Genomic DNA, 72089 nt, shown 5'->3' with positions numbered 1-72089 from the left:
GAAGTGTATGTTGCACAACCACCTGGCTTTGAAGATCCAAAACATCCTGATATGGTATACAAGCTCAACAAGGCACTGTATGGCCTCAAACAAGCCCCTTGTGCTTAGTATGACACACTCAAAGACTTCCTGAAGAGCAAAGGCTTCAAACCTGGTCCCCTGGATCCCACTCTCTTCACGAAGACATACGATGGTGAATTGTTTGTGTGCCAGATCTATGTGGATGACATTATCTTCGGCTGCACTGACAAAAGATACAGTGATGAGTTTGGACACATGATGCAAGAGCAATATCAGATGTCCATGATGGGTGAGCTGAAGTTCTTCCTTGGTCTTCAAATTCGTCAGCAAAGCAACGACATCTTCATTTCTCAAGAGAAGTATCTGAAAGATTGCATGAAGAAGTTTGGAATGCAAGACTGCAAAGGTTACTCAATGCCAATGCCAACCAAAAGTCATCTGGGCCCCGACGACAATGGTAAAGAGTTCGACCAAAAGGTATACCGCTCCATGATTGGTTCTTTACTCTATTTATGTGCATCTAGGCCAGATATCATGCTTAGCGTTTGTATGTGTGCCTGATTCCAAGCGGCACCAAAGGAATCGCATCACTTAGGTATGAAGCGAATTCTTGGATATTTGGCTTACATCCCAACACTACGATTATGGTATCCAAAGGGCTCAGAGTTTGATCTAGTTGGATTCTCATATGCTGATTATGCTGGTGACAAGGTTGATCGCAAGTCCACATCAGGCACATGTCACTTTCTCGGACGATCTCTTGTCTGTTGGTATTCAAAGAAGCAGAACTGTGTGTCTCTCTCCACTGCTGAATCTGAAAACATTGCTGCTGGATCTTGCTGCTCTCAGCTTCTTTGGATGAAGCAAACTCTCAAGGACTATGGCATTCATCTGAAGCAAGTGCCACTATACTACGACAATGAAAGCACCATCAAGATTGCCAACAACCCAGTTCAGCACTCGAAGACAAAGCACATTGAATTTTGTCATCACTTTCTCAGAGACCATGTCATGAAGGAAGATATTGATATCATTCACGTCAACAGTGAAGAGCAATTGGCAGATATCTTCACAAAGCCATTGGATGAGAAAAGGTTTTGCAAGTTGCGGTGTGAGCTAAATATCTTAGAATCCTCAAATGTCCTATGATTGGACACACATCCTAACGCTTATGCAAGTTGGTGACTTAGATGTGCAACACATGAAGTAAAGTATATCTTCAATAAATGAAGACATACACTCTAAGTGTGAAAACATTAACGTGAAATTTGACTTTGGAGCGCCACGATAATTGTGCGCCGTGCCTGGGTCTAATACTTCCTATACGGTGGGTAATGCCACCACCAAAGTCTTGCTTGAAGTGTTTTCAATTGGCGTCACATTTGCATAATATTCGCATTTGGTTTTGTCTTCAACATTGATTCGACTTCATGTTTATCTTCACAATGTTGATTTGGTATCATACTAATATATACATATATTGGTGTTCTGTCCTCTACAACATTCACTTATAGCTAGGACTTCATGTTTGAATCTTTTGATCTAAGTGAATGTGATCGGACCCTAACCCCCTCTATGCTTCTACCTCAGATTATATCTATCCAAATCATATGCATTCTATTGAAACTATCGATTGTCTTCTCTGAGTCCTTGTCAGCGGAAGACACATAGACAAAATTGAATATGTTTTAATGTTATATCCTTATTGCCTGAAACTCGGAGAAGCCAGAATGACCACCCGACAATCCAGGCGTGCATGGGAACATGGAACAACTTCCAATGTGTTGCATGCATGCCATGTGTCCCTCAGATGTGACCCGCCAGGGGCACCTGCGTAATTACGTTGTGTTGTCCCTTTCCTTATAAATACTCAACTCACCGCGGTCATTATCTCTTCTTTCACCTCGCCACCTCGCACAAACCCTAGCGCCTCCGCTAGCTCGCGACGACGCCTGAGACGAAGTTCTTAGCTGTCGCGACTTCTTTGACGTCGTCCTCACGCCGGCTGCGGACCTCGTCCTCTCCGCCGCCGCCGTAGGTGTCTTCCGCCGCTAAGTTAGGGCGCGGGAGATTGAACTGCTCGGCCTCCCTCTCAACTTTGTCTAGCAGTTCCTCGTGTGGTAATTAAATCTTACTTTTACTGCCTTTTTGATCCGTCAGATCCATCCACTTCAACCAGAAGTGGTTTCTAAACTTGCAAATCTGGATCTATCTTGTTCTGCATGTCATATCATGCCAAGTATATTCACTTATGCTTCACAACTAGTTAGATTCCTCACTTGTACTTATTCTTGGATTCGTACAAATCTGAAACCAACTCTCATCAAATAAGTGAATGTCTTCACACTATGAGGTCAATGTCTTCAAACTGATTTATCTTCAAAATCTTTTAAGAATGCATATGACCTCTTCCCCTTCCCTCGCACCTCTAATGCTCATAGTATGCATTCGTTTGCTGAATTCTTACAGTGAAACATCAATTCTCCTGAAGCCAGTTCCTGTTTGACCAGCAGACGGAAGCCATTCACAGTCTTGAAGCCTTTCAGCTTGAATACAATGGCCATTGAGAAATCAGCTAGGAAGGGCGGCAGACAACGTTGTGGGAATACAGCCAAGGACCTGCCACCAGATCTCTTTGAAATGTACAAGACAGATCCTGAGGAAACCTACGGAGAATGCAAGAACAAAATCCAATGGATTCGAAGATATTGGGCAGAGGAATGGTACAAATACAGATTTGTAACTGCCAAATATGCTGAAAAGAATGCCATCAAGGGCCCCTGGGGAGATATTGTATACAAAGGTCTTCAGCCCAAGTCTAAGTCTGAAGCCATAGCTCAAGGCTTCTATCCTTGCATGGTCCATGGACCGCAGCCAGACAATGCCGACCCTCATCTCTGCTATGGCGTTATGAAGACAATCTCTTCAAGCGCAATTTCCAATTTGCAAAGGAGTCTACTTCAAAGAACAAGAAGGACCTGGGACTCAATTTCAACCCTGGTCCGTCTGATCCAAGGGCTGATGGCACATGTGATGCCAATCCCAATGAAATCGACCCCTTCTACAACCTCGAAGGCCTCATCACTTACATAACAGTACAGGGAGCTACGGTGGACCACTCAGCTGACGATGCAGATTCTGAAGATGCGCCAGCACAACTGACGGTGTCCTGGACTAGGGGGTACTCACCACATCGTCTCCTGGTCTGTTAGATTGGGCCAAGGACCCCCATGGCCATATACTCATGGGCCAGTTCGGACAACTGCCGCATACATGGAAGATTCCACAAGACTTGGTGGTCAAGACAATGACTCCTCCCCACCAGCGTATTCGGCTAGGACTCTTGTTATCCTAGGCCTCTGGAGCATTATATAAACCGAGGCCAGGCTAGCTTCTAGGGTTTAGCCTCTCCGATCTCATGGTAGATAAACTCTTGTAATCCTCATATCATCAAGAATAAATCAAGCAGGACGTAGAGTATTACCTCCATCAAGAGGGCCCGAACCTGGGTAACACATCGTGTCCCCTGCCTCCTGTTACCATCGATCCTAGATGCATAGTTCGGGACCCCCTACCCGAGATCCGCCGGTTTTGACACCAACATTGGTGCTTTCATTGAGAGTTTCGCTGTGTGATCGGCAAAAGGATCAATGGCTCGCCCGTAGGTCAACTGCGACGCCGGCATCTTCGTCGCTGGCTCGACTGGTCACATTGGCTTGACCGAGGACCGTGCTCCATCTCCGACCATCATGTTCGTACGGGGGCCTTCTTCAACATCAACTCCGATCTCTATCATGATCATAAAGGAGTCATCCATGGAGCTCGAGGGGTCAATGTCAACATTGCCCTCGGGCGGCCGTGCTGTTTTTATGGACAGCGAACTTGTATTCGCTGTCGCCACCTCCTCGAGCGTCGGTTTGACGATTGCTTCAGTGGAATAGTGCAGAATTACGTCTACAACAGCCATGCAAAATTTCGTCAAGTTCCGATGGAGGAATCTCCGACAATCTACGAGATACCAGAGCCCTGTCAAATCTGGACGGGAATCTGGACGAGTTTAGGGCGTGGTCTCCAGAGCCCAGCTCGGAGGTCCTTTGGAAGATCCAACCGTTCATCTACTGTGGAATTCCCATATCTACCACCCCTCCAAATTTCAGATTGATCCGACGGTTCAAACTCCGGGAACCTTCCGATGAGTGGACCAATTTTCGGATCTATTTTCTACGCGAATACGGGTCCGACCCGAATTCATGTTTCTTTATGAATGTGATATTGGACAACCTTTTTAGAGGAATTCTCTTCTAGGGTATTGTGCGTTGTTTTTAAACATGTGCTCGTAAATTTTTAAGCCTCCCCTGAGGTCATCTTCATCATTATGTTGATGTCAAACCAGTCCGGCAATATTGCTTCAAGGCTGCCGACCTGCGCTAGACACGTCGTCACTTTGTTGAGCGGAGCTCAACTTTTTTGGATCATCATCTCGGCAAGCCGAACAAGAGTCCGGCATCGTGAAGGATAAATCATCACCAACATTGCCGCCCCATGGATTACACGGAGCGGGCATACCGGCATCGCCGCATGGTCACTTCATCAAGCCGGCATCGACCACGTCACGACCTGCATCGGTAGGGCCGCACCATTGCTTCTTCAAGCTGGTGTCCATCACGCCGACCTACTTCGACTCATCGGCTGACATCGAGGCTTCGACATCTCGGCTGGACCGGGGGCTTCGCCATCTCTTCATCAACCTACTCTGGAGACTTCGGCGTCACTAGCCGACCAGCTCCATCACTTTAGCTGGACCGAGGGCTTTGCCTCGGCGAGCCAACCTTTGCCAGCATCGCCATACCGTTGCTTTATCGCCCATCAGGCAATGGGTGTGCGGATCGAGTCCCAATTTTCGGAATCACCTTTCTTCGGATTGCTACAACAAATAAACCAGATGCTATTAATCCTAGTATTTTTTGCTTGTTCGGGTTCATTTTTCCCAAGGAATTACTACTCTGCTTTGTTCATCATATGTACGCAGGTCTATCAAATGATGGCCGCATTAACGACGGTCGCACGGTGCTTCGGTCAGTTTCCGTACATGGTCCGGGGAAACGCCGCATCCGGAACTCGGACCGACCTGTGAAATCAGGCTTTGCCATGCCTTACCGCATCACGCCGACGCCCTCCATCGACATTGACTTTGGTGCCAGGCCATATTTCTTTTATTACTCACTTTGCATAAATTATTTATTATGCAACATTTTTTTATTATCATTACTATTATCTTCGATTTTCACTATTTTTTGTGCAGAGGAAAATGATCCGGGTTGGGCAGTATCGTCAACTCGGCGTACTGACATACCACGTCACCTTGGCTGGACGGGGGGCTTCGTCAACACTTCATTACCCATGCCGGGGACTTCGGCATCACTCTGCTGGCCTGCATTGACCGTGCTATGTCACCACTTTGGAGTGCCGAGCCCTTTGCTCCGCCACCTCGGGACCGGCTTGGGGGATGGAACCTTGTCCCGCATCAAGCTCAGACCGCAGTATGACTTATATCGCCCACAACTGACTTGTGTTCTACTCGTGCACAACATCAACGCATAAAACCTAGGCTCGGATGCCACTATTGGGGAACGTGGCAATTTCAAAAAAAATCCTACGCACACGCAAGATCATGGTGATGCATAGCAACAAGAGGGGAGAGTGTTGTCTACGTACCCTCGTAGACCGGCAACGGAAGCGTTATGACAACGCGGTTGATGTAGTCGTACGTCTTCACGGCCCGACCGATCAAGCACCGAAACTACGGCACCTCCGAGTTCTAGCACACGTTCAGCTCGATGATGATCCCTGAACTCCGATCCAGCAGAATGTCAGGGAAGAGTTCCGTCAACACGATGGCGTGGTGACGATCTTGATGTTCTACCGTCGCAGGGCTTCGCCTAAGCACTGCTACAATATTATCGAGGATTATGGTGGAGGGGGCCACCGCACACGGCTAAGAGATCAATGATCAATTGTTATGTCTCTGGGGTGCCCCCCTGCCCCCGTATATAAAGCAGCAAGGGGGGAGGCGGCCGGCCTAGGAGGAGGGCGCGCCAAGGGGGGAGTCCTACTCCCACCGGGAGTAGGACTCCTCCTTCCCTTGTTGGAGTAGGAGAGATGGAAAGAGGGGGAGAGGAACAAGGAAAAGTGGGATGCACCCCTTGTCCAATTCGGACCAGAGGGGGGGCGCGCGCCTCCTTCCTTTTGGCCTCTCTCCTCTATTCCCGTATGGCCCAATAAGGCCCATATACTCCCCGGCGAATTCCCGTAACTCTCCGATACTCCGAAAAATACCCGAATCACTCGGAACCTTTCCGATGTCCAAATATAGTCGTCCAATATATCAATCTTTACATCTCGACCATTTCGAGACTCCTCTTCATGTCCCCGATCTCATTCGGGACTCCGAACTCCTTCGGTACATCAAAACTCATAAACTCATAATATAACTGTCATCGAAACCTTAAGCGTGCGGACCCTATGGGTTCGAGAACAATGTAGACATGAACAAGACACCTCTCCGGTCAATAACCAATAGCCGAACCTGGATGCTAATATTGGCTCCCACATATTCTACGAAGATCTTTATCGGTCAGACCGCATAACAACATACGTTGTTCCCTTTGTCATCGGTATGTTACTTGCCCGAGATTCGATCGTCGGTATCTCAATACCTACTTCAATCTCGTTACCGGCAAGTCTCTTTACTCGTTTCGTAATACATCATCCCGCAACTAACTCATTAGTTGCAATGCTTACAAGTCTTAAGTGATGTGCATTACCGAGAGGGCCCAGAGATACCTCTCCAACAATCGGAGTGACAAATCCTAATCTTGAAATACGCCAACCCAACAAGTACCTTCGGAGACACTTGTAGAGCACCTTTATAATCATCCAGTTACGTTGTGATGTTTGGTAGCACACAAAGTGTTCCTCCGGTAAACGGGAGTTGCATAATCTCATAGTCATAGGAACATGTATAAGTCATGAAGAAAGCAATAGCAATAAACTAAATGATCAAGTGTTATGCTAACGGAATGGGTCAAGTCAATCACATCATTCTCCTAATGATGTGATCCCGTTAATCAAATGACAACTCATGTCTATGGTTAGGAAACATAACCATCTTTGATCAACGAGCTAGTCAAGTAGAGGCATACTAGTGACACTCTATTTGTCTATGTATTCACACATGTATTATGTTTCCGGTTAATACAATTCTAGCATGAATAATAAACATTTATCATGATATAAGGAAATAAATAATAACTTTATAATTGCCTCTAGGGCATATTTCCTTCAGTCTCCCACTTGCACTAGAGTCAATAATCTAGTTCACATCACCATGTGATTTAATACCAATAGTTCACATCACCATGTGATTAACACCCATAGTTCACATCGACATGCGACCAACACCCAAAGGGTTTACTAGAGTCAATAATCTAGTTCACATTGCTATGTGATTAACACCCAAATAGTACTAAGGTGTGATCATGTTTTGCTTGTGAGAGAAGTTTAGTCAACGGGTCTGCCACATTCAGATCCATAAGTATTTTGCAAATTTCTATGTCAACAATGTTCTGCACGGAGCTACTTTAGCTAATTGCTCCCACTTTCAATATGTGTCCAGATTGAGAATTTGAGTCATCTGGATCAGTGTCAAAACTTGCATCGACGTAACCCTTTACGACGAACCTTTTGTCACCTCCATAATCGAGAAACATATCCTTATTCCACTAAGGATAATTTTGACTGCTGTCCAGTGATCTACTCCTAGATCACTATTGTACTCCCTTGCCAAACACAGGGCAGGGTATACAATAGGTCTGGTACACAGCATGGCATACTTTATAGAACCTATGGCTAAGGCATAGGGAATGACTTTCATTCTCTCTCTATCTTCTACCGTGGTCAGGTTTTGAGTCTTACTCAGTTTCACACCTTGTAACATAGGCAAGAACTCTTTCTTTGACTGTTCCATTTTGAACTACTTCAAAATCTTGTCAAGGTATGTACTCATTGAAAAGCTTATCAAGCGTCTTGATTTATCTCTATAGATCTTGATGCTCAATATGTAAGCAGCTTCACCGAGGTCTTTCTTTGAAAAACTCCTTTCAAACATTCCTTTATGCTTTGCAAAATAATTCTACATTATCTCCGATCAACAATATGTCATTCACATATACTTATCAGAAATGTTGTAGTGCTCCCACTCACTTTCTTGTAAATATAGACTTCACCGCAAGTCTGTATAAAACTATATGCTTTGATCAACTTATCAAAGCGCATATTCCAATTCTGAGATGCTTGCACCAGTCCATAGATGGATCGCTGGAGCTTGCATATTTTGTTAGTACCTTTAGGATTGACAAAACCTTCTAGTTGCATCATATACAACTCTTCTTTAATAAATCCATTAAGGAATGCAGTTTTGTTTATCCATTTGCCAGATTTCATAGAATGCGGCAATTGCTAACATGATTCGGACAGACTTAAGCATAGATACGAGTGAGAAACTCTCATCGTAGTCAACACCTTGAACTTGTCGAAAACCTTTTGCGACAATTCTAGATTTGTAGATAGTAACACTACTATCAGCGTCCATCTTCCTCTTGAAGATCCATTTAATCTCAATGGCTCGACGATCATTGGGCAAGTCAATCAAAGTCCATACTTTGTTCTCATACATGGATCTCATCTCAGATTTCATGGCCTCAAGCCATTTTGCGGAATCTGGGCTCACCATCACTTCCTCATAGTTCGTAGGTTCGTCATAGTCAAGTAACATGACCTCCAGAATAGGATTATCGTACCACTCTGGTGCGGATCTCACTCTGGTTTACCTACGAGGTTCGGTAGTAACTTGATCTGAAGTTACATGATCATCATCATTAGCTTCCTCACTAATTGGTGTAGTAGTCACAGGAACAGATTTCTGTGATGAACTACTTTCCAATAAGGGAGTAGGTACAGTTACCTCATCAAGTTCTACTTTCCTCCCACTCACTTCTTTCGAGAGAAACTCCTTCTCTAGAAAGGATCCATTCTTAGCAACGAATGTCTTGCCTTCGGATCTGTGATAGAAGGTGTACCCAATTGTCTCCTTTGGGTATCCTATGAAGACGCACTTCTCCGGTTTGGGTTTGAGCTTATCAGGTTGAAACTTTTTCACATAAGCATTGCAACCTCAAACTTTAAGAAATGACAGCTTAGGTTTCTTGCCAAACCATAGTTCATACGGTGTCGTCTCAACGGATTTAGATGGTGCCCTATTTAACGTGAATGCAGCTGTCTCTAATGCATAACCCCAAAATGATAGTGGTAGATTGGTAAGAGACATCATAGATCGCACCATATCTAATAAAGTACGGTTATGACGTTCGGACACACCATTATGCTGTGGTGTTCCAGGTGGCACGAATTTGTGAAACTAATCCACATTGTTTTAATTCAAGACCAAACTCGTAACTCAAATATTTGTCTCCGCGATCAGATCATAGAAACCTTATTTTCTTGTCACGATGATTTTCCACTTCACTCTGAAATTCTTTGAACTGTTCAAATGTTTTAGATTTATGTTTCATCAAGTAGATATACCCATATCTGCTCAAATCATCTATGAAGGTCAAAAAATAACGATACCCGCCGCGAGCCTTAACACTCATCGGAATGCATACATCAGTATGTATTATTACCAATAAGCCAGTTGCTTGCTCCATTGTTCCAGAGAACGGAGTTTTAGTCGTCTTGCCCATAAGGCATGGTTCGCAAGCATCAAGTGATTCCAAAATCCCATCAGCATGGAGTTTCTTCATGCGATTTACACCAATATGACCTAAACGGCAGTGCCACAAACAAGTTGCACTATCATTATTAACTTTGCATTTTTTGGCTTCAATATTATGAATATGTGTATCACTACGATCGAGATCCAACAAATCATTTTCGTTGGTGTGTATGACCATAGAAGGTTTTATTCATGTAAACAGAACAACAATTGTTCTCTAACTTAAATGAATAATCATATTGCAATAAACATGATCAAATCATATTCATGCTCAACGCAAACACCAAATAACACTTATTTAGGCTCAACACTAATCCCGAAAGTATAGGGAGTCTGCGATGATGATCATATCAATCTTGGAACCACTTCCAACACACATCATGACTTCACCCTTAACTAGTCTCTGTTTATTCTGCAACTCCCGTTTTGAGTTACTAATCATAGAAACGGAACTAGTATCAAATACTTAGGGGTTGCTATAAACACTAGTAAAGTATACATCAATAACATGTATATCAAATATACCTTTATTCACTTTGCCATCCTTCTTATCCGCCAAATACTTGGGGCAGTTCCGTTTCCAGTGACCAGTTCCTTTGCAGTAGAAGCACTCAGTCTCAGGCTTAGGTCCAGACTTGGGCTTCTTCACTTGAGCAGCAACTCGCTTGTCGTTCTTCTTGAAGTTCCCCTTCTTCCCTTTGCCCTTTTTCTTGAAACTAGTGGTCTTGTTAACTATCAACACTTGATGGTTTTCTTGATTTATACCTTCGTCAATTTCAGCATCACGAAGAGCTTGGGAATCGTTTCCGTTATTCCTTGCATATTATAGTTCATCACGAAGTTCAACTAACTTGGTGATGGTGACTAGAGAATTCTGTCAATCACTATCTTATCTGGAAGATTAAATCCCACTTGATTCAAGCGATTGTAGTACCCAGACAATCTGAGCACATGCTCACTGCTTGAGCTATTCTCCTCCATCTTTTAGCTATAGAACTTGTTGGAGATTTCATATCTCTCAACTCGGGTATTTGCTTGAAATATTAACTTCAACTCCTGGAATATCTCATATGGTCCATGATGTTCAAAACGTCTTTGAAGTCCCGATTCTAAGCCGTTAAGCATGGTGCACTAAACTATCAAGTAGTCATCATACTGAGCTAGCTAAACGTTAATAACGTCTGCATCTGCTCCTGCAATAGGTCTGTCACCTAGCGGTGCATCAAGGACATAATTCTTCTGTGCAGCAATGAGGATAAACCTCAGATCACGGATCCAATCCGCATCATTGCTACTAACATCTTTCAACTTTAGTTTTTCTCTAGGAACATATCAAAATAAACATAGGGAAGCAACAACGCGAGCTATTGATCTACAACATAGATATGCTAATACTACCAGGACTAAGTCCATGATAAATTTAAGTTCAATTAATCATATTACTTAAGAACTCCCACTTAGAAAAGACATCCCTCTAATCTTCTAAGTGATCACGTGATCCAAATCAACTAAACCATAACCGATCATCACGTGAAATGGAGTAGCTTTCAATGGTGAACATCAATATGTTGATCATATCTACTATATGATTCACGCTCGACCTTTCGGTCTCAGTGTTCTGAGGCCATATTTGCATATGCTAGGCTCGTCAAGTTTAACCCGTTGTAGATGGACGTAGAGCTTATCACACCCGATCATCATGTGGTGTCTGGGCATGACGAACTTTGGCAACGGTGCATACTCAGGGAGAACACTTTTATCTTGAAATTTAGTGAGATATCATCTTATAATGCTACCGTCAATCAAAGCAAGATAAGATGCATAAAAGATAAACATCACATGCAATCAATATAAGTGATATGATATGGCCATCATCATCTTGTGCTTGTGATCTCCATCTCTGAAGCACCGTCATGATCACCATCGTCACCGGCATGACACCTTGATCACCATCGTAGCATCGTTGTCGTCTCGCCAATCTTATGCTTCCACGACTATCGCTACCGCTTAGTGACAAAGTAAAGCATTACAGCGCAATTGCATTGCATACAATAAAGTGACAACCATATGGCTCCTGCCAGTTGTCGATAACTCGGTTACAAAACATGATCATCTCATACAACAACTCATATATCATCACGTCTTGACCATATCACATCACAACATGCCCTGCAAAAACAAGTTAGATGTCCTCTTCTTTGTTGTTGCAAGTTTTACGTGGCTGCTACGGGCTTAGCAAGAACCGTTCTTACCTACGCATCAAAACCACAACGATAGTTTGTCAAGTTGGTGCTGTTTTAACCTTCGCAAGGACCGGGCATAGCCACACTTGGTTCAACTAAAGTTGGAGAAACTGACACCTGCCAGCCACCTGTGTGCAAAGCACGTCGGTAGAACCAGTCTCGCGTAAGCGTACGCGTAATGTCAGTCCGGGCTGCTTCATCCAACAATACCGCCGAACCAAAGTATGACATGCTGGTAAGCAGTATGACTTATATCGCCCACAACTCACTTGTGTTCTGCTCGTGCACAACATCAACGCATAAAACCTAGGCTCGGATGCCACTGTTGGGGAACGTAGCAATTTCAAAAAAATTCCTACGCACACACAAGATCATGGTGATGCATAGCAACGAGAGGGGAGAGTGTTGTCTACGTACCCTCGTAGACCGGCAACGAAAGCGTTATGACAACATGGTTGATGTAGTCGTACGTCTTCACGGCCCGACCGATCAAGCACCGAAACTACGGCACCTCCGAGTTCTAGCACACGTTCAGCTCGATGATGATCCCCGGACTCCGATCCAGCAGAATGTCGGGGAAGAGTTCCGTCAGCACGACGGCGTGGTGACGATCTTGATGTTCTACCGTCGCAGGGCTTCGCCTAAGCACTGCTACAATATTATCGAGGATTATGGTGGAGGGGGACACCGCACACGGCTAAGAGATCAATGATCAATTGTTATGTCTCTGGGGTGCCCCCCTGCCCCCGTATATAAAGGAGCAAGGGGGGAGGCGGCCGGCCTAGGAGGAGGGCGCGCCACGGGGGGAGTCCTACTCCCACCGGGAGTAGGACTCCTCCTTCCCTTGTTGGAGTAGGAGAGATGGAAAGAGGGGGAGAGGAACAAGGAAAAGTGGGCTGCACCCCTTGTCCAATTCGGACCAGAGGGGGCGCGCGCCTCCTTCCTTTTGGCCTCTCTCCTCTATTCCCGTATGGCCCAATAAGGCCCATATACTCCCCAGCGAATTCCCGTAACTCTCCGGTACTCCGAAAAATACCCGAATCACTCGGAACCTTTTCGATGTCCGAATATAGTCGTCCAATATATCAATCTTTACGTCTCGACCATTTCGAGACTCCTCTTCATGTCCCCGATCTCATTCGGGACTCCGAACTCCTTTGGTACATCAAAACTCATAAACTCATAATATAACTGTCATCGAAACCTTAAGCGTGCGGACCCTATGGGTTCGAGAACAATGTAGACATGACCAAGACACCTCTCCGGTCAATAACCAATAGCCGAACCTGGATGCTCATATTGTCTCCCACATATTCTACGAAGATCTTTATCGGTCAGACCGCATAACAACATACGTTGTTCCCTTTGTCATCGGTATGTTACTTGCCCGAGATCCTATCGTCGGTATCTCAATACCTAGTTCAATCTCGTTACCGACAAGTCTCTTTACTCGTTCCGTAATACATCATCCCGCAACTAACTCATTAGTTGCAATGCTTGCAAGGCTTAAGTGATGTGCATTACCAAGAGGGCTCGGAGATACCTCTCCAACAATCGGAGTGACAAATCCTAATCTTGAAATAGGCCAACCCAACAAGTACCTTCGGAGACACCTGTAGAGCACCTTTATAATCACCCAGTTATGTTGTGATGTTTGGTAGCACACAAAGTGTTCCTCCGGTAAACGGGAGTTGCATAATCTCATAGTCATAGGAACATGTATAAGTCATGAAGAAAGCAATAGCAATAAACTAAACGATCAAGTGCTATGCTAACGGAATGGGTCAAGTCAATCACATCATTCTCCTAATGATGTGATCCCGTTAATCAAATGACAACTCATGTCTATGGTTAGGAAACATAACCATCTTTGATCAACGAGCTAGTCAAGTAGAGGCATACTAGTGACACTCTATTTGTCTATGTATTCACACATGTATTATGTTTCCGGTTAATACAATTCTAGCATGAATAATAAACATTTATCATGATATAAGGAAATAAATAATAACTTTATAATTGTCTCTAGGGCATATTTCCTTCAGGTTTCATGATCATGCTTAGCATGACAACCCAAAGAAAGGAACCGATAGTGGGACTATTTTCTTTGGAAGACATTTCTTATGTTAAACAGTAATATAACATATCTCTCTGCGTACCTTTGTTTATAAAACCCCATGGTCAGATTGTCTTGTTTGTCATAAATCTTTGCCCTCATAAAGGCTTTATAAAGTAGGACAAACACTCCACGGCTACTAGCCGAGGAGGTGGAAGCCGATGGTCAGTCAACAAAGTTTTGTACAATGCGGATCCGACCATTAATGATGTAGAGTACTTGGATACATAGAGTCATTACACATAATTTGTGATTTTACTATGGATATCGATCCTTAATTCGGCCACTCGTGCCCGCATTAAGGCTCGGGGACTACTGGGCTTCGGGCATATTATTTAAATATTAAAGGGGCACATCGATCCCCTGATTTACTGCATTGTTTGTCCAATGCAGAAAAATTTATGTGCAATATAGTTTCCGAGGAGATTTTGATCCTCAGGTTGGTCGGCCGCACCCAACCTGAGTCTCGAGGACTAAGCATGCCGCTTTTAGTGTCCCGAAGTATTCTGCCAAGCTAGGACTTGATCCTTAGGCCCATTTTGCAAATCAACCTGAGTCTCAGCGGCTGTTGGGATCAGCGGTCTTACGTCATCCTTCAGGTGCATCTCGGGTTTTAGACCGATACACACCTTGAGGGCTACTGGCTATATATCTCGGCAAAGAATAAATTGCACCAATAAAATATATTGACAAAAAATCGGCCCACAGTCGGGGTGGTGCACCACCTTGGAAGCAGTCCGGCATAAAGCTCGGGCGCTAGCGGCTAGCTCCATAGAGGGCATTTCCGGCATTAAGCTCGGCTAAACTCCTTCAACTTTTTTTTGGACCAAGATGATCTATGACATCTTGGATATCGTCCGGCATTGGAGCTTGGACATAGTCCGACGTTGGAGTTCGGACACATTTCGGCGTTGGAGCTCGAAAGCAGTCCTACATTGGTGCTCGGCTGCAAAAGATACCTCGAATGAAGTTCGGCGTTAGAGCTCGGACGCAAGAGGACACTGCCTCCCGAGAACAACTTCAAACCCGAGGTGTGGCATAAAAATAACAAGGCATTGATAAAGGCCGGAAACTTAAAGGGGCTCCTCGGATACCCGACGTGTAAACTCGTCGAATGCATTTCGGCGATCCTCAAGATCGAAGATGAGAAGATTTGTTGAACCAGTTTTCAAGACCGACAACCGAAGATGAAGAACAGTTCGGAAGAATCGAGGAGCATTCCTAACTTGAAGACCGGTTCAGGGGGCTACTGATGGTGTCCAGGACTAGGGGGTACTCACCACGTCGTCTCCCGATCTGCTAGATTGGGCCGAGGACCCCCATGGCTGTATACTCATGGGCCAGTTCGGACAACTGCCGCATACATGGAAGATTCCACAAGACTTGGTGATCAAGACAAGGACTCCTCCCCACCGGCGTATTCAGCTAGTACTCTTGTTATCCTAGGCCTCTGGTGCATTATATAAACCGAGGCCAGGCTAGTCGATAGATCATATAAACATACAATCATACCATAGGCTAGCTTCTAGGGTTTAGGCTCTCCGATCTCGTGGTAGATCAACTCTTGTAATACTCATATCATCAAGAATAAATCATGCAGGACGTAGGGTATTACCTCCATCAAGAGGTCCCGAACCTGGGTAAAACATCATGTCCCCTGCCTCCTATTACCATCGATCCTAGATGCATAGTTCGGGACCCCCTACCCGAGATCCGCCGGTTTTGACACCGAAAACCACCAAAGCAGAAGCCAAAGAAGTCAAAGGCTTTGAAGCCCTCTGCCGCACCAAAAGCTTCACGTGCAAAGCCATTGGCCACTGCACCTCCTGAACCCAGTGTGCAATCTAAATATCTTTCTCGTGTCTCCAAGAAGACGGAGAAGCCCAAGAAGAAAAGGCCCATGAAGATTTCTGGGCATGAACTTACACCTGCTGCCGTTCTACGGAACGAAGATGAAACCATTGATCTGTCCAGCGATGACCCTTGAGCAGCTGATCAAGAGAAAGCAAGAGGTGGAGATCTTCAACGATCTGCCTCTCTTTGACGTTGACATTTTAAACAATTTCATTGATGAATGGTTCAATGATCAAAGCCTCAGCATTGATGATCTTTAGCTGCCAATCAGCATAAGCGTCACGTTTCATGGAGCCATTGCAAACGAACTGGCCGTGGCTCAGAAAATCGTCGAGCTGAAGAAAAAAATTGATTATGAAAAGGCACAGTTCAAGAAGAACATGGAAAAGCTCAGTGTGGCAGAAGTTCAAAGCTTCAAGGTGATGATGAATGAGCTCAAGGAGCAGTTTCACAAGAAACGCGAGGAAGCTAAAGGTTCAAAAGAGCGGATGAAATACTTCGCCGAGAAATGTGTTCAAGCACACAATGAGGCTGAGAAGCGCAAGGCTCTGGGGCGTCCTGGTATTGACCCCAGAATGGCTGCCAAATAGAAGAAGTCTACTACGGCATGCACTGAAGCACCAAGGAAGGAAGCACCTAGCATTGTCTCCCCTGCCAGCATGACAGGCTTGAGGCCTAAGGTCCCCTCAGCAGCTTCAGAACTAAAGAAGACAAGGGCAGCTGAAGCCGATGCCAAGAAGCGCAAGCACAAAAATGGCTCTGATGGTGCTCCATCAACAAAGAAGCCAAAGACAAAGTCTTTATGGAAAGAGCGTGCTGATGCCACAGAGCCACTTGTTGTTGAGCCCATCTCAATTGCACGTCCTGCCTTCTCCAACCAAGAGTGTCAACTTGTAGTTCACGAGCCTGCTACCATAGAGGCTCCTGAAGATGAAGAAGTACCAGCTGTTGACCCCATCACAGCTGAAGACATTGGTCGTGAAGACAATGTAGAAGATGATGAAGTCCTTCCTCAGATCGAGCATCAACTAGTATCATCGCCTGTTCTCATGAACAGCGAACTCATCAGCATTGATCGTCCCATGATGCCAATTGCTTAGGATGCTTCGTGGGCTGATCGCCCTCAACAACAGACCCCAAGTAATGAAGACACACCCATTACTCCACCACCTCAAGTCACCACTCTGGTGCTTGACGATGACTACATGGTCCAGACCACTCCATCACCACAGGCGTCGCTCGCACTCCGCAGGCTTCGCAAAGGCCCTAGGCCACAGGTTGCCATGTCAAGTATTCCAGAGGGAGAAGTGCAACAAAGCTTAGTAGCACACAAAGTGTTTCCTGATGCCACTCCTATCGTGAATGTCTCTGAGTCTGAAGCCAAAGTTGTTGAAGACATTCCGGCTGCATCAGCTGAAGAAGAAAGAAGAGAAGAAAGAGTTGCCACACCCCCAGTCACTCAAGAAGTTGTTCTCGGGGAGAATGTGCCAGTGCCCGACCCTCCTGTTATTGAAGAGGAGGTTGAAAACATTGAGGCGGCCACAAACAACACTGCTGAAGCCAATGACGTTGTGATGGCTAAAAATATTGTGGCGCCTGAAGCTAATGTTGCACCTGAAGCTAGTGTGCAACCTGAAGCCACAGTCAATGCCGAAGCTGCTGTTCCACCCCCAAGGCCTCACACTATTGAGCAGGCATTTGATCGCGGCCAACTTGTCACTGTCAGATGGCCTGTTCTGATTCCTCCCACTGCTCCCGGACCATAATATGAATACCATGTGGAGCACAGGCCTCAGGTTCAGAAGCCAAAGCCCAGACTGCCAAGGTTTCCCGGTGCTGCAACATCGCCAGGATCGTTCAGTGTGAACAGCTTCAGGGCACACAACACATTATTTGACAGTGCCAAGACCCCGTACTTGAAGCCAAAGATCTCATCTGATCGCTTCTGGAGCTTTCAGCAGCGCAGTTATTACTCATGTATCTTATACAATCAAGGGCGGATCTTTCCTCACATGCGTCTGGATTGTGAAGCCATTGCTGGACTACCCTGCTTGGAAGAAGCTCTCACTGACAAGAGCATTGGAACGAAGAGCTTCTTCTGCAGTTCTATGCTACTCTTCACATTCGTGGCTACAACAGGGATCCGAAGACTTGGGTCCTTGAGTGGATGACAGGTGATGTGCACCATGAAGCCAAAGCTCAAGATATCATCGAGCTTACTTCCCTGCCCACTCCAGGTGAGTTCTATGAACCTGGTTGTCAGCTACACATGAATGCATTGGAGAGCATATTTCAGAAGCCTGAGCCCAACGTGAGTCAGATGCTCAGCATGATGAAGCCACTACCACAAGATGTTGAATATCCTAAGGAATTCTTTGTCGAAGACCTCGAGTATCTGCCCCGAACCATTTATCACTTTGTAAGGTGAACTCTATGGCCCGTCAAAGGACATTCTCCTGCAGCCAAGCTTGAAGGCACGATGAAGACATTGGTGTTCTATATTCTCAATGGCATCAGCTTCAATGCTCAAGATTTCTTCATCAGGCAACTTGCTGCATCTGGAATTGATCTATTTGGCCTGAAGTTTTATGCTCCATGGGTGATGCTCTTAATCAAGCTTCACTCTTCTGTCAACTATCAGCCCTCTGCGCGCAACCATCTTATCTTCTTGCCTGAGGTTGATATGTCTGTCGAAGCCATCTACCCTGAGCCTGCCAAGGAGCCAATTTATCTTCATAATGTTGATCGCCAAAGCTTCTCGCAACCAATTGAAGGAGTTCTTGCTGCAACTCGTGTCTATCCTCTGGCTGGCAATACACGTGCACCGCATGGTGCAACTACTGAAGCCACTGAAAGCACCATTGCTCAAAGGCCTCGGAAGCGATCTCGTGTGCTCAATGACCGAGAGCTTCTTGTGGCCTTGCATCAGAAACAAGATAGGCACCATGACTGGCTAAAGCGTCAGATGCGGAGCATCTTGGTGGACGTCAATCACATCATAAACTTGGCCACCAAGAACTCATTTGTTGCCCATGAAGCCTGTAGGAGGTCCTGGAAGAGTCTCACACTTCTATGCCCTGAAGAAGATCTTCTCGAAGATGGCTTCACTGAGGGTTTCAAATTTGACTCCACTCCTCCTCGCAATGCAAGTTGGCGTCGAACTCCACCCATTGAAGATTCTGAGTATTCATCTTCGGGTGCAACTGTTGTTGCGAGAGTCGTCGAAGAAGAAGATGATGCCACTTCACCATCCATGGCTTCACTGTGTCTCGACACTGCACCAGGCCCCTCTGCACCACCGAACTCCAACGTCGACCCTGCACCTTCATCTACTCCTGATGGGAACGAGTAGATGCTCTATGTCTTCGAACATTTTTGGTCCTTACTGACAAAAGGGGGAGAAGCATATGAGTTGATAGTCTTCAAGCGGGTCCATATGGGTGGTTGCTATATTTTTTCTAAGTGGTTACGACTCTCATTTTTGATACATTTGGTTCTTTGGGTTGTAACACTTAAACTTGATGATCGTCTGCTACTTTGTCTGCCACTCTGTGATGCGATGATAAATTCCGCATGAAGTCATTCCGCAGACATCTATTTTTCATTATTCATGTCATTATCTTCATTATATCTTTATATGCATGATGAATTGTCTTCATAGGATGAAGAGGATCTCCACAAGTAAAACCTGCCATGTGCATTTGCATTCAAGAGCAAACTATTTATATGCACATCTTCAGGGGGAGCCTTTTTCTACTTATGAAGACAATGCCTTAAATCTCTAAACTTTCACATACTTTTATCCCCGTTGAAAACTTCAACCAGTTTGTCATCAATCACCAAAAGGGGGGAGATTGTAAGTGCATCTAGTGCCACCCCTAGTTGGTTTTGGAGTATTGACGACAAACTTCATTGAGGGACTAATGTGTATGTGAGAATTGCAGGATAACACAGGTAGTAGTCCCTCAGTGATTCGGTTTACCTACCAGAGATGACCCCTAAAAATGTGTGAAGACATTGAAGACAATGGTGGTCCGTGAAGAGAATCACATTGAAGACTATGACATGAGAAGACATCTCATGAAGACTATGGACTGCGAAGACATAGTTGTTTCGTAGTTTCATTTTCTTCTTTGTTGAGTCATAGGAACCACTGTACTGTTAAGTGGGCTCCAAGTGAACAAAGTCAGTGTGACTAAAGTGATGCTCAACCAAATCATATGTCTTCGAGTGAAGACAATGAGAGCAAATCTTATCCAGAGCTGGATGAGTCAACTTTACTTGTAGCCCAAGTCAAGCTGCCGCGTGTGTTTGAAATCTGACCGTTGGACACGTATTAGTTCCTTAGTGACCCAAGGTCATTTCGGAAAAATCAGGTCGGGTTGCCTCCTGGCTATAAATATCCCACCCCCTACACCATAAATTGGTGGCTGCTTAGAGTTAGTGCACGGCTTTTGTCGTTTGAGAGCAACCCACCTCCGAAGCTTTTGAGAGAGAAATCCTTGCAAGGACAAAGCCCTAAACACCCAGAGCCAAAGAGTGTTAGGCATCACTGAAGTCTTTCTGTCTGCGTGATCTGAAGACTTGTTACACTTGAGGACTGTGAATCCTCCAGTCGGTTAGGCGTCGCGTTCTGAGTATCCAAGAGTCATTGTGGATTGCCGGTGAACGAAGTCTGTGAAGGTTTGGAAGTCTACCTTGAAGACTTACCAGAGTGATTGGGCGAGGACTGTGTGTCCTTAGCTCAAGGGGAATAAGGTGAAGACGCGGTCTTCTGAGTTGAATCTCATCCTCCCTAACCAGACGTATTGTTGTCACAACAACTGAAACTGGTTCAACAAATCCTTGTCCTTACCAAGCAACTGGTTCTATCCTTTACCTCTATTTACTTACAGTTTGTCTTCATGAAGTCATTGCCTGCTTGCATGATCTGATTGACTTCATTGTGTGAAGAATGTTGTTGTTTGGCTTCATACTATCTTCCATCTTGATCTATACTACCTAGCTGCTGATAGTCTTCGTGCTTTCACTTCATTGCTTACTTGACTATGGCTTGTCTAGTGTAGTCTACCTTCTGTTGCATATCAATAGGTTCATTTCTACTTTTTGTCTTCACAACCCTCGTGTTTTGAAGACTTCCATAAAAATCGCCTATTCACCCCCCTCTAGTCGATAACTAGCACTTTCAGTAACAGATGTTGGACCTCTGACAGATTAGCACGGCGTGGACTAGACCACCAGGAAGCCTGCCCGTTCTGTGACCTAGTAGAGGAGACCATAAATCACATCTTCGCCCAATGTGTCTTTGCAAGAGAGATATGGACCCGAACATGCACGGCGATGAACAAACAAGAGTGGATACCATCTGCAGATACAAGGCTGATAGAATGGTGCCCAAGTAAGGGTGAAAACAATGAAGACGGAAAAGATGTCTGTGCCCTCGTCTTACTTGTGATGTGGGAATCATGGAAGCATCGAAATGCAATCGTGCTCGATGGTGCAACACCATCGGTGGAAGAGGTACTCCGCAAAATCAAGGTCGAGGGTTGATCTTGGAAAATAGCAGGCATCATCAAGGCGGATGTGGAGAGTCTCTTTAGAGCTCTAATAGTAGGTAGGAAAGAAGTCCACATCACCACCCCCCCCCCCCCCCCCCCGGGGTTTCAGAAACCGACTAATCCACCCCCTCACCTTTAAAACCGGTTAATTAACCCCCCGAGAGCTCTAATACTGGCCAAATCACCCCCTAATGCCAATTCGGGTGGTATTCGCCGGTGGTTTTGCTTGCGTGGCTCTCCACTATTGCCACGTCGGCTTGGTAGGGTGGCTCTCGGACTTAACTGCTCCTCCTGTTTGTTTGGGCCTCGTTCCCTTCTTTCCTTTCGACGAGACGGCGTCACGGCGGCGGCGTAAGAGGCAAGACGTGATGATCGCCGCTTGAGGAGAGCAGCAAGACTACTCCAGGTGAGGCGCTCAGCTTCTCCCTGCCCAGCACACACGTCCTTCTCTGTGTAAACCACGCACTGAAAACTGGCGCCTGCAACAATCCTTTCTGAATTCAGATGTCACACGCCTATCTAGATAGTCCTCGATGAGTCAGGTGATTAGTACTAACGCACCACAGTTGCACTGGACTAATGTGTGTTTAGTAAATGTGCGTATACCGTGATCATCTCTATGCAGTTGAACAGTCTAGGTTCTAAAGATTTTAAAGCAGTTTTTTCAAATTCAGAAGATACGACTTGGCTCCCTCCAGGCAACTGCCATTTTCCAAGTTGTTGATTGTTGCTCCATGACTAATCTGGACTGACATCTTAGTATTATTTTCATGGTACTTGTGTGATCATAATTAAACAACCAGCCGGCCGGTGAGCTACAGTGCAAATTGAAACAGCTGCTCTGCAATCAGCAGTTTTCCTTTAGACACTTGCTAGAATTGACAATCAATAACCCAGGTTGATGCCTGCCTGCAGGTATTCTAGAAGTAATCATTTTTTGCTGAATACCTTGTATATTTCAGGCTGCACGAATACCTTTAGCATGAGCAGGATGGGAGAATCTTAAATTTTGAAATAAACTAAACTCATATCAACTCTGTTACGTATGTTTCAGAAATTTGTAAGTATTCAGAAGCAAATAATTGTGCTCCTAAATTCATTTTAACAGGACTTATATATGTGCAGAGGGCTTATATATTTTGTATTTACTTCGTAGATATGAAACCACTTGGTTACCTATCTGGTCGGCAGGCACAACCGGGAGAGGGACAACAGGCAAAACAACAAGAGGAACAATGTCCAGAAGAGAAGCAAAATTCAGAGGAATGTAGAGGAGATGCGGAGGATATGCATGAGGTAACTGAAGAAGCACATATATTTCATCGACCATAGAAGTTGCCAGTTTGTAGGAAGATTGTGAAGGGAAGTAGTTCCATAGCAGGAAAATCAAAGGTGGCTGAAGGAAAAAGAAATAGAGGAGGTGAAGATGAATCCACAAGCAGTGATAGTGATTATGAGGTTGATTTAGAAGAAGAAGACAATAGTTCTGCTGATGATGAAGAAGCAATTGAATTCAGAAAATATGCAAGGGAACTCAAGAACAAGGTTAGGAACAAAATGCTTAGAGAAGAGGATGAGAAAGCAGTTGATGTGCCAGAGGATTTCCTTGTCCTAGAGGATTGCAAGCTTGATGATGGTGATGGTGATGTGACACCCTATTTTGACAGTACAGATGATTTATCTTATGATGAAGCAAGTGATGGGGATGACATGCCTAAGAGGAAGAAGACAGAGCACAAAGTTTATGATAGCGCTTCTGAAATTCCTTTATTCTCTGTTGGCATGGCCTTCCATGACAGTAGGGAGTTCAAGAATGCATTGGTCAAGTATGGACTGAAAACATATCATCACTTGTTATTTCCAAAAGACGAGAAGAAGAGAGTAAGCGCAAAATGCAGTTGGCCTGGCTGTCCTTGGAGTATTCATGGGCCCATTACCAGCAGGTCTGATTGGTTTCTAGTATGGAGGTATAACAATGAGCACACATGCATTCCAAGAAAGGACAACAAGCTGGTCACATGCGGTGTCATTGCAAAGAAGTATTTCAGGCAAATCAGGGACAATCCATCATGGAAGGCAGAGCACATTCAACAAGCTGTTCTTCAGGATCTAGTGGCTGATGTGTCCATCTCCAAATGCAAAAGAGCAAAGAAACTTGTTATGGAGAAGATAATTGATCTATCAGATGGTGAGTATGCTCGGGTTTATGATTATCAGCTTGAATTGCTTAGAAGCAACCCCGATAGCACTATTCACAGCAATGTGTTTGAAAGAATGTACATGTGTTTAGATGGTTGCAAGAAAGGATTTCTTGCGGGATGTAGAAGAGTGGTGGGGCTAGATGGATGTTTTTTGAAGGGTGCATTTAAGGGGCAGTTGCTTTGCGCAATTGGCAGAGATGCGAATAACCAGATGTATCCAATAGCTTGGGCTATAGTAGAGGTTGAGAGCTATGATTCCTGGTATTGGTTCGTTGAGTTTCTTCAAAAAGATCTCCAGATAAACGACAATGGTGAAGGATTGGTTTTCATCTCTGATCAACAGAAAGTGAGCTAAATATATTTTACTCAAATATTTGTTATTGTATATATGATACAAAATTAATTCTCTTACTCTCTTATTGTCGTTATGGATGTGAGATTATTTTCTTATGATACAATATCTTCCCTTATGTAGGGTCTCATCAGGGCAGTCAATGAGCTTGTGCCCCATGCAGAGCATAGGATGTGTGCAAGACACATTTATGCTAATTGGAGAAAAGAACACAGAGACAAGGTGTTTCAGAAAATGTTCTGGGCATGTGCAAAGTCATCAGATAGAAGCCAATTCAATTACAACAGGGCTAAGCTTGCACAAAACACAGTAGAAGGTGCGAGAGACATGATGAAAACTGCACCAGAGCATTGGTGTCGAGCATACTTTAAGATTGGCTCCTTCTGTGACTCAGTTGAGAACAACATGTGTGAGTCATTTAATAATGCCATCATGAGATCACGGTTCTACCCTGTAGTAACGGCAATGGAAATCATTAGAAAGAAGGTCATTGTGAGGATCCAACAAAACAGAGCAAAGTTTCAGAAGTGGCATGGTACCATTTGTCCAAATATTTTTAAGAAATTGAAGGTGAATATTGAAAGATCCGCTAGGTGTCAAGTGTTGTGGAATGGAAAGGATGGGTTTGAAGTACAGGAAGGTGAGCACAGGAGATACACGGTCAATCTAGAAAACTGGACATGTTCATGTAGATATTGGCAACTTTCAGGCTTACCTTGTTGTCATGCAGTGAGTGCAATCTACACATGCTCTAGAGATTTGGACCTATACATTTCACCTTGCTACTCAATAGCTGAGTATGACATAATTTATAATCATGTTCTTCAGCCTGTGAATGGATCAGAAGATTGGCCAATTTCTGAAAAACCTAGACCTCTTCCACCTAAGAAAAGAACTCAGAAAGGCAGGCCCCAGACAAAGAGAAGGCAGGAAGAAGGAGAGAAACCTAGGGACCCATCGAAAATGTCACGAGCAGGCACTCAGGTCACATGCAGGGCCGGTCCTGAGATTTTAGGGGCCCGGGGCGAAACCAGAATCCGGGACCCTTTGTACTTTCAAAAATTATTTTCAGTATATACTTTGCGCAACTTCAAGATTTTGCTTCTACACCATACTACTAACAAATCATGTAGGGATGATTATCATTTTCTATAGAAGAATAATGTTCGATTACTTCATGTGCATTCGTTTGCATATTACCGAAAAAGGCTTTCGCCCCACTTTATATATAAAGCACCAATCCCTTCCTTTACACTGCTCCTTTACACTGCTGAAGTCCTTTAACAACACCAGACAGAGTAATGAAGTTTTTACTAACTGGCTTATCAGGTTTGATCACATTAGCATTATCATGTTCTTATTTTATTGACGGTGCGCCAACTAGTCCTAATTAATCCAACAGAATCGACCACATAGTCATATATTGGGCTGTGTCTTACATTTCGTTGGTATTTTTTCAGAATGAAAAAGTGAATATAATTTCGCATTGCAAGTGCATACAAACACTACCTTTCATCAAACAGTTTTACACAGCCAAGATGCAAAAAGCTGAAAGCTACAAAACTTTCCTTGCATCAAGAGTTTACATGGTATCTTACGTACCTGGATGTGGCAGCCCGGCAATGTACCACTGATCCTTGTACAAATCCTTGAAACTGTTCACAGGCTTCCACGCCTGGTTCTGAGGATTGAAGACCATGATCAAGGGGACCTTCGCTTTCATACTTGTGTCGTTCTGTGCAACACTACGGCCGACAAAAGCCTCACCACGTCAAGCAGCAGTTCTAGGACATAATTTAGGGCAAAATCATTAAGGAAAAAGACGTCTTATCTGAAATCGTCGGCGGATGGCGTAGGCTGGAGCTGCGGCATCGATGTGCCATGGTGTGGCGTGGGTATCTAGTGTCTGCTCCATGGCGGCGGCCAGTGGCTGCGGGCGATTAGGTTTCCAGGAGATCAGGCGAAAAAATAGGAGGCTACAGGCGAGGATGGACGATGGTCATCGTGCGTGATCAGCGTGGGTGATCGATCTCTCCCAAACGTGATCAGTGCACGTAACGTAGGCCCAATTATCATTTTTTTTACGAACTAGAGCCCAATCGTATTAACAGGGAAGAGCACAAACCTGGGGGGGCCCCATTTTCGGGGGCCCGGGGCGGCCGCCCCCCCTGCCCCCCCATCAGGGCCGGGCCTGGTCACATGTTCTAGTTGTGGAACCCAGGGGCACAACAAAAGAAAATGTACTAACAACAATACTGCTGGCAATAAAGAGCATGCCAACTTCACAAGAGCAGCTACAAGGAGAAAGGAAAATCAAGCAAGAACAGAGGTGCCCCCTTTCTCTCTTCTTTTACTTGCATTTTCTTCCTGATATGTGCAAATGTGCTCACATTTACTGTTTTTCAACACAGCAAGCTCATGTCCCATCAACACAACAGAGTTCAGCTCCTGGTCCATCATCAAAGCAAGCTCCTAGAGCATCTAAGCCAGCAAATAGGAAGAAGGTCTCAACTTCACAAAATGGTCCTTCCACTTCACCTTTCTTTGAGAGAGCAAAGAATAGAAGGAAAGCACAGACACAATAATTGAACTGCTAGTTACCTAGCTACAGTGAAATAAATATGAACTTGTGGTACATGGTTCACTGTTATGGATGCTCTGGTTCATGCTATATTATGTAAGACTGGTACTAGTAGCACTTGGTCCCTATTATGTGACACATGTACTGTTCTGTGATGTGGGCATGACTTGTTCTTATCTGACTTCACTGCTGTGTTCAGAAAAATGTGTTCTTCCAAAGTAAAGCTGAAACTGTACAGATAATTATCGCCATGTCTTGTTTATTAATTCTGCTATTGCCAATTTGCAATAATGATGTTGAATGTAATAAAATGCTGTCAATTTGCAAGCATGATAGTTGCAACACCAGAGTACATTCAGTTCACAAAAGCTTTCATTCATGTCACAAGAAAATATTGCATTCAGATTACATATGTTTACGCATATGCAACAGTCTGTAGACTCAGAAGTACACTCCCTAAATAAAATGCTTTCTCTGAATTCTCTAGTTCTCAACTAAACTGGGACAACAACACCAACAAGAGAAGATAAACATTTTTACTCATACTAATTCTCAATCTCAAGTAAACTGAATTCTCTCTTCTCAGGGCATCAGTCCATGCCTACAAAGAGTATACTATACATCATTTGGGCCCCTGGGAGGATCCTGTGTGTAGTTTTTCTGCAAGTACGGATGCACTCAGCAGGCTTCAGTTTTGGGCTCTGCCAAATCCTGGTCTAGTCAGATCATGTACAAGGAACGACTTGGTGAAATTGTTCACCTTGTAGCCCCCCTCCACCTGTGGCGCTTGACCTGAGTCCCTGATGATCTCTAGCCTGCAATCACCAACAGAAAACGCAAGCACTGTTATTCTCTTATCCTTTTGTAGATAAGCTATGTTATTAGTATCATACAGGATTCATGTAAGCTAAATCACTCCTTGCCTTTTGCATTTGCAGTTTGTAGCCAAAATCGATGGGGAACACCTAGTCCTTGTCTCCCTTGAGAAGTAAAATACAAAGAGCAAATCGAACCAACGACACATTCTACTCGTAATTTTTTCCCAAAGAAAGCAAAACAGGGCATAGACTTCAGAAAAGGAAAAGGCTTAAAGTTCAGTATATCTGCACTTGTACTGTCCCAAATTAATACTCACGAAGTCACAATGTACATCAAACAGGAACTCCAAGATGAGACTGTGCTACACCGTTCAGCCATGGCGAGGGCGGTCCTTGTTCAGGGCGCCTCCAGGTCATGGGAGAATGAGGGATCGGGGAGGGGGGAGGAACTATGGAGGTGGGCGGCTATGGCGGCGAGCAGAGGGGCCGCCCTGGCGGCGAGCAGGGAAGGAGAGGAATCAGAGAGCAAGGCACATCTTAGCTTCAGCCGGGTGGGCATGGCGACGAACAGGGGAGGAGGAAGAGATGAAGGATTGGGGATTGGATGAACCAAGAACAACCAGCGGCCCGTGCTCATATCGCCTCGCGCCCCATACCAAGCCGACGTGGCAATAGTGGAGAGCCACGCAAGCAAAACCACCGGCGAATACCACCCGAATTGGGATTAGGGGGTGATTTGGCCGGTATTAGAGCTTTCGGGGGATTAATTAACCAGTTTTAAAGATGAGGGGGTGGATTAGTCGGTTTCTGAAACCTCAGGGAGTGATGTGGACTTCTTTTCAGTAGGTAGTGACGTGAGAAGTTAGCAGCGTGTATACTGGACGCGTGAAGTTGGGTGTATATATGTACTCCCTCCGGTCCTTTTTAGTTTGCATATAAGATTTGACTGAAGTTAAGCCTCGTAAAGTTTGACCAGCTTTGTAGAAAAAAGTGTCAACATTCACAACCTAAAAATCAATACACTAGATGTGTCATGACTTAAAGTTTCATATTATATAACTTTAGCATGGCAGATGTTGATATTTTTTTATATAAATACGGTTAAACTTTATGAAATTTGACTTCAGAGAATTCTAATATGCTGACTGAAATGGAGGGGCTCTTTACCCCCTCTCTCTTCTATAATATAAAGTACGCACACTCGTGCAGTTTTTTTTTTTTTTTTGAGGAATCACCGGAGGAGTCCCCATCTATATATATTACTCAAGTGGCCAAATTGGGCCAAGCAGTGGTAGATTACAGATTACAAGGGCACGGCAAGCGTGGTAAGATAACCAAGCCAAGACCTGGCAGCTAGCAGGATCTCTAAAGCGATGCGAGAATAACTCAAGGTCACTTACAATGTTCTGAATGGTAGTACGAGGAGAGTGATCTTCAAAACGGAAGACAGCAGCGTTTCGGGAGTCCCAAATCTTCCAGTGAACGACGAGTAGCACTTCCGGCCAGACCATGCTGTCTAGCTGCTGCGGGGGGTGGACCAACCATAGATCCTGGAACCTGGGAGTAGTGGAAAGGCCTAGTTGGCCCCAAATCTGCAGAAACCGCGTACAAGCAATGAACAGATGAGTCGTGTCTTCAGAGGGGCCAGCATATCGTGGGCAGCTGGCAGCATCATCCATGTGTTTGAAGGACAGGTTTGCACGGGTGTTTAGTCGGCCGCGAAACAGCAGCCAGGCGAACAGTTTGATCTTGTGCGGAGCTCTGGACCTCCAGATTAGGTCAGCATGATCATCCTCAGTATCTTCACGTATTCGAGAAAAGTAAGCTTGATTTGTGCATGGAGACTCACCTGGCATTCATCCCCTGTTGGTAAAAGTGCCTGTCATCTAGAGAAGGAAAAACTACCCTGGCATAACAAAACTTTTTCTTAAAAAAGCCTGATTCTGAGAGTCGTCCTACACAATAATCAATTCCGCACATAGATTAAACAGAACAAAAATTGTGATGGCAACGTGCTGAGATGCATATCAGTCATTTCATGGCCAATGACGCGGCCGACGCCTCAGCTATCAATGACAAGGGTTGGCGGGCGTGGAGGCAAGCGCCAATGTCGAACGGGTGCAGCTGAGCGCCATCAAATATGAGATTGACTCCTGGTAAGACCACATCCTTGGTATCGGAATCTTCTGAATCAGTTTTTGGAGAAGGGGATGGTTGATCTTCAGTGCCAGATCTTGTAGCAGCCTCATACACGGGAGTGAGTGCGTGGGACCTATCAGAAATCGAGCACATGGCGATGAGCCGTCGACAAAATTAGGGCTACAACAGTAGCATTGTTAATTAACTACTCCCTCTATAAACTAATATAAGAGTGTTTAGATAACTAAAGTAGTGATCTAAACGCTCTTATATTAGTTTACGGAGGGAGTACTACATAACACAAGTTCCATGTTGTTGTCAAGTTTCTTTGGAAAATACCTGAGGATGCTCCCATCAAAGCTCAGAACTTCAGTAAAGCACTTCTGCCGTCTACCGAGCTTCAGCCTGACATGTTCACCCGGTGACGTCCCTTCTTGGGTAGGCGATGATGGATCATGGAATGGACTCCATCTTCCACTCACAATGTTCATGAGTTGGAGTTGGCGCGGAGAGTTCCTCGAGCCTCCCCGCTGATTTAATAGCCTTGCTGTTGGACCGGTTGCTTGGTACTCAGTGCAAAGTTCGCGCAACCTCTTCCTCACTGTCTGCATAGACTCATAGTGTTCGGTGAGATCATCTTTCTGAAGCATATTTGAGTTGACGACCCTTTCACATATTCTTTCACACAGCTTTGGATTGAACAAAGGAATTCCGAATTCCAAGTTCAGAGGTATCCACTCATAACTTTCCTTCTCTGGAGGTTCACTAGATTCGCTTACCCTGTGAAGCCTTACTAGGCGAAGGTAACCAACCGTGCTCAACTCAACTTTACTGGATAGATCTTCCAACAAGGCAATCAAATTTGACATCTGCCCCTCAGGCAAATCAGTTCCGGCTAACGCGGATGTGATTGACCCATCAGCATTTTTCAGGGGCAATGGGACATCCATGGTTACGAGGTTTCCTGAGTCATCAAGGTCCTTTATGCCCAGTGGTTGCACTATCACGGCAGAATGTCTTGTCATTGAGTTCAGGTAGTGCAGAAGAAGGCCCCCCCTTACCAGGTTCTCTTCAAAGTTTCCTCCTAGTCCACCCACCACAGAGTGATCCCAAGACCATATTAGTGCCTTTTCGCAACCGGCTAATGGCTCGGGAAGCAGCCGCAGACGCTGTCCTTTCATGAAAACAGCAGAGAGCGGGCCACAACTACCAGAAGTATACAAGGCAAGCTTCATCCAAGGTGTCATTGAGGAGTAAGAAGGCGGACCGAAATGTACTGGTCCTGCAGTGCTGGGTAGAACTGATGAATGTGGAAAAGGTATCATAGAGACCACAATGTCATAGTCCCTAAGAAGTAATCTTTCCAGCGTGGATGGCGCCAGTGAAGCTAAGCTCTCGCAGCGGAGAATGTTGACTCGGTAATTTCTTTTAGTCTTCCGCACAGCTGGGCCATCCAGTTCTGTAGCCTGGCTATTGTCATTTTGATTAACCATTTGCCTGCTGTCAAAATCATTTTCGGCTACGCTTTCCATCCCTCTTGATATAATACTTGAAGGTGACGACGCCTGTGAATCAACCGTTGGGTATTCCTGTTGTGGTGTGTCACCATGTTGGCTTCCGTTATTCCCGACAACATTATCAGCGCCCTCCTCAATGTTTTTCTTGCTTAAAGGGGAGGACAGATCATCCTGACAGTTTCCGTCACTAGATTCATTTGGTGAAGTTCCACCGGACAGCAAACACTCAAGGAAGCATCGCAGGCTAAACGCATGGTTTGCGAATTCCTGGAGTACACCCTCAAACTTCTTTCCTTCTAAACTGGCTAGATCGTTGCATAGATCAGCAATGCAAGAATAGCCCAGTTTTCCAGCCTCATATAGCGTAACAGCGTGAGACTTCAATCCTGCAATAGTGAAGAAAGATCAGTACACTAAGCTAATTCAATGGAAGGTTGCATCATAAAGTTATAGTGCAGTTCAAGAACAAGCTTTACAACCATCACTAGGAATCTTTGGGACTATAGCTCCTTCAAGATAAAAAATGCTGAACATATTTTTTGCTTAAAGTTTAGAAAGTGTAGGGATTGGAGTAGCAAGGTGATCTAGCCTGGAGATAGAGAGCCCATCATCAAGTATGAAGTTACATTAGCATCCACAATGAAGCCCACATAAGCAGTTCCAGAGATTTTCCTGGGTCCATCACAATCACTGCTGAGCAATTCTGGACAGGATCTTTCTGAGTTGATGCTCATGCGCGAACCTTCTTCGTCGTCACCAAGAACGTTACTGGGCAATGCAGTAGCATTTGAATCTCTAAGAGCGGAGTCTGTATCCAAAAGCTTTACGGCCCATCCCAGTCTGCAGGCAAATGATGCAGCTGCCTGGAGTTGATAAAGGTCAGCCTGTAAAGTTTTAGCCAATTCAGCAACTGTGGCATTTTCACTTGATACAACAAATACAGCATATAGTAGCCTGCAGTCAAGAAAATATGAAATGAATTTAACAGCAACAGGAACTGATAGCAATGCAGATCAGTTGAACAAGCAACCATACTCATTAAATTGAATAAGAAACAATCATGCTCATTATGCGCAAGACTAGTGAAGGCAAACTACTCACTCTTCAATTGGATCTTCGTACGACTGATCCTTATTTGAAACAAAACCTTCAAGTCTTGAAACTGAATCAATGGTACAAGTTTAGAACTAAAGCATCATCAAGTAGTAGGTTTACATGTATAAGTCCTAACTTTTGGGTAAATTAGGTTGTAACTTGATGCGATAAAATGACATTGGCAATGATCTCCTAAAAAAAGTGTGAAAGTTATGAGCCTCCACCAGATAATTTCTTTGTCAGCACAAACTAGCTGACATGAGACAACTGCACCAATGAGTTATGGGCCAATTCACGCAATAAAATTTAATGCAGGGCTGACCAATAACAGAAATCCTATATATTACTCTGAAACGGTCCTCTGGATAAACAATAGCACAAATTGGTTTGATTCCAAACCTCTGAAACGGTCCTCTGGATAAACTGGCACATCGAAGTATACCCCTCCTCTTCTGTAAAGACAATTTATAACCTCTGGATCAAACAGAACATATGAATTGACTTCCTCCTTACATATTTTGTCTATTGCTATTGTTTCTTCCTCAGAAAGCTTCTGCAGTAATATTACAACATCAATTACCACAAAGAAAAGGTATTCTTGTATAATTATCTATCTTATGGAGAAACAAGTTCTAGTAAAACCTATGTCATCACACAGTAAAAAAAACTACGTCATCACGTAAAAAAAAACTATGCCATATTCACTATTTTCTTTCTTATACACAATTAACAAGAACGTTCACCCCTGATGAATCTTACCTTAAACTCTTCCAATGTGAAGTTGACGAAACGGACTCCCCACCAAGGTTCTATTGCTAAGTCTGCAGGTTGTGCAGGCAGTAGCTCTTTCGCAATTGATTTGCTCAGCTTCCACATTATCTTCTGAAATGCCGGAAAGTGAAAAGAAGGGATTATATAACAAGAGGAAAAGAGGACACTAGTTTGGGTATGTTCACTCTTCGGAACATATGAAAATCATCAATGTGTTCAACTGATAACCTCACATCCAATCATGTATCTCAGCAGTAATACTCGAGTAAATTTCACTTTTAACCCTCTACTTGTGCTCGAGTGACAGCAGCTACCCCCATTTAACAAAATTTCCTTGAGTTAGAAAACTTAAGAGGTTTATTCGACATTTTAGTATTTAACATTGAACCCCATTTTGTCAAAGAGTCCCCACGTTTCAGGCCTGTGTGGCTGCTGAGTGAGAGGCTATGCATGTGGATGACATGTCACAAAATATTAGAAACTCGTTACAGTAACAATAAAAATATTGATAAAATCATATCTCACTCATTTTAACTTTAAGTTGAGTGACAGGTGTTCCTAAAAGAAATTACAACTTAATTGTCTACAATATTTTTTATTTTCTGAAATATAATCTTGAATTGTGTTCGAGGTACTCTGAAAATCCTTAGTAAGTCTAACTTAACCTCAGTTATAGTTATTTCTCACCAGTAAAATTCCAATAATTATGCCAATTGGAATCTTTGTTCAGGGACACAGGAAGGACACAATATGCTAATATACCTTCGATTTGCACTTATTCATGATATCGATAAATTCATTTCTTCCAACACCAGTAATCCTCAGGGCGTCAGCAGCACTGAAGTTTGGAATACTGTCATATGGTTGCTCTGCAGGTATTTTCAGCAAGTTTGAATCATAAAGAGAAAAATTAGCATATTAAATAAAGTAGTTTCTGCAACATATACAATATTTAGATATGTCTTATAGAATAATCTACGCTAGTAATTGGTAGCAAGGATAATAAAACTGGCGTACAGTAAACACACATCAAAGATATGCAGTACAGCAATTGAAAAGGTTTTCATATAACATCATAGAATTAACCAAACTATAGTCTCATTCGCAAAAACAAAAACAAATTATAGTCTCAGTTATGAAAATGAACAATATACCCTACATTCCACAATATTAGTCCAACTACCTATGCGAACAGACCAAATGGGTGCATACTCTTTGTAATTAAATAAAATATTTGAACCAAACTCTTTTCAGTAATAGAAGTTTTAATACACTTAAAAAATGATCACATTTGACAGTCTAGTAGAAACAATTAATATAGCCCTGGGGCTTCACTGATGCCCAAGGTGGACATATACGAATGAGTACGGGTCATATGCAATAAACCACAACTATGAAGTACTAATTGGATAAATGATTCATATAGATTTGTGAAGAATGGGGTAGAAATATTCAGATGACACATCAAGGCTGCTGGGCACGAATGTTGGTCAACTAGCAAGTAAAACAACTCAAAAGAATGTGATGACAGAAAATGCTTTGCCTTCTATTGATACAAGTGATTACCATTCTTCATAGCTTCAAAAAGGACGTCACAATAATATTTGAATGCTGATATCCTCATTACTCGACAGATGTAGTCTGCGAGATGGTATGGGTATAACTGCAAATATTTTTGTCAAAGTAGCAGTCATGAATACCTTAAAAAAAATCCAGCCTAGAGAATGCCAAAAGAGAATTGGTTGGACAACCGAGGAAAAATAAAACCATGATACAACTGCAAGAGCTATTGATCGAGAAAACAACCCAAGAGGAGTTTAAAAAGAATTAGGCCGATGAATTTAGATTTGATCTGCAGTCAGCCAAAGCATAGTGTTTCACAATTTGCAGGTATGAGTGACAATGCAAAAGTGTGGAAGATGCTAGTAAACTAGTGAAAACTGGCTCTGACAAGATATGTGCAAACCAGTAAGTATCTTATCATAAGTAATTACGGAAATAAGAAAATCTAGACAACATACTGCTAGATTTCTGCAGAGATAGCGCATCAAATCCTCGTAATATTCCCCCTCTTTGCATACTTTGCGGGCAAAAGAGTTGTTCCATGGCAGTCGTTTCCTTATACAATAATCTACAATCCTGCCAGTAAGTACAGAACATCAGGCATCTGAGGAATCATTTACCATTTGCAAAAAGAAAAGGTAAGTTCTGCGTCACCAAGTCCGCGACTAGGTTACACGTGCTAGATAGTTCCCCGCAAAACAGAAGAAGAAGAAGCGTGACATTATATAGTTAGCCTTTGCTATTAACATAAGCTGTTGGTAGGTCTAGAAAACACAAGTTAATCATCGTACTACATGGACAGGTGCAGTTGGCAGCGAAGCATGTAGATTCGACATAACATGTATTGACTGGCCGCGTGTAAGATGTGTGTGTAGTACGACTTGCCAGCCTCACATTGGAATGGATGCCATTTTACAGATCATGAACTCTGCGGTGTTATGCTGCTTGAATTCTTCCTTGAAATTTCGCAAACCATCAACATGAATGGCTAGAGTTTAGACGGGGGCATTATCAGTTTGTCTTGCCCGAACCAGCATTCCAAAATGCGTGCGTGCCTTAACAAACAAGGATTTGAAGAATGGCGTCGCCCCCGTTTCTTGGTACGAGCGATCGACTGCGCGAGACGGCCATTAACGCGGCCCCAGGAGGATCGGCGGCCATTAGATTGATCCGCGTTAATCGGCGTGTGTGCGTGCGTACCTGCGGTGCCACTCGTCCTTGGAGACGACGGCGGCCTGGATGCGCTTGGGGAGGGTCTCCCAAGGGCACTCGTCCCTGATGGCCTTCACCATCATCTGCTCCTCCACCGTCGCCGCCATCTGCTGCTGCATCCTCCCCCTCCTTTGCTTGGATCGATCGGACAATGCGGGCGGACGGAGCGACTCCGATCCTAATCCCGACGAGAGGAAGAAAGAGGGAGAGATGGGGGAGGCAACAGACGCCGCGGGCACACCACGTACGTTCGGTCTCTTTCTTTCTTTTTTTTGCGAGGACGGAGGACGGTCTCTTTCTTTCTCTCCTTTTCTTCGACAAAGGGCGTTTTTAGAGTATCTCAAAACAAAATGTACCATAGGATACAAATCATAATAAGCTAGACCTGATCTTTATATAACTAAAATCCATTTTACTTGGAAAAAATGTTTGTTTGTCTTATCTGTACCAATATAAAAAGATCCAAAGGGGTAGATCCAAACCATCCCGACCATCAAATCATGTTATCTAGCGGTTCAAATCGCTCTAATTTTGAGCACCAAACACGTTTAACGCTCTAAGAGCAACTCCAACGCAAGGACCCTAACGAACACCGATTTTGTCCGTTTCGTGTCCGTTTGGGTCACCTGTCCGCCTAGTGAACATGAGGCGGACAAGCCTTGTATCCAACGCACGTCGACTCAAACTCTCCGCACCGCCCGCCCCCTCCTCTCTTCCTCGCGCCGCCCGCCCCCTTCTCTCTCCCTCGCGCCGCCCCTCCTCTCCTTCTTGCGGATCCCCTCCCCCACGAGATTTTTCTCTGCTCGCGCCTCTGCTGCAGCCAACCTCTGCTCGCGCCGCCGTCCGGGCCTCGAGCCCCAGCAGGAGCGCGCGGAGGAGCCCTGCGCCGGTGGCCTCGCTGGGGCGTGGAGGAGCGGCCGAGCGCGCCGTGGCGACCTGCTCCGGTGGCCTCGCGGCGGCACGGAGGAGCGGCCGAGCGCGCGTCGGCGATCTGTGCCGACGGCCTCGCTGCAGCGCGGAGGAGCGGCCGAGCGTGCGGTGGAGACCAGCACCGGTGGCCTTGCTGCGGGCGTTGCAGTCGCTGACATATGGGACCAGGGGCGGACACGAGCGGGCGACAGCGGTGGACGAGAGCGTCCGCTTCCGTCCGCTTCGTACCCATTTGTTCCCAGATTTAGGTCAGGTTTGGGTCGGGGACGGACAGCAGGCAGACACGGACGTCCGTTTGGGTCGCCCTGTTGGGCCAAGTTTTCTGTTTGGATCAACAAGTTTTCTGTCCGGATGATCCAAACGGACAAAATGGGTCCTCCCATTGGAGTTGCTCTAATTACCCACCACTGCCATTGGTTATAAACACGATTTTGACGCTATCCCATGAAATCTGCCATGTAATTAATATCCTACCATTATCTCGAAAAAGTAATTGATATCTTACCAAATACCTATGTACAACAGATATATCTTACCTAATATAACATGCAACGAATATCCTACCTAATATAAACGTGCATTGCACATACATTATTACTAGTGAGTGCAAATTGGCCCTGTTTGGTTCAGTTTTTATCGACAGATTCCACTGCCGCGCAGCAGAATCTGAACCAAAGAGCGAACCCAGCAGAATCCGATTCCAGAAATCCGCTGGCAAAATCTAAACCAAAAGCGGAAGCAGCCCAGGACGTGCTTTGCAAAATCTGAAAAAGTTGTATCAGCTGGTTTGTCAAATGACCTACATCTTTTTCACATCAGATTTTCCACAGCTATTTTTCCACAGCAGATTTTTTCACAGTTGCTTTTAGAAATCCACAGCCAAACCAAACAGGACCAAAAGCTCCACTTTTTTGTTTCCTTGCAAGTTGCGTGAGCACAACTCCTCTATGAAGATAGCACATAAAAATCATACTTTTAGTGTTGGTTTTAATATTAGTTTATTATTGTCCACTGAAATCTGAGAATGCGAAAGTACATGATACATAGAATCAACTGTGAATAATACAGATATAGTTAGACTCTAGCGAAACACATTCCATCTTTGTGTCAAATTAATCGACTCCAAAAGAGATAAAGAGGGGGTCAATCAAATTCCTCCAAAATAATACTCCCGGCCAGGAGGAGCTTGGCAAGTGCACAAGAGTATTGTTCTTACCGCGTACTACAAGACTGAATATTGTTTTCGAAGAGTAGTGTTTTCTAGCCACTTGCCCTTTCAAAAACGTATCTCAGAGTTATATAAAGTGAAAAAGATGTGGAAAAAGAAAACAGTTCCTCTTCCTACTGGACTGGAAGGGGTCACCTTCTCTGATCGATCCCGACCATCTCTACACACACCACACTCTGATTGAGTTATTCCCAACCCATCCACCACCCTATTTTCTTCCAAGCATGTCCTCTCCTCAGTGGTTGCGAGGTGTCGTGTGTCTCCGGGCAAGGCTTACGCTGCCGTCTAGAATTGGAGAGGGCCTACTTATACGCTTCTCACATGGTCTCAGGTGAACAGTAAATTCTGAAGAAAAAAAAGTAGTATCAAATTTTAAAAATCTGGTTTTTTTGGCAAGAAATATCGATGTTTTTTCTACACCCTCGACGTCTATTGCCCGCGGCGTCCGAACGTACATGGGAGGCCGCTATATGGCATGCCCGCGGCGTCTGTTGCCTCGTAAGTCCGGCCAGGCACGCGGGAGGTCGCTACCTTGTTTTTTTACCCTTTTCTTTTCATTTTGATTTAATATTTAATTTTGTTTATACTTCCAATTATTATATATCTAATAATACTATTTATCACCCAGGTTGCAGAATAAGTTATTCTTCACTCAAGGGAATAGTACGATTATTTCATAAATAAATTACATTTGAAATACAAATAGTTTCATTTATATTGATTCACTACGTAAAATTTGGCATAAGAAAACGAAAATATAGGTCATAAAACCAGAAAAATACTCTCTTCATTCCATAATATAGTGCGTCCATGTTTTTCGAGATATAAGTTTAACCATAAATTTAACCAACATGGACGACTGCGGCGGGAGCAAAAGTTATACCATTGAATTTGTATTTGAAAAAAGTTTTCAATGGTATAATTTTTGTTCCCGCCGCAGTTTTCTACGTTGGTTAAATTTATGATCAAACATGAATCTTGAAAAGCGCATGTGCACTATATTATGGAATAGAGGGAGTAGCATTTTCTGTTTATTTTATACTATGTTTTTACGTTTGTAATTTTGCGTAATATAAAATAGTTTTTATGATGATTATATATTTTCTCACTATCTCTTTTTATGTATGGAATAAGACAAAATTTACGTAACGTAAAATTACGATGCATTGGTGTTAAAATATAAGGGGGGGGGGGAGAATAACTATATAAATTTTAAAAAACGTTAATTGTGCATTTGAAAAATATTAAATGTGCGTAGAAAAAAATCTGATGTACACAAAAAAGTGCAACGTGCATGCAAAAAGTAGACATAAAAATATAGGTTTTTTTAAATATTAATCATAATTTCGAGAAAAATGTTCAACTTGTATATAAAAAGTGTTTATCATGTACACAAAAATGTATAATGTGTATGGAGAAGTAGACATCCAAAATATATAATTGAAAAAATGTTAATTATGTAATTGGAAAATGTTAAATGTGTATATACAAAATGCTTAACATGTATAAAAATGTATCAGATGTATAGGAAAATGCACGACGTGTATGAATAAATTAGACATCAAAACATATATTTAAAAAATATTTATTATATACATGAAAAATGTTGAACCTGTATTTAAAAATGTTTTAGACGTATTAAAAATGTACAATGTGTATGAAAGCAATATCCATCAAGACATTTATTTGAAAAATTATGTTAATCATGTATTTGAAAATTGTTAAATGTCTATTAACAAATGTTGTTGACATGTATGAAAAATGGGCAATGTGTATAAAAAATATAAATGTGTTGAAAAAGAGAAAAAAACAACAAAAGAAAACAAAATGAAGAAATGAAAGAACTAAGAAAAAATAAAAGAATAAATCCAGAGAAAAACACTGCAAAAATAGAAACCAAGAAAGAAACAGAGAAACCCATGAAAAAAAGGGAAAAGGGAAAAAAACTAAAAACATGTGAAAACCAAGAAAGAAACAAAGAAAAGCGATGGAAACAAAAGAAAACTGAAGTTCTAACAAAGAAAGAAGTAAAAGAAATTCAAATAAAACGGGTGAAAAAGGAAATAGAACCAAAGAAAAAACAAAATGAAACAAACAAAAGAACAAGAAACACGAAGAAAACCTACAGCGAGCGAACCTATAGCGGGCGAGTCCTCGGCTAATCGGCCGGCCCGCTCACGCTGCACCTGACGCGAGAGCAGCTTCCATCTCTCGTGAAGCAATATGTAGCTCTCACGCTCCCCCAACAATTTGATGCAAGGTGCTTCAAATAAGAAATCATGTTGGGATACTACTACTGGGCCCGGCTCATATTGTATCGTATGTGACAACAATTTGGACATTCCTATTTGGCGCTTGTAGCACCGAATAACACCCTAATGCCACATGACGCACACCCGGCGAGCACTTAGTTTCCTTACAGGTAGGCCCATGTTGGTGCTACCAGGTCCGTTTGTAGGAAGCTTCCGTCCATCCCTAAAAAAAATTCCATGCTGTTTTAGGAAGCTTTCGGATCCTTTTTTTTTTAGTTTTAACTTGTTTATTTTATTTTGTTTTGTTTTGTTTTCCTTTTTTGCTTTTTCATCTGCTTTTTTTGTTTCACTTTTTTAAAATATGAATTGTTTATCTTACTCAAAAGGTTTTTTTAAGGCGTGAATACTTTTTCTAATTTCATGACCATTTTTTCCAAATATTTGAAAATGTGAAGTACATGATTTTAAAAAATATGAATAGTTTCCTAAACCATCAATTGATAGAAAAAAATTCTGATGTCGATTTTTTCCTGAACCATCAATTGATGTTTTCCTTCTAAACAATGAGCGACTTGGGCGACGTTGAGCTAGGCTAGGCAAGCACCTTTGCACTAGACAATGGTTGAGGCGCTCCCCGATAATTTGACGCAAAGCGCATCAAATAGGAAATTCCTTATACTAGTTGTTGATTACTACTATTGGACCTGGACCACATCACATCCCATGTGGCGACAGTTCCCTATACTAGATGTTGGGCTACTACTATTGAACGCGGCTCAAGTCACATCCTATGAAACAACAATTTGGAAAGTCCTATTTGGCGTTTATAGCGCCGAATAATACTCTAACGGTACATGGCGCACATCGTTAGAGCACTTAGTTTCCTTATGGGCTGACCCATGTAGGTGCAACCAGGTTCGGTTTTACATCCCTAAAAACACTTCCATGCAGTTTTTGGAAGCTTTTAGGTCCTTTTGTTTCTTTTTCTCTTTCTGTTTTTTAGTTGATTTTGTTCGGTTTCCTTTTATTTTCCTTTTCCCCCTTTTCGTCTCTTTAATAAAAAAATATTTTTCTTACCAAACTCACTAACATTTTTATAAATCAATGATCGTTTTTTCGGAAAAATCTACCAATTTTTAAAAAATTATATATATCTTTGATAAATTGCAGAACATTGGATGTCAAATGTTTTTCTCAACCATAATTGCTGGATTTCCTCTAAATGGCGAGCGAATCGGGCGAGATCGAGCGAGGCAAGGAGAGCGCCTTTGTGCCAGATGGTGCTTAAGGCGCCCCCCAACAATTTGACGCAGGGTGCGTAAAATAGGAAAATTCCTATACTAGACGCTCGCTGGGCTGCCTGATTTAATTTAGTTGGAGACCCAGCCCGATTCTAGCCCACTGAAAAATAATTGCCGAGGGCCACCATTTTTGTTTTTTGAACTTTGCACCATTTTTTTCTGTTGGGAGAAAAGCAAGAACATGTCGGCGCTAGCAACTGGGGAAGAGACCTCAAAAAAAAAAGCAACCGGGGAAGAACGTTCGGCGGCAAAGCGTCGATCGCACCCGACTGCCAGCCACCAGCACCAGGCGCAGGGTATGCGGCGCCGAGCAGGGGCCAGAAACTCTGGCCGAGCAGGTCGACGCGAGTGATGTCACATGACACCGACCGGCGCACCTTTCAGCTCCAGCTCCCACTTGCTCGGTCAGTGCGTAGTTTGGCGAGCACACACACTACAGGTGGCACGTCACGCGTCAACACCCGCAACGAATCCTGGTATCCCGTCGCCCTCGTCGCCGCCTGGACCGACGCGCGCGACGTTTCTTCCCGGCCCCAGCAGCCCGGCTTCCGCTACTCTAGTAGCACCGCGGTTTTCACTACCTCCACCTCGTTGACCCTCGCCCGTGGCCCGTGGCCGTGCCGCTCCGGCGCGGCGTCCATCCGGGTTGGTGGAACTCGTACGATATGGCAGAAAGGACCAACGAATAATGTTCGCTCCTATGTAGAAATCTTTTTCTTTCTTTAGAGCGGCCTGTTCAGTTATAAATCGCTAGCTTTGTTTCTGAATAATCGCTAGCTCGCCGATCGCTGTCTATAAAATACTGTTAGCTGCCCCGAGAGCAGAGCAAACATGCCAGGCTTCATCACCAAGCAAAAAATGCGAATGATGAGGCGACCCAATTGTCCAATTCAGAAAGGAAAAGCGTGCAAGGAGACGGACAGACGGTTGTTCGTCCACGTGCCATTTTCGCTATTATTCAATTCCAACGTGGATTAAATAACGTAGTAGTAGTACTGTACTGCGGTTGTTCAGTTATTGGCGGGAGAGCTAGCTGTCGGTTTTGATCTTTCCTGTGATTTCAAGTGTGATCCGATCCAGATCAGGAGGCAATTAGGAGGCGGTTCCAGATCCAGGTCGATTGCCGGCGACTCCGCCGCCCCCTTCCCCTCTGATCACCGTCTTGGCGTTGCAAGGGGGAGGGGAACTCCGGTTCTCGTTTGTGCGTGTGTTTTAGTCCTAGGTTTTCGAGTTTTCTCTATCGACATCATAGTGGACGGATATATCGTTATCCAACTGCACATGTAACTAATCCTCCACTCAAGGCTGCTATCCAGTATTTATCTCAAAGTATTAAGCATAATAGAGCATTGCATTAATCAAAATGACATAATATTGATGGTATATTCTCTTTTTCTTCAGTTCATCATGGAGACAGCTAGGAAACTATATTTTAATCCTTAGTGACAATAACACAATACAATTTTTTTTTGTTCCGACACTGAGATAAATTATTTGCAAGGTTAAACCCCACAAACATACAAAATTCCTCTTGGAGATTTTTCATCTAAACATGGCCAGTGTAATACTAATATACCAGAGAGCACATATGTCTACAGTCATGCAACAAAGTAGTCAAATAAACCACATATATATTTGATCATAAAGTGACAATTTATCACACCGCAACAAACGCACCAATAATTACATTAGGTGGATCACAATCATGTAGGGCGGCTCATGTGATCTTTGTATTGAGAAGCAAGAGAGCGATATATGTCATCTAGCTACTTCTATGGACAAATAGTCCAAGGTTGACTACTCACACATGAATATAGCAGCATAAAGGTTGATGAAAATAGCTCAGGTAATGATTTTCCTTTCCGGAAGAATATCGAAAATTCCTCTAGATTGGATCATCACAGAACGGGTGACAGCGTTAAAAATTCCTGGTAAATAATATCGGAGTATATAACGGTAGGGGGCGCCAGGACACGGTGGAGAGGTGCCCTAGGGGCTCCACGTGGCTACCTCTCTACATGTGCTCCTGACTCCATCCTGACATAAAACTTTTGAGAAGTTTTATTTTCATTTTTCTGTCCCCAAAATGGTGTTTTTCTAGAAAGTACAAAAATATACAGAAGTCTGCAATTGACACCGGGCATTGAATTATGAGGGTAGTACAATAAGCCGATAAAAAATATACCAAAGTGATGCAATAATGATATAAAAATAGCGTAAACATAGCAAAAATTATAGACACGTTTGAGAGGTATCAAGCGTGCAATGGTAGTCATTTGCATCTCAGACGCTTCAATCATTGCCATTCCACACCATTAGATACATTGGCCGATGTGCACACGCGCGGTGGTTGGTGGCAAACTTACAAAATGGAGTGTTCGCCAAATAGATAGCCGAAATAGACCCTCAAAATTACATGGACCCCGCCAATCATCTTTATTTCTTCTTTCCCTTTTCTCATAGTTTTCTCCACATATATCTTGTCCCGATCTAACTCCGCTGGCAACCCACAAAATCACGAGCCGCCTCTCCCTGCCACCCTGTGCCCGCCTCCGACAACACACGCCGCCCCGCGACCAGCTCTTGCACCGTCCGCCACGAGGTGCCACGCATCCACGGCTCCATCCACCGGCCACCATGGATGGTCGTGGCCAGCTCCTGCACCGGCCGCCATGAGGCCACCACGGGATGGTGCCACCAGGACCAGCTCCTACACCGTCCACCACGAGGTGCCGCCGTCGGCCTCCTCCCCCTGGAGCTCCGACGCCGCAGCCGTTCGCTGCAGAAGCGGTTTCAGCTGAAATTTCATTCTCACCAACCGTTTTTGTGAGATAGACCGTGCTCTAAACAACGGGCAAAAAGTGGAAATCCGAGGTACTGTATGGGATTTTTTTGAGGGAGCTGTAATTTTTTTAATTGTACCGACCGTCTTGTGGGTTCTAAAATGAACCTTTTTTCGCAAACGGTAAAATGACAATTATTTTATGGTTTGGGCCCTTTTAGGGTATCTGCTAGAGTTGCTTTAAGTGGCTTTTTTTGCCATGTCACCCAGTCCAACGGGCCCTTGTCAGAAATGCTATTAGCATACGCTAAGCCATCAATCAATGTCTTCTGCAAAAAACATTACCTTAGACGTGATGCTTTAAGAAAGGTATTTCCTGGGACCTAGTTCTCAATGTGGTGATTTTGCATCATTTAGTCTTCCTCTGTAATAGTATTTGTCTATTTCCCCCTAAACTTTTTCTATGGGAAGTAATATTTGTCCTTGAAAGCACCATAATAATGCTCATATAACGAGGAAGCAAGTCAAGCTAGCAACTGGTATTGAAATCGTGTTTGTTAGCAGTAGGTGCTCTGTCAGTCTAAATGCCTGCCCGAAGGACCGTCCTGGTTCCGGGGCAAACATAAAAAAAAATAGCACTCACACATGTCTCTGATACTTTATATGGCTTGCTGTTACTGATGAGATGTTTTCTCCGGAGGTTTATTAAGTAAGCTGGAGTAGCTCATGTGTGTTTGGTGACCTCATAAAAATAGCACTCACACATGTCTCTGATACTTTGGTCCAGAGGTCAAACATCGATCCTCATAACAAACTTTTATTGGTTCAACAATGGCCCTATGATCGATCTATCTCTCATCGGATAAATTGGATACTCCCGTACAAAGCTTAGGTTTCTATACAGCAAGCACACACAATATATAAGAGCATCTATAGCATTTCCCTATCCTCGAAAATAGCTCATTTTTAGTGATTAATTTTTTCTTCATCTAGCAGATTCTCTAAAACTTAAGTCCCTTCTTTTGCAAATTCATCCAACCATTTTCAAACTTAACACAACGTATTAATTCAAAACTTGGGATTTCAAATACACACAAGTCAAATACGTATCAAATTTAACGATTCAAATTCAAACACAACATATGGTCCAAATGAACTAAGAACCCAAATAAACTTGATCTCGATCTTAGCTACGTAGAATCGTCTCACACACTCGAGGATGAGATCTTCCCCTATGCAAACATAGTCATCGATGTCATCGGCTGACAACCATAAACAAGGACTCACATGACTGATGTAATCTTCAATGATGGACTTGCACTTGGTATTCCGTTGCATTCCTTCCCAGTAGAAACCAATGGTCATATTTCTCTACAACTTTTGCAATAGTGTTGAAGAGATCCTTGTGCATCGGAAGTCGACGTAAAAACTACTAAGGGGAATATCGTAAAGTAATCCCTTACTAGACCATCATGACCCACGATCCTATCTCGAAGAAACGTCCTTCGGCCGGTCAGAGAACAATGCTTCAGTCTCCTAAAATCTTCCATAGTGACCACGGCAGCTGACAACTCGAATTCATCATCTTCTTCTTCCTCCGACGACGATGAATGGTCGAAGATCATCTCGCACAATCTATTCATCTACACATTGGAGAGTTTCATGATCCAATTGAGACCTTTCTTGGATGAAAAACAGAATAAAAAATGAAAAGTCAGAAATTACCTTTCTTGGATGAAAAGCAGAATAAAAAAAATGAAAATTCGGAAAAATGTCAGAAATACCAATTACCTTTCGAATAAGAACCCTAGCTACCCACTGGGCTCTAGCTAGCTAGCAGGTGACGACTAAATATGCTGCTCTATCTCACTCATTGACCGCACTTAAGAGGGGAAAAAAAGAACTCCATTGACATAAACAACTAGTAAGAGGCAGAGCTCTTTAATGTACTATAGTTTCCTCCGTCTGCTCTGCGAAGCTGTGAAGCATCGCTCTCCATTCCCAAAAAGAAGAAGAAGCAGCAGCGTTCATCTCTCTGTCCTCCATTGCCTGGATGAATGAATAATGGAAAACAAATAATTGGACGTGTGACCAACGGAAAGGCCGTTCGGTCGCTAATCCTTTTCGCTCGCTTTAGTTTGTTGGCTATTTAACTATCCATTGGAAAATCGTTGGGCTGGTACGTGCTGCTGCTACTTGCCTTGCCTCGGATGGTGGATGCTTTGGGAATTTGACCATGTGATGAGGCAGTGCGGTTGGTAGTAGGAAAGCACCTGCTACTGCTAGGCTGCTACCCTCATCTTCCATTCCATGGCGTTTTCCTCCTGGTCTATTTTATTATATTTTCATTTTAAAAGTTCCCATGTGTGCTAAGGTAACCATTAATTGACATGGTTAGGTCTTGGGGTTACACACACGTAAGTACGTACTTTCTCCGTAAAGAAATATAGTAAAAGCATAGTAGTGATCTAAGCGCTTATATACTTTTTATAGGGAGTACGTGATTTGAGGGGCGAAAATGGGCATGACTCAAGGATTTGCATTTCTCACTTCAGCACCTCTTTGGAATGCATGATCTCATATGTTAGAAATGTTAAGTTTTTTTTAACACAATATACTCATAGATGCTCACATACACACAAGTACACTCATATCTATGAAGGCAAGCACGCATAACTTTCCCCTATGCCTTCGAGGGTTGGCGATGCCGGCTCGGATACGGATGTGAAGGTGGCACACTGTGTTTTTACAGCATTGGGTCTTGAACTTCGAATGAAAACTCTAAATCTGATGCTCATTGATTGTATGATTGTATATGTACCATTTATTTATTTTGGGTATTGTTTAGAGATTGCTTGTGACATATTCTCAACGATGAACACCCATAACATGGCCTTCAATGGTTGGACCAGACGACAACATCACACGGGCTTCATCTTTTTCTTGGAAGCGTTGTTATTAGATAACATTTCTCATTGTCCAGTTGTTGTTAAAGAGGGTGTTGATGTTGACGACTATTATGGAACCGTTTATCGTTGTGGCATGACATTTTTGTGACATATTGTTTCCTTTTTCATTTTAGTTTGCACTAATGTAGTTGTAGGTGCATCATCAATGTCTTAATTCGCTCTTGAAGTTAATCCATTGCATGTATGTGCTTGGCATTAGTTTGATATTAATACACTACTTACTTTTATTTTGCACAACAACAATGTATGTGTGCAGCTACGTTTACTCGTAAAGAGAACACAACTGAAAAGTAAATAAATATTGCCAACAAATTCAAAACCTACGGTGATGTTTTTTTAATTCAGCATTTCAAACTTTGTTTTCGCATCATAATAATTATAATATGAATTCTAGGATTCTCTCGTGATGGAGTGACATGCAAGTGCCAAGTGATGTGAAAAGGATTTGGACTAGAGTCACTAGAGGTGTAAGGGCATCCACCGTGTATGAGAAAACTTGTCCATAAGCGAAAATAATGATCTTATGGACTGTCCATATACAATGTAAGGGGTTTTCCACAAGAAAAAATGGATAAGGGGAGCCCTTAAGCTTACAAATAATCCACAAGCACAAGAATAATATTATCCGATATAGCAATAAATCATAATTCAATCACACAATTTAAGGGCTTAGTTGTTCTTACACATGGGACTGAGCTTATGAACTAGTTTGACTATATGCATTGTGGTGCATTTAGTTTTTCATAAGCGCTATAGAATTGACATCAGTTCTAAGGGTTTTTTTGAGTGAATGTTCTGCGGGACACTGGACCGTTGCACACAAATCTCGGTGCATTTGTTGGGAAGGCCACTGGGAGGGAACACCCAGACAGAACACCATCGTCCATTTGTTTGATGCTACATGGGGAATGACCTTTGTGAGGGAAAAAAATTTCCCTATATTTACATCATGGAAATTTCTATGTGTAGCATGAAAGTTTATTTTTGATGCACATGGGAAATTTCTAAAGTCATGTGTGGAAACTTCCTACTTTACAACACCACAATTCTCCATGCCATAGCATGAAAATTCTCCTCTTTGTAGCATGGCAAATCATGGGTTTGTGGTTAACTTTCTCCCATCGTAGGATGGCAAGTTCCATTTATAGCCATGTGCGAATCTCTAATACGCATGATAATTTACTCCCCTGCAGCATGACGAATTCCCGACAATCTTTCAGTCAGCATAACAATTTTCTCTTTTCAATATGGCAAATCTTTATACAATAGCATGGTAATTGTCGAGCCTTCGTTGAAAATATTTTTTTAGGGAACACTCCCTGATCGCACCGCTCACTCAAAAGAGCTATCGTAGAAAACATTCGTTCACTCAAACGACCTTCTCGCGGGAAGTCATCACGTTATTGCGGTCTGTTATGTGGGTCCCATCTTAAGGGCAAGTTTGATGCCCACTGCATCGTGGATCTCATGCCGCTTATCTTAATGCTTGTTCCTCGACAACATGCAAGCTACAGATAGTTTGTGATGGGCTGCACCTTCAATTCTGGGTCCAAGACATCCACGACGCCCTAGGACCTACCACCATGATCCAATATGTGGACCTATGTCGCCTGGTGCGCCACAACACTCTTGCTCCAACCCCCTGACTAATTGGTCTGACACTTGACGAATTCCGAAGCCTACTCTGGAGCTTCGCGCTACATTGCCATGTTCATTGGCTCGCTGCCTGACCCGAGTTGATGGCTTGCTAAGAGGACGTGGGCACCGCTCCGCTTCAAGGTTTTTCTGTGGCCGGCTCTTTGGGACTGATGTTGGGATGCTAATAGGATTGCGCGTTGTGGGCTATCCCGTCAGCTCTGGCACGAGGTGCTCTCATGGTGCCGATCCACTGTTGCACCACCATGCCCTGAGGCCCTTCTCCAGGCATGGTGGATCAAGACCTGTTCGGTTGTTCCCTCTCCATGCAGAAAAGGAATCCCGTCCCCTCTCATTTGGATGTCAATGGTTGCATTTTACAACGGTCTACAACCCTTCATGCATCAACTTCTTCAGCTCATCAAGGACGAGACTCGCTTATGGGCTAAGGGTGGTGCTTTTGACTTGGCCAACATCCTTTATATAGTTCGGATGCAGTAGCTCTAGCATAGCTCACCTAGCCCCCCTCTCTTCCCGGCTCCTCATCATGGCCCTGTGCTAGGGAACTTGTAACATTTTTCTACCCTTCAATCAATGAAAGATACACAAGCTTCACGTACCCGTGATTTTTTTTTGATTATATACAGGGTAATGCCCCTAACTGTGTAAGTCAATAGTATATATGTAAGGGCATCTTCAACACGAACCCTCAAAACGCCAGCAACTGTCTGAATCCAGCTATCGGAGTGCACTTTGTCATCCAACACGGACCCATATTTGTTCGCGGACGCATCTCTCTGTCCGTTTCCCCGCATATCGGAAGCAAACCAAGGGGCTTTGTGGCAGTCCAGACCTCCGCCATTTACGTGTCCGACACCCCCGACCCACCCAAAGCAGAAGCGGAGCCCGCACATTTGGAGCGGTCCGCACTAATTGCACACGAAAACCCGTGCTCTCCTACCCTCCCTATTTCGATCGCCGCCTCCCTCCACCTGAATTCCCATGCTTTTTGCCTTCCACCACCACATGGACCCGTGCAAAGACCAGCTGGAACCGACAAAAGTGGAGGATCCAAAGAAGGTGGCCGCCCTCGAGATTAACCCGGCGACACGACGAAGCCCGTTGCATCAAAAAGAAAGTCAAAGCTTCAAGAGGACGTTGGGCAGGGTGCAGGGGCTAGGCGGCGGCGGGGACACGGGGCGCTGCCGTTGTCATCCATGCACACGAGTAATATCAGCCGCCCTACTTCTGTGCGGGAAAGCAGCTCGGCGGCAGATTCAGTGAGGAGGCTCGGACAGGCGGTCCGGGTGAGCAAAAGTCTATTTTTTGCATGGATCATCGGATCGAGATTTTGTGATCGGACACATGTAAAAACTATGGAAATCCGCCTAGTTTTTGTTGTGATCAGGCACTATGAACAACACATTTTAATTTGCTCGCATTGTTATACATTTAAAAATGAAGGATTGCCACATCTTGGCAAATGTTTAGGGAATGTGGTTGCATGACCAGCTCCTGCATCCCTGTCCGTGAACTGATCTGGACCAGTCTGTAGACAAAATAGTGTGTTTGTTTTAGAGGACGGCTTTGAAGATGCCCGAAGGTTTCATCAATCATTCTACGAACAAATAGCGTGTCCATTTTAGAGAAAGGCGTTGAAGATTGCCCTAATAAGATATCATCAAAGTTATGGCACCAACAATCTCGTACGAGTAAAACCCTTTATTTCGTTGGACGCGTCCGTAGATCCTCCCCACCCACATCGTGTACGGTGTACCCTCGCCGTGCCCTGCATTGATCCAACCGTAACACGGGCAATGGGGTTTGCATTGGCATGGGCACACCACACCCCTGCTTGTGCGCCCCAGATCGGCCAAACAATTGAGCGGAGCGCCGGGAGCAGCAGCGTGCCCCATGGCCATGGCTATGTATGATCACTCGTACTAGGTAGGCGCCCCGCACCATTACTGCCATGATTCAGGGCGCCGCTGTTCACCGGGACCCGTATGCCTTTCCACGGCTACGAGGGCAGAAGAATCGGACGAGGGTCCCGCCTACATACTTAAATCCACGACGTGATCGCGTATTATCACCACCACATGGCCCTCCGTCAGATTCCACCGTATAAAACCCTAGCTCTGACCTTTACTGCTACTATTAAGAGCACTACTAGCAGCAGTACCGTACCCGCCCGGCCGAGTTAATCATCGCGTACTGTCAAGCTTGGCCGGCATTAGCAACCGCCCAAATCTGATCCGAGAGAGATAATGACCGAGCAAAGCATGAAGGCACGGCGGTGGGGGCAAGGGCAACCTGTCCTGCTCCAAAGAGCAACCCGTCATACGCTGCCGCTCCTTTTTGGCCGCGGGGAGGCGTGCAGGCTACGCTTTCCTCCCGGTTCTGCGCGTGTCGTGAACGCGGGTCATCGCCATTAGCGACGCGCGCACCGGCGGCCACGTGAGCAAGCGAGACGGTACGAGAAAGAAGGCGCCTCCCGCCTCCTGTGCGTGCCCATGCATTAACATGGCCGTCGCCCGTCCAACCAACCACCCTACCCTATCACCCCTAATCAGTTCAGAAAATTACCACCATGAATTTCAAAATAAAAAGTTACCACCATGGAAAATGATCTCCCTCCAGAGCGAGCGAGAATGGATTTTGCTTACTATCGACGAAGACCGGAGTGCACGTCCCACTAGGAAATGGCTGGTGGACAGTAGGCGGCAAGGAACGGCGCGTCATACGCGCCGTGGACGGAGGGGGAGGCGCTGGCAGGCAGAAGCAGGGTCGTCCAAAATAGGTTCGCCGTCACCTGCCGTCGTGGCTTGGTTTGACCGTCCGTCCGTCGGGCCGTCGGTTAGCCGCTCGCGGCCGGTCTCAACTCTCAACCGACGAGAGTGAGAGAAAAAACCAAAGATTAGATTAGATTCGAGGTTAACCACGCTGGAGAAAGGGGGAAGATTCGAGTCTGCCGTGCGTTTGGGGCCATCTCCCTCCGTTACTCCTTCGGCTCTTTCCTTAACTAAGCTAGGACTACTAGTCAAGGCCCATACAGAGGGCCGGGCCCACCCACCCGCCCCCGCCCCTTGCTTGTCATCTTCCCCTCCCCTCGCTCCATAGAAGAGCGTGCCCAGCCGCCTGTTCTCCTCCCCTTCTATCTCCTCCTGTCTCTCTCTGCCCCTCTGCTCTGCCGCTCTCTCCCAGGGAGAGGAGAGAGGAAGGCAGAGTTCGCTCGCTCGCTTGCACTCCTCAGATTCCCCGCCCGCTCTGCGCTGCTCTGCTCGCCTGCCGTCCTTCCTTCCTCGCCTGATTGATTCGGTTGCTGCACGCGCGGGCGCCGAGCTGGTTGGGGGGAGGCGGTGCGGGGCGAGGAGCTAGCGGTCGGCTTGGCGGTCCCGAACACCACGGCGGCGGCGGCGGCCATGCGGATCCCGCGGCGGAAGGCCGGGGTGCCGCTCGGCGTGCCCAGCCGGCGGGCGCAGATCGCCGCGGTCTTCGCGCTCGCCGTGCTGCTCGGCGTCTCCGTCCTCTACGACAGCGCCCACATCGCCGCCTCGCTGCGCCGCCACAGCGGCTACAAGACCATCTCCGCCACACCGGCGCAGGCAGTGGGATCGGCGGGGGCGGCCACGGATCGGACCGACCCGCCCCCGCGGCTTGGGGCGGAGGAGGAGGGGGTGTCTAAGTCTGACTCCGGGACGGCAGCGGACGGGTCCTCGCCGGAGACGGGGGTCCTCAAGGAAGTGGTGGGGGAAGGGGGCGGGGCTACCTGCGACATGTACAAGGGGAGGTGGGTGCACGACGAGGAGAACGCGCCCATGTACAAGGAGTCCGACTGCGAGTTCCTCACGGAGCAGGTCACCTGCATGCGCAACGGCCGCCGCAGCGACGAGTACCAGAAGTGGCGGTGGCAGCCTGATGCCTGCGACCTCCCAAGGTACGCTTATTTGTTTTTCTTTGTATGTATTCCCTCTGCCTTCTCCATTTTTTCTAGATACATTCAAAACGTGTTCATGCGCATATGTGTACGCGCTACGCAATGGCCACCGGTTGGTTCTAAAGAAAAAGGTGGGTAGTGTGCTTTCGTTAACTGGAAAGTGAGAGTTTACGCGTGCTACCTACAGTCGTATTGGCCGGCTGGAAGCGGCCAGATCATTTCTGGCATGTTTCTCTTCCTTTCTAATCCAAGTCTACCGAAAATACACTCATGGTACAATGGGTGTTCATGACGATGAAACAATTATGTGGTACCAAACCATGGTTTTGTCCTTGTCAGTTAGTTCAAAGTTTCATCAAGGCATGTGGCTGTTCACATTATAATTATACAGAGAAAACGTTTGGTGCACCTGATTCATTACCTGTGTTTCTTGTTAACTAAGATTGGTATAAGGGGTTCTTTAATTGGTTAGGTGACATAATGGAAGAAGAGAAGAGGCTGCTATATGGTCTTTCTTTAGATAGATTAAGCTATTTAATGGTTGGTAGAGAAGTTCCCTTTGTTACAAGTTGTTGGGTGAGGGGTAGAGGGGTATGGTACAGAGTGGTTTGGAATCTGAAAACAAATAGGAGTTGTTGTCTAACATGACATCACATTGTAAGCTTTGCAAACTTATAACCATTTTGTGTACATAACTGGAGCAGTTTAGAGTTAATATAGCACTTTCTGAACGTATTGCCCTATCGATGTAAGTGAATTGTATCGACGTCAGTATACTAAAGACACCGCCTTCCGCAAAAAATGTATTGAAAGTTAGGTCAACCAACTCTATCTTGTACAATCTTGTTGAATGAACATAGCTAAGAAAAACGTCAGAGCAGGTTTATATGCGATCCTTCAATGTTCATACAATTTGATGGTTTTTGGTGCTGAATTGATCTTTTTTTCTTCTATCAGGTTCGATGCGAAGTTGCTTCTTGAGAAGCTAAGGAACAAAAGAATGATGTTTGTGGGGGATTCACTGAACAGGAACCAGTGGGAGTCCATGGTGTGCCTGGTCCAGTCTGTGGCTCCATGGGATAAGAAAAAGCTTGTCAAGAATGGATCTCTAAATGTGTTCCGCCTTAATGTAAGTATTTGCGCAATATCTACTTCTCTCTGACCTCACTTTGTTTTTCTTCCAATAGAGGTCTGAGGAAACAGTAGTACTAATGATTTGACTAGCAGCAGCTTGGTATGATAGTGATTGTACAAGCATAATTTTTAAAGTTGGGCCAGTGACCATACCAGCCAAGCCACCGAGTCAATATTTTTGTGGTTACATATTATTATTTTGTTAGTTCTTTCGTATTCCAAAAAGGATAGTAATGCCTAAACGTGTTAGCAGTTCCATCCATTAATATTTGACCCTTACAAACATGAGTTTTTGAACTAGGATCTAGTAGAAAAATGTTCTTGTGCATTTCGGAGATGCAGGAGTTTGCTTGAACCGAGTGCAGCAGCTTGTAGGTGGTGTTCCACAGAATAGATGATGATGCATAGTTCACGATGTGTGTTTTTCTTCACTTCTTGCAATCAAGGTGTAGCCTGGTACTGTAGAGGATATAAAATAATCGATGGGAATATGGGAGGTTATGTGAATGGGGTTATGGGGTATAGTGGCTGCTATATGATAGGTCCCTCGGGGCACATGATTGAGACTGTCCTGACCCAGTCTGGGTACCGTTCTGCTATTTTCTTTGTGTACTCCTAGAACTAGAGCCATCCGGTTATTTCAAAACTGTGAGCCTATTTGAAAAAAGTTCATTATGATTTGCAGTGTGTTTCGAAGAGGATGCAGCGAAACATTTGGTTGGATTGTCTGAATCATTTAGTCCTTCATAGATCACGATTAATTAATGAACCGTATTGAAGGGTTGCACCTCAAAATTTTGTCTTCTGTGATCTTTATTTCCCCTAACCGTGGTTTGATGACTATTGACTCTTGAATATTCTTTGGTATGTATTGACGCATGAATTACCTGGAATTTTCAGGAGTACAATGCAACGATTGAGTTCTATTGGGCTCCTTTCCTAGTTGAGTCGAACTCAGATGATCCAGACATCCATAGCATCACCGACCGAATGATCACGCCAACATCGATCGCCAAGCATGCAGCAAATTGGATAGGGGTGGACTATTTGATCTTCAACACTTACATTTGGTGGATGAACACCCCGAAGATGAAAATTGTGTGAGTAACTGTTATAATGAAGTCTCAAACCTTATGAACATTAAACCAGTTTGCCTATCCAACCTTGAGAGTAATGTGCATCATGGCATTCTTACACGTGTTGTTTTGACTACAGGCCTGACGGATCCTTCACAAGGAAACCAGTTAAGTACGATGAATTGGATCGTGTGGTTGCGTACCGACAGATCCTCGAGACATGGTCTGGATGGGTAGAAGAGAATGTAGATCCCAAAAGAACAATGGTCTTATTCATGAGTGTGTCACCAGTACATATGCAGTAAGCTCTCTTTGCCCCTGCAAATACACACATAATTCATATCTGCTGCATATATCGAGATTCTTTGGGTGATCCTAGAACATCATGAAGCTGGCTATCTTTAATTAAAATTCCATGTTATCTGCATACATGAAGATTCTTCGGCTAATCCTAGAACATCATGAAACTGACTGTATTTAATTAAAACTCTTTGACTGTTTCTTGCTGCAAATATTCCCCAACAGTGCTATTAGGATGAAAGCGAAGATGTTGGTAGTGCACATGATGTGATACTGTGTTAACTTTTAGACCTTGTACTATTGTTTCGGCATGAATTCTTAGTATAAGGGTACCAGGCTGATGAACAATGGTTGACTTGTTACAGGAGTGAAGGCTGGGGCAGCCCTGACAACATAAAATGCTTCTCTGAGACACAACCAGTGCTAAATTACACAAAAACACTGGATGTCGGCACTGACTGGGATCTTTTCACGGAATCTCATGAAGTGACGAAGGCGATGAAGAAGGTGCCCGTGCACTTCATCAACATAACCGCATTGTCGGAAATCCGCAAGGATGCACACACATCTGTGCACACGCTGCGGCAGGGTAAGCTCCTGACAAAGGAGCAGCAAGCCAACCCACGCAAGTTCGCCGACTGCATCCACTGGTGCCTCCCTGGCTTGCCGGACACATGGAACGAGTTCATTTACGGCCACATTGTGTCGAGCCCTCTACAGCGGCAGATTGAGAATCAATCTGCAAGATGACAATGCATATATATCTGCTACAAATCTGGTAGTTCCCGTTAGTACGTAAGATGGTAATTGCGGCCATATAATATATATATTTTTTCTAGGTCTAGAAATCTATGCTGTTGGTTCACCTGGGGAGATTGGCTCGAAGGTACGCTCGCAGGATAGCAAACTGTAGCTATAAACAACCAAGATGGCCTGAGAGTTATTATACCGTCTGCTCGCTCTGAGTGTGACTATTTAAGAGGAATGCTTCGATGCTTTTCATCTGAAAAGAATCTTATTTCAGTTGATACTTGTACATATTTCTTTTTTCATCAAACCCTTTTCATGAGAATATTTAACCTTTTGGGCTGGAACAATATTCAAGAGCTTGCGCAGCATAGACTGCACTGATGTGTGATAACAGATGCGTACTTGCACTTCTCTACTACATCACCGCCATTAAAATCTTCTATGTCGAATGCGTTAAAACGACCCAAAAATAACCCCTTCCCGAAAGTTTTACTAGATATGAACCTTTTGCTCAGTGCGCTACACCTTGGCATTCAGGTTGGACATCAATGGCGTTGAGCATCTGGTCCATGTGGCATCGAGTGGATACAACTTATGATGAGCAACTCGTCATTTCTGTTAACAATATTGAAACGGTTGTGCGAATGTACGCACATGAACTAAGTTGAGCAAGTCGTCATTTCTGTTGACAATATTGAAACGCTTGTGCGAATGTACGCACATGAACTAAGTTCTGGACCATACAAGATACTAATGCACACTCTGGCCGAGACCAACGTTAGAAAGAACTGCTAGTAATAACTTTATCTGTTTCAGCGTTCATTGCACAACATTTGTCATTTAAAATATGCCATCATACCAAGTAACAATCATGTTATTGCAACAGAGACTCGCTAGTCGTGTCCTTCCTGATCAAATCGACATGGTGAAATGAGAATTATTATGTGCTCACATATGAAAAAGATGGACGTCTCATATGAATGGCTGAAGGATTTACTTTCCTTGTCCAAATTGGCCGTTGGAGACAGACTGTTCTTTGTGATCCACCACGGACGTGATGAGGTTATCTTCTTTGTCAAACCAATGCCTGGGTAATCTGTGTATTTGATGAAGAGTAGCTCTATGCTCTTGTTGCACTTCCTGTTGATGCTCGAACACTTCTACTCGTGATGTGTGATACTTTTTGGAATGACATTGTTGATGTACCAAATGTTTGTTCCATGTCTAAACTGATACTTTTTGGAATGACATTGTTGATGTACCAAATGTTTGTTCCATGTCTAAACTTGTAATGCTATGTTATTATCCATGATCATAATTTTCTGTTCATGCTTTATTTAAGAACTAGCACAAATGCCTGTGCGTTGCGACGGGGCATACATATTTTATTGCACAATACCAATTTTGTGTGACATATATCTTTAGGATACATATTCTACTGTTTAATATCAGGTGTGTGTATCAAATATCTGTTTGAATATCACGTACATCAGGCGATAATGTTTTCCTTTTTTACTATTGAATTACTCCATCCTCCACCCTACATATGTCTCTTTGTGTTTCGTGTCATCTTAGAATGACTCTCTTTCTCTACCGCGTGATCTTTTGATGACTCTCTAAAGAGGTTCATGTTAGCTAGGGTTGCCCGTCTTGATTGGATATTGAATGATGGACATTGCCTCATGTTGTAAGAAATGTTTAAATTTGCATTATTTGAGTTCTCTTTTTGTTGGTTGGTAAATGTGTCTACCGGGAGCAACCTCCAAAAACTTGTATTGTAGGAGTATCAAGGCACATCTACAATAGCTTTATGAGATAGCTTAAGCCACTATTGAATAATACAAAATAAAATTTGACAATCATTTTAATGGGAATATTTACAACACTGCACTGACCCTTTAGAAATGCAAATATTCCCACATACCTGGTGTAGAGTATGCAAAGTTCATACATTAAAAAAATGGGTTTCTACGTAAATTTTCAAATATATAACTTAAACATTCATGTAATAACGTGCATGAGAAAAACATGCAATAGAGCGGGAAAAAAACTAAGGGAAAATTAGATGGCAAAGAGATAGATTCCCAAACTATGATTTTAGGCATGGAATATATGATAATACAAAGTCACAATAATTAGCCAAATCTGTAACTATTCTGATGTTGTGCAGAATTTTAGTAATTAACCGTCATATTCAGCAGTAAACTTGTGTGCCTATAATTCCATGCTTGTTCATTTTATAAGTTTTAGGATAGAAGTAAACTGTGTATTACCAAGGCCCACATCAGTATACTTCTCCAATTTTCTTAATTTGCACATATCCTCACGGCCATAGTATTGTTTGTTTGATGCACTACCATTGCTTTTGAGCTATCCTGCCTGCCTGAGTTCTTTTTGCCTCTTTGTATGTACGTTGTTCGTTGTCCCGCGTGGCTGGCGCACCTGCTATTGTTTTCTTGTCCAGTCGGGAGTGATCTCATTCCTTCTTTTCCCCACGTTTCAATTGCTCCTTACACACCTGCCCCCAGCCTGAGCTTTTTTTGCTCGTGTGTATGTGTGCAGGCCACAACGTCTTCCTCATCCTTGCAGATAAATTCGAATCCACATCTGACCCTCTGATTGCTCCTTGATGATTCTGGAACAACTCACTGTGTATATAAATTGGTGAAGTTTGATGTAATGAGTGATGTGGGACTAGTTAATTTAGAAACACATATGTTTTTCTAACACAATTGTAAGCCCTTCTCGCTGGAGTAACTATTTTTCGCTGCAGACCAGGCCCAGCATCATCCCATGTGCGGGATAGAGTGTCCATGAATTTGTCTATACATATATTAAGAAGCTAACTCTATTTTATAGCACAGTTGAGAGCTAGCTCAACTCGCGACGGTCATTGTAATACGGCCGGAGGTCCGGAGTTTGACTCCCTGCGCCACTCTATCTTTTTTTTCTCCTCCCTTTAATATTAGGGTAAATAAATTAAATCTCAGCCGTAAATCCTCTTCCCATCAACGAATATCAACGAATATAAAGAGTTGAGGTATGGAGAACTATAAAAGCCTCCGCCTTTTATTATTAGGTAAATATTAGTATGGCATCTGATAGTTCACTAAAGTGATAGCGTAAGCAGATTTTTTTAATAGATTTCATTACAAGCATCTCAACTAATATCCATTCAATAAACCCAAAACTTTGTTTTCAAGCCCACTGCATCACTTTTTTTCCTTTCCCAACATGCCGAACATCTCAACTAAGAGCATCGATAGTCGGGCGCCTCAAATCCGCCTCATACGCCTGGGCGGGCTGCCCGGTCACTGTCCGATCACGATTTTTTGACCCAGACGGGCCCCTCAAACGCTCTGGCTGACCTGCACCCCTCATATCCAGCCCAAATATGGGGCGCACACCTGCCACGTTGGACCCGACAGCCTGACCCCACCCCAAATTGCACCAAATTCACTGCAAGACAAGTCGGATCCATTCGCCATCTCCTTTCTTCTTCCTCCTCCGCGCTGTCTGTCTCGCGCTCCGCCACCGTGCCCGCTCCGCAGCCATTTCCAGGCTCTCCGCCGCCAGGTCCGGAAGAGCAGTCCTCTCTCCCGTCCTCACCGCGGGGGACATCGTCGCTGACCTGGACTCCACCGTGGTACGTCCGGCAACTCTATGGCTCCGCCTTGCGCTTGATGTGTTCGACACATTGTTCGACCGTTTTTTTGTTAGGAAAAACGATGGATTCTGATGCTTTGTCCGACGAGGAGTATGGACCGATGGAGCTTGACCAATTGATGAAGGAAATATGCCCTAGAGGCAATAATAAAGTTATTATTTATTTCCTTATATCATGATAAATGTTTATTATTCATGCTAGAATTGTATTAACCAGAAACATAATACTTGTGTGAATACATAGACAAACAAGAGTGTCACTAGTATGCCTCTACTTGACTAGCTCGTTGATCAAAGATGGTTATGTTTCCTAGCCATAGACATGAGTTGTCATTTGATTAACAGGAACACATCATTAGGAGAATGATGTGATTGACTTGACCCATTCCGTTAGCTCAGCACTCGATCGTTTAGTATGTTGCTATTGCTTTCTTCATGACTTATACATGTTCCTATGACTATGAGATTATGCAACTCCCGTTTACCGGAGGAACACTTTATGTGCTACCAAACATCACAACGTAACTGGGTGATTATAAAGGTGCTCTACAGGTGTCTCTGAAGGTACTTGTTGGGTTGGCGTATTTTGAGTAGGATTTGTCACTCCGATTGTTGGAGAGGTATCTCTGGGCCCACTTGGTAATGCACATCACTTAAAGCCTTGCAAGCATTGCAACTAATGAGTTAGTTGCGGGATGATGTATTACGGAACGAGTAAAGAGACTTGCCGGTAACGAGATTGAACTAGGTATTGAGATACCGACGATCGAATCTCGGGCAAGTAACATACCGATGACAAAGGGAACAACATATGTTGTTATGCGGTCTGACCGATAAAGATCTTCGTAGAATATGTGGGAGCCAATATGAGCATCCAGGTTCCGCTATTGGTTATTGACCGGAGACGTGTCTCGGTAATGTCTACATAGTTCTCAAACCCGTAGGGTCTGCACGCTTAAAGTTTCGATGACGGTTATATTATGAGTTTATGAGTTTTGATGTACCAAAGATTGTTCGGAGTCCCCGATGTGATCACGGACATGACAAGGAGTCTCGAAATGGTTGAGACATGAAGATTGATATATTGGAAGCCTATATTTGGATACCGGAAATGTTCCGGGTGAAGCCGGGATTTTACCGGAGTACCGAGGGGTTACCGGAACCCCCCTGGGGGCTTAATGGGCCATAGTGGGCCTTAGTGGAGAAGAGGATAGGCGGCTAGGGCAGGGCCGCGTGTCCCTCCCCCTCTAGTCCGAATAGGACAAGGAGAGGGGGGCGGCGCCCTCCCTTTCGTTCCTCTCTCCCTCATCTTTCCCCCCTTCTCCTAATCCAACAAGGAAGGGAGGGAGTCCTACTCCCGGTGGGAGTAGGACTCCTCCTGGAGCGCCTCCTCCTGGCCGGCCGCACCTCCCCCCTTGCTCCATTATATACGGGGGCAGGGGGCACCCCATAGACACAACAATTGATTTGATCTTTTAGCCGTGTGCGGTGCCCCCCTCCACCATAGTCCACCTCGATAATACTGTAGCGGTGCTTAGGCGAAGCCCTGCGTCGGTAGAACATCATCATCGTCACCACGCCGTCGTGCTGACGAAACTCTCCCTCAACACTCAGCTGGATCGGAGTTTGAGGGACGTCATCGGGCAGAACGTGTGCTGAACTCGGAGGTGCCGTGCGTTCGGTACTTGATCGGTCGGATCGTGAAGACGTACGACTACATCAACCGCGTTGTGCTAACGCTTCCTCTTTCGGTCTACGAGGGTACTGGACAACACTCTCCCCTCTCGTTGCTATGCATCACTATGATCTTCCGTGTGCGTAGGAATTTTTTTGAAGTTACTACGTTACCCATCAGTGGCATCCGAGCCAGGTTTTATGCGTAGATGTCATATGCACGAGTAGAACACAAGTGAGTTGTGGGCGATATAAGTCATACTGCTCACCAGCATGTCATACTTTGGTTTGGCGGTATTGTTGGATGAAGCGGCCCGGACCGACAGTACGCGTACGCTTACGCGAGACTGGTTCTACCGACGTGCTTTGCACACAGGTGGCTGGCGGGTGTCAGCTTCTCCAACTTTAGTTGAACCGAGTGTGGCTACACCCGGTCCTTCCGAAGGTTAAAACAACACCAACTTGACAAACTATCGTTGTGGTTTTGATGCGCAGGTAAGAACGGTTCTTGCTCAGCCTGTAGCAACCACGTAAAACTTGCAACAACAAAGTAGAGGACGACTAACTTGTTTTTGCAGGGCATGTTGTGATGTGATATGGTCAAAGCATGATGCTAAATTTTATTGTATGAGATGATCATGTTTTGTAACCGAATTATCGGCAACTGGCAGGAGCCATATGGTTGTCGCTTTATTGTATGCAATGCAATCGCCCTGTAATGCTTTACTTTATCACTAAGCGGTAGCGATAGTCGTAGAAGCATAAGATTGGCGAGACGACAACGATGCTACGATGGAGATCAAGGTGTCGCGCCGGTGACGATGGTGATCATGACGGTGCTTCGGAGATGGAGATCACAAGCACAAGATGATGATGGCCATATCATATAACTTATATTGATTGCATGTGATGTTTATCTTTTCTGCATCTTATCTTGCTTTGATTGACGGTAGCATTATAAGATGATTGTTGGGGAACGTTGCAGAAAATTAAAATTTTTCCTACGGTTTCACCAAGATCCATCTATGAGTTCACCTAAGCAACGAGTCAAGGGAGTGAGTTTGCATCTACATACCACTTGTAGATCGCGTGCGGAAGCTTGCAAGGTGATGATGGAGTCGTACTCGACGTGATTCGAATCACCGATGACCAAGTGCTGAACGGACAGCACCTCCGCGTTCAACACACGTACGGGACGGGAGACGTCTCCTCCTTCTTGATCCAGCAAGGGGGAAGGAGAGGTTGAGGAAGACAGCTCCACCGGCAGCATGACGGCGTGGTGATGGTGGAGAGGCAGTACTCCGACAGGGCTTCGCCAAGCACACAACGGAGGAGGAGAGGTGTTGGGGAGGGGAGGGCTGCGCCTTGGAGGGTGGTGCGGCTGCCCTCCCCTCACCCCTCTATTTATAGGGGGAAGGGAGAAGGGGGCCGGCCCCTCTAGAACCCATCTAGGGGGGGGGGGCGGCGGCCAAGGGGAGAGGGGGATAGGGTGGCTTGCCCCCCAAGCCAAGGGGGCGCCCCCTCTAGGGTTCCCCCCTTCAACCCTAGGCGCAAGGGCCCAAGGGAGGGGGTGCGCCCAGCCCACCAGGGGCTGTCTCCCTGCCCCACGCAGCCCATGTGGCCCCCTGGGAGGGGTGGCCCCTCCCGGTGGACCCCCGGAACCCTTCCGGTGGCCCCGGTACAATACCGGTATGACCCCGAAACTTCCCGGTGCCCGTTTGACAACTTCCCATATATAAATCTTTACCTCCGGACCCTTCCGGAGCTCCTCGTGACGTCCAGGATCCCATCCGGGACTCCGAACAACATTCGGTAGTCACATACTAGTCTTCCTAATAACCCTAGCGTCACCGAACCTTAAGTGTGTAGACCCTACGGGTTCGGGAGACATGCAGACATGACCGAGACGCTCTCAGGTCAATAACCAACAGCGGGATCTGGATACCCATGATGGCTCCCACATGCTCCTCGATGTTGTCATCGGATGAACCACGATGTCGAGGATTCGATCAAACCCTGTATGCAATTCCCTTTGTCAATCGGTACGTTACTTGCCCGAGACTCGATCGTCGGTATCCCAATACCTTGTTCAGTCTCGTTACCGGCAAGTCACTTTACTCGTACCGTAATGCATGATCCCGTGTCCAACAACTTGGTCACATTGAGCTCATTATGATGATGCATTACCGAGTGGGCCCAGAGATACCTCTCCGTCATACGGAGTGACAAATCCCAATCTCGATCCGTGTCAACCCAACAGATACTTTTGGAGATACCTGTAATGCACCTTTATAGTCACCCAGTTATGTTGTGACGTTTGATACACCCAAGGCACTCTTACGGTATCCGGGAGTTACACGATCTCATGGTCGAAGGAAGAGATACTTGACATTGGCAAAGCTCTAGCAAAACGAACTACACGATCTTTTATGCTATGCTTAGGATTGGGTCTTGTCCATCACATCATTCTCCTAATGATGTGATCCCGTTATCAACGACATCCAATGTCCATAGTCAGGAAACCATGACTATCTGTTGATCACAACGAGCTAGTCAACTAGAGGCTCTCCAGGGACATATTGTGGTCTAAGTATTCACACGTGTATTATGATTTCCGGATAATACAGTTATAGCATGAATAAAAGACATTTATCATGAACATTGAAATATAATAATACTTTTATTATTGCCTCTAGGGCATATTTCCAACAGTCTCCCACTTGCACTAGAGTCACCAATCTAGTTACATTGTGATGAATCGAACACCCATAGAGTTCTGGTGTTGATCATGTTTTGCACGCGAGAGAGGTTTAGTCAGCGGATCTGCGACATTCAGATCCGTGTGCACTTTGCAAATCTCTATGTCTCCATCTTGAACATTTTCACGGATGGAGTTGAAACGACGCTTGATGTGCCTGGTCTTCTTGTGAAACCTGGGTTCCTTGGCGAGGGCAATAGCTCCAGTGTTGTCACAGAAGAGTTTGATCGGCCCCGACGCATTGGGTATGACTCCTAGGTCGGTGATGAACTCCTTCACCCAAATCGCTTCATGCGCTGCCTCCGAGGCTGCCATGTACTCCGCTTCACACGTAGATCCCGCCACGACGCTCTGCTTGCAGCTGCACCAGCTTACTGCTCCACCATTCAACATATACACGTATCCGGTTTGTGACTTAGAGTCATCCAGATCTGAGTCGAAGCTAGCGTCGACGTAACCCTTTACGACGAGCTCTTCGTCTCCTCCATAAACGAGAAACATGTCCTTCGTCCTTTTCAGGTACTTCAGGATATTCTTGACCGCTGTCCAGTGTTCCTTGCCGGGATTACTTTGGTATCTTGCTACCAAACTTACGGCAAGGTTTACATCGGGTCTGGTACACAGCATGGCATACATAATAGATCCTATGGCTGAAGCATAGGGGATGACACTCATCTCTTCTTTATCTTTTGCCGTGGTCGGTGACTGAGCCGAGCTCAGTCTCACACCTTGTAACATAGGCAAGAACCCCTTCTTGGACTGATCCATTTTGAACCTCTTCAAAATCTTATCAAGGTATGTGCTTTGTGAAAGACCTATGAGGCGTCTCGATCTATCTCTATAGATCTTGATGCCTAATATGTAAGCAGCTTCTCCAAGGTCCTTCATTGAAAAACACTTATTCAAGTAGGCCTTAATGCTGTCCAGAAATTCCATATTATTTCCCATCAAGAGTATGTCATCTACATATAATATGAGAAATGCTACAGAGCTCCCACTCACTTTCTTGTAAACGCAGGCTTCTCCATAAGTCTGCATAAACCCAAACGCTTTGATCATCTCATCAAAGCGAATGTTCCAACTCCGAGATGCTTGCACCAGTCCATAAATGGATCACTGGAGCTTGCATACTTTGTTAGCGTTCCGAGGATCGACAAAACCTTCCGGCTGCATCATATACAGCTCTTCCTTAAGATGTCCGTTAAGGAATGCCGTTTTGACGTCCATCTGCCATATCTCATAATCATAGTATGCGGCAATTGCTAACATGATTCGGACGGACTTCAGCTTCGCTACGGGAGAGAAAGTCTCGTCGTAGTCAATCCCTTGAACTTGTCGATAACCCTTAGCGACAAGTCGAGCCTTATAGATGGTAACATTACCATCCGCGTCCGTCTTCTTCTTAAAAATCCATTTGTTTTCTATCGCTCGCCGATCATCGGGCAAGTCTGTCAAAGTCCATACTTTGTTTTCATACATGGATTCTATCTCGGATTTCATGGCTTCAAGCCATTTGTTGGAATCCGGGCCCGCCATCGCTTCTTCATAGTTCGAAGGTTCATTGTTGTCTAACAACATGATTTCCAGGACAGGGTTGCCGTACCACTCTGGTGCGGAACGTGTCCTTGTGGACCTACGAAGTTCAGCAGTAACTTGATCCGAAGTACCTTGATCATCATCATTGTTTTCCTCTTCAGTTGGTGTGGGCATCACAGGAACATTTTCCTGAGCTGCACCACTTTCCCGTTCGAGAGGTAGTACTTCATCGAGTTCTACTTTCCTCCCACTTACTTCTTTCGAGAGAAACTCTTTTTCCAGAAAGCATCCGTTCTTGGCAACAAAGATTTTGCCCTCGGATCTTAAGTAGAAGGTATACCCGACAGTTTCCTTAGGGTATCCTATGAATACGCATTTTTCCGACTTGGGTTCGAGCTTTTCAGGTTGAAGTTTCTTGACATAAGCATCGCATCCCCAAACTTTTAGAAACGACAGCTTAGGTTTCTTTCCAAACCATAATTCATACGGTGTCGTCTCAACGGATTTAGACGGTGCCCTATTTAAAGTGAATGTAGCTGTCTCTAGAGCGTATCCCCAAAATGATAGCGGTAAATCGGTAAGAGACATCATAGACCGCACCATATCCAATAGAGTGCGATTACGACGTTCGGACACACCGTTTCGCTGAGGTGTTCCAGGCGGCGTTAGTTGTGAAACGATTCCACATTTCCTTAAGTGTGTACCAAATTCGTGACTTAAGTATTCTCCTCCACGATCTGATCGTAAGAATTTTATCTTTCGGTCATGTTGATTCTCTACCTTATTCTGAAATTCCTTGAACTTTTCAAAGGTCTCAGACTTGTGTTTCATTAAGTAGACATACCCATATCTACTCAAGTCATCAGTGAGAGTGAGAACATAACGATATCCTCCGCGAGCCTCAACGCTCATTGGACCGCACACATCGGTATGTATGATTTCCAACAAGTTGGTTGCTCGCTCCATTGTTCCGGAGAACGGAGTCTTGGTCATCTTGCCCATGAGGCATGGTTCGCACGTGTCAAACGATTCATAATCAAGAGACTCTAAAAGTCCATCGGCATGGAGCTTCTTCATGCGCTTGACACCAATGTGACCAAGGCGGCAGTGCCACAAGTATGTGGGACTATCGTTATCAACTTTACATCTTTTGGCATCTACACTATGAACATGTGTAATATTACGCTCGAGATTCATTAAGAATAAACCATTGACCATCGGAGCATGACCATAAAACATATCTCTCATATAAATCGAACAACCATTATTCTCAGACTTAAATGAGTAGCCATCTCGTATTAAACGAGATCCAGATACAATGTTCATGCTCAAACTTGGCACTAAATAACAATTATTAAGGTTCAAAACTAATCCCGTAGGTAAATGTAGAGGCAGCGTGCCGACGGCGATCACATCGACTCTGGAACCATTCCCGACGCGCATAGTCACCTCGTCCTTCGCCAGTCTCCGTTTATTCCGCAGCTCCTGCTGTGAGTTACAAATATGAGCAACGGCACCGGTATCAAATACCCAGGAGTTACTACGAGTACTGGTAAGGTACACATCAATCACATGTATATCAAATATACCTTTGGTGTTGCCGGCCTTCTTATCCGCTAAGTATTTGGGGCAGTTCCGCTTCCAGTGACCCTTCCCCTTGCAATAAAAGCACTCAGTCTCAGGCTTGGGTCCATTCTTTGACTTCTTCCCGGTAACTGGCTTACCAGGCGCGGCAACCTCCTTGCCGTCCTTCTTGAAGTTCTTCTTACCCTTGCCCTTCTTGAACTTAGTGGTCTTATTGACCATCAACACTTGATGTTCTTTCTTGATTTCAGCCTCTGCTGACTTCAGCATCGAGAACACTTCAGGAATGGTCTTTTCCATCCCCTGCATGTTGTAGTTCATCACAAAGCTCTTGTAGCTTGGTGGGAGCGACTGGAGGATTCTGTCAATGACCGCCTCATCTGGGAGGTTAATGTTCAGCTGGGTCATACGGTTGTGCAACCCAGACATCTTCAGGATGTGCTCACTGACAGAACTGTTTTCCTCCATCTTACAACTGTAGAACTTATCGGAGACATCATATCTCTCGACCCGGGCATGAGCTTGGAAAACTAGTTTCAGCTCTTCGAACATCTCATATGCTCCGTGATGCTCAAAACGTTTTTGGAGCCCCGGTTCTAAGCTGTAAAGCATGCCGCACTGAACGAGGGAGTAATCATCAGCACGAGACTGCCAAGCATTCATAATGTCTTGGTTCTCTGGGACGGGAGCGTCACCTAGCGGTCCTTCTAGGACATATTGTTTCCTGGCAGCTATGAGGATGATCCTCAGGTTCCGGACCCAGTCCGTATAGTTGCTGCCATCATCTTTCAGCTTGGTTTTCTCTAGGAACGCGTTGAAGTTCATGTTGACATTAGCGTTGGCCATTGATCTACAAGACATATTTGCAAAGGTTTTAGACTAAGTTCATGATAATAAAGTTCTAATCAAATTATGAACTCCCACTTAGATTAGACATCCCTCTAGTCATCTAAGTGTTACACGATCCGAGTCGACTAGCCCGTGTCCGATCATCACGTGAGACGGACTAGTCATCGTCGGTGAACATTCTCATGTTGATCGTATCTTCCATACGACTCGTGTTCGACCTTTCGGTCTCCGTGTTCCGAGGCCATGTCTGCACATGCTAGGCTCGTCAAGTTAACCCTAAGTGTTTTCGCTGTGTAAAACTGTCTTACACCCGTTGTATGTGAACGTAAGAATCCATCACACCCGATCATCACGTGGTGCTTAGAAGCGACGAACTGTAGCAACGGTGCACAGTTAGGGGAGAACACTTCTTGAAATTTTTTATAAGGGATCATCTTATTTACTACCGTCGTCCTAAGTAATCAAGATGCATAAACATAATAAACATCACATGCAATTATATAGTTGTGACATGATATGGCCAATATCATATAGCTCCATTGATCTTCATCTTCGGGGCTCCATGATCATCTTGTCACCGGCTTGACACCCATGATCTCCATCATCGTGTCTTCATGAAGTTGTCATGCCAACGACTACTTCTACTTCTATGGCTAACACGTTTAGCAATAAAGTAAAGTGAGTTACATGGCGTTCTTCAATGACACGCAGGTCATACAAAAAATATAGACAACTCCTATGGCTCCTGCCGGTTGTCATACTCATCGACATGCAAGTCGTGAATCCTATTACAAAGAACATGATCTCATACATCACAATTCATCATTCATCACAACTTCTGGCCATATCACATCACATGATCAATCGCTGCAAAAACAAGTTAGACGTCCTCTAATTGTTGTTGCATCTTTTACGTGGCTGCAATTGGGTTCTAGCAAGAATGTTTTCTTACCTACGAATAACCACAACGTGATTTTTTCAACTTCTATTTACCCTTCATAAGGGCCCTTTTCATCGAATCCGCTCCAACTAAAGTGGGAGAGACAGACACCCGCCAGCCACCTTATGCAACTAGTGCATGTCAGTCGGTGGAACCGGTCTCACGTAAGCGTACGTGTAAGGTTGGTCCGGGCCGCTTCATCCCACAATACCGCCGAAGCAAGAAAAGACTAGTAGAGGCAAGTAAGATGACAAAATCCACGCCCACAACAAAATTGTGTTCTACTCGTGCAAAGAGAACTACGCATAGACCTAGCTCATGATGCCACTGTTGGGGAACGTTGCAGAAAATTAAAATTTTTCCTACGGTTTCACCAAGATCCATCTATGAGTTCATCTAAGCAACGAGTCAAGGGAGTGAGTTTGCATCTACATACCACTTGTAGATCGCGTGCGGAAGCTTGCAAGGTGATGATGGAGTCGTACTCGACGTGATTCGGATCACCGATGACCAAGTGCTGAACGGACAGCACCTCCGCGTTCAACACACGTACGCGACGGGAGACGTCTCCTCCTTCTTGATCCAGCAAGGGGGAAGGAGAGGTTGAGGAAGACAGCTCCACCGGCAGCACGACGGCGTGGTGATGGTGGAGAGGCAGTACTCCGACAGGGCTTCGCCAAGCACACAACGGAGGAGGAGAGGTGTTGGGGAGGGGAGGGCTGCGCCTTGGAGGGTGGTGCGGCTGCCCTCCCCTCACCCCTCTATTTATAGGGGGAAGGGAGAAGGGGGCCGGCCCCTCTAGAACCCATCTAGGGGGGGGGGCGGCGGCCAAGGGGAGATGGGGAGAGGGTGGCTTGCCCCCCAAGCCAAGGGGGCGCCCCCTCTAGGGTTCCCCCCTTCAACCCTAGGCGCAAGGGCCCAAGGGAGGGGGTGCGCCCAGCCCACCAGGGGCTGGCTCCCTGCCCCACGCAGCCCATGTGGCCCCCCGGGAGGGGTGGCCCCTCCCGGTGGACCCCCGGAACCCTTCCGGTGGCCCCGGTACAATACCGGTATGACCCCGAAACTTCCCGGTGCCCGTTTGACAACTTCCCATATATAAATCTTTACCTCCGGACCCTTCCGGAGCTCCTCGTGACGTCCAGGATCCCATCCGGGACTCCGAACAACATTCGGTAGTCACATACTAGTCTTCCTAATAACCCTAGCGTCACCGAACCTTAAGTGTGTAGACCCTACGGGTTCGGGAGACATGCAGACATGACCGAGACGCTCTCAGGTCAATAACCAACAGCGGGATCTGGATACCCATGATGGCTCCCACATGCTCCTCGATGTTGTCATCGGATGAACCACGATGTCGAGGATTCGATCAAACCCTGTATGCAATTCCCTTTGTCAATCGGTACGTTACTTGCCCGAGACTCGATCGTCGGTATCCCAATACCTTGTTCAGTCTCGTTACCGGCAAGTCACTTTACTCGTACCGTAATGCATGATCCCGTGTCCAACACTTGGTCACATTGAGCTCATTATGATGATGCATTACCGAGTGGGCCCAGAGATACCTCTCCGTCATACGGAGTGACAAATCCCAATCTCGATCCGTGTCAACCCAACAGATACTTTCGGAGATACCTGTAATGCACCTTTATAGTCACCCAGTTACGTTGTGACGTTTGATACACCCAAGGCACTCTTACGGTATCCGGGAGTTACACGATCTCATGGTCGAAGGAAGAGATACTTGACATTGGCAAAGCTCTAGCAAAACGAACTACACGATCTTTTATGCTATGCTTAGGATTGGGTCTTGTCCATCACATCATTCTCCTAATGATGTGATCCCGTTATCAATGACATCCAATGTCCATAGTCAGGAAACCATGACTATCTGTTGATCATAACGAGCTAGTCAACTAGAGGCTCACCAGGGACATATTGTGGTCTAAGTATTCACACGTGTATTACGATTTCCGGATAATACAGTTATAGCATGAATAAAAGACATTTATCATGAACATTGAAATATAATAATACTTTTATTATTGCCTCTAGGGCATATTCCAACAATGATCTCTTACTAAATTTCAAGATAAAAGTGTTCTCCCTGAGTATGCACCGTTGCCAAAGTTCATCGTGCCCAGACACCACGTGATGATCGGGTGTGATAAGCTCTACGTCCATCTACAATGGGTGCAAGCCAGTTTTGCACACGCAGAATACTCAGGTTAAACTTGACGAGCCTAGCATATGCATATATGGCCTCGGAACACTGAGACCGAAAGGTCGAGCGTGAATCATATAGTAGATATGATCAACATAGTGATGTTCACCATTGAAAGCTACTCCATTTCACGTGATGATCGGTTATGGTTTAGTTGATATGGATCACGTGATCACTTAGAGGATTAGAGAGATGTCTATCTAAGTGGGAGTTCTTAAGTAATATGATTAATTAAACTTAAATTTATCATGAACTTAGTACCTGATAATATCTTGCTTGTCTATGTTGATTGTAGATAGATGGCCCGTGTTGTTGTTCCCTTGAATTTTAATGCATTCCTTGAGAAAGCAAAGTTGAAAGATGATGGTAGCAATTACACGGACTGGGTCCGTAACTTGAGGATTATCCTCATTGCTGCATAGAAGAATTACGTCCTAGAAGCACCGCTAGGTGCCAAACCTGCTGCAGGAGCAACACCAGATGTTATGAACATCTGGCAGAGCAAAGCTGATGACAACCCGATAGTTCAGTGTGCCATGCTTTACGGCTTAGAACCGGGACTTCAACGATGTTTTGAACGTCATGGAGCATATGAGATGTTCCAGGAGTTGAAGTTAATATTTCAAGCAAATGCCCGGATTGAGAGATATGAAGTCTCCAATAAGTTCTACAGCTGCAAGATGGAGGAGAA

General features: G+C 44.7%; 2 protein-coding genes across 2 annotated transcripts; one reads left to right on the top strand and one right to left on the bottom strand.

Moving 5' to 3' along the window:
* Positions 1-28937: 28937 nt before the first annotated feature.
* Positions 28938-36144, bottom strand: LOC123052807 (protein FAM91A1). Its single transcript, XM_044476150.1, has 10 exons — positions 35862-36144; positions 35120-35237; positions 34665-34761; positions 33861-33967; positions 33087-33209; positions 32727-32880; positions 32334-32394; positions 31822-32186; positions 30055-31618; positions 28938-29848 (listed from the first exon to the last, which is right to left on the bottom strand). Exons 1-10 carry the CDS (start codon positions 35990-35992, stop codon positions 29608-29610), a joined length of 2961 nt encoding a protein of 986 aa, XP_044332085.1. The 5' UTR covers positions 35993-36144; the 3' UTR covers positions 28938-29607.
* Positions 36145-52101: 15957 nt separating this feature from the next.
* LOC123052799 (protein trichome birefringence-like 28) lies at positions 52102-56496 on the top strand. Its single transcript, XM_044476139.1, has 5 exons — positions 52102-52907; positions 53865-54036; positions 54942-55141; positions 55257-55418; positions 55783-56496. Exons 1-5 carry the CDS (start codon positions 52393-52395, stop codon positions 56165-56167), a joined length of 1434 nt encoding a protein of 477 aa, XP_044332074.1. The 5' UTR covers positions 52102-52392; the 3' UTR covers positions 56168-56496.
* Positions 56497-72089: the final 15593 nt, after the last annotated feature.

Source organism: Triticum aestivum, chromosome 1A (assembly GCF_018294505.1).
Source record: "Triticum aestivum cultivar Chinese Spring chromosome 1A, IWGSC CS RefSeq v2.1, whole genome shotgun sequence".
In the NCBI taxonomy this organism is placed as follows: domain Eukaryota; kingdom Viridiplantae; phylum Streptophyta; class Magnoliopsida; order Poales; family Poaceae; genus Triticum; species Triticum aestivum.
This window is presented reverse-complemented; position numbering and strand designations above follow the sequence as displayed.

What these genes read in the sequence shown, in the direction of transcription:
- LOC123052807 (XM_044476150.1), bottom strand. Translation starts at nt 35,992, where the DNA reads ATGCAGCAGCAGATGGCGGCGACGGTGGAGGAGCAGATGATGGTGAAG. An exon ending in ATCTCTGCAGAAATCTAGCA is followed by an intron (nt 34,762 to 35,119) that starts GTATGTTGTCTA and finishes AAATATTTGCAG; the next exon opens with TTATACCCATACCATCTCGC. An exon ending in TGAATAAGTGCAAATCGAAG is followed by an intron (nt 33,210 to 33,860) that starts GTATATTAGCAT and finishes CCGGCATTTCAG; the next exon opens with AAGATAATGTGGAAGCTGAG.
- LOC123052799 (XM_044476139.1), top strand. Translation starts at nt 52,393, where the DNA reads ATGCGGATCCCGCGGCGGAAGGCCGGGGTGCCGCTCGGCGTGCCCAGC. An exon ending in GATGCCTGCGACCTCCCAAG is followed by an intron (nt 52,908 to 53,864) that starts GTACGCTTATTT and finishes TTCTTCTATCAG; the next exon opens with GTTCGATGCGAAGTTGCTTC. An exon ending in TAAATGTGTTCCGCCTTAAT is followed by an intron (nt 54,037 to 54,941) that starts GTAAGTATTTGC and finishes TGGAATTTTCAG; the next exon opens with GAGTACAATGCAACGATTGA.